This window comes from Callorhinus ursinus, unplaced genomic scaffold (assembly GCF_003265705.2).
Source record: "Callorhinus ursinus isolate GAN/ISIS: 27379988/994484 unplaced genomic scaffold, GSC_fseal_2.0 scaffold27, whole genome shotgun sequence".
Lineage (NCBI taxonomy): Eukaryota > Metazoa > Chordata > Mammalia > Carnivora > Otariidae > Callorhinus > Callorhinus ursinus.
Genome location: NW_027397089.1, coordinates 23,338,131 through 23,399,078, shown reverse-complemented (window position 1 = coordinate 23,399,078; position 60,948 = coordinate 23,338,131). Strand labels below are relative to the sequence as shown.

The window sequence follows — 60,948 nt, the reverse complement described above, 5'->3', positions numbered from 1 at the left end:
GGGGGAGGGGCAGAGGAGAGACAATCCCAAGCAGGCTCTATGCCCAGTTATGGGGCTTGATCCCACGACCCCAAGATAATGACCTGAGCCGAAATCAAGAGTCCAACACTCAACTGACTGAGCCACCCAGGCGCCCCTAAGAGAGCTCGCTTCTAATGTGTCACCCTTTCAGCATTTTCCATTTGTCATCCTTTACTGAATCTGAGACCCACAGTTAATTGACTAATCACTCGTATCAGTCAAATGGCAGATTTGGTTCTGAGGACACATAACCCCAATTCAGGTGAAGTTCCACCTAATTATGCTGCCTCCCAGTGTGACCTATCCAACGTTGTATTTCATTATTTCCCTTTAATGTGGAAATTCTTTTCTACTCGAGACAGCCTTGTTTTTTCCTAAAATGCACTCTGGCTTTTTCTTAGGGTATTCCTGTAACCAAACACCCTTCCCACTCTCCTAGTACATAATCCAATACTTTCCCTGCAACTCCTAATGAAGCTTACTCAGACCAACATTGCTGTAATATTTCTCATTTTCTGAAGTCTCTCAACCCTTGACTGCTATGCATTTTTAATCTCAGGATTCTACTGGGAATTACGTGGAAATGTAATAAGTGTTTATTGAATGAATGAGGAAACAGTAATAAAGACTGACCGGAAAAAAAGGTTTATTTCAAATTCTCAAAGATACAAAAATTCTTTTCTTCCACAGAGACCTCAGTCTGTGGAACAGGGACCCCAGCAAAGCGGTTTTCATTGTCGTGGATTTTAAGCATTTCCTTGATCTGTGATAGTGGAAAGAAGAGACAATCAAGATGGACTCAGGCTTCCTGATCAGTGAATATTCCATCTCTCAGATCTGGGTAGCATACTGTCTAAGGAAACCTGATTAGTATAGTGGGAAATGAGATTTACTACTTCTAAGCATCCAATAAATAATCCTATGAACTATCTGAAGTTTAACCCTCAGTGGCCCTTTCCCAGTAAATTCATTTTTCTATTATAAATTGCACTGTGAACAAGATGATGTCTGTGAAAAATAGTTAGCCAGAACTTTATGGAGGAGATGTAAGAGACAAGCCAAGGGGGTCTGACTGCGTTTGGGAGGAGTGTGCATTACTTACCTTTGCCGCAAGGAGCATTGTACTCAGCAATTGCAAACTCATCTGAATAAAAACAAAACCATTAAGTGAAGTGAGAGGGAGAGCAAACATTTATGGGATACAGGTCAGTTAAAAAAATCTTTTATTATGGGAAGAGTTGTATCAGAAACATCAGCATTAACCACTTGATGCATTGCTTGCTGTTTTATAATGTTAACTCTTCAAATACAGTATATATCTTTCCCCTAAACTTCTGAAAGACAGTTCAAATGTTATACTTATTTAAGTCTCATGTTGTCTTATAGTTGATTTATCTGAAGAAAAGGGAACTAAATATCCCACAAGTGGTCTGTATTAGTTGATGGATTATATGATAGGTAGTCTCTACAATGTAGGTATAGAAGACAGAGGAGAATCAGACTTGATGGAGACAAAAATGAAAGAACAGTGTAGTAAGTTGCCCCCACACATTTCTCAAACCTAAATTTTTGTGATCAGAAATTTAATTTCGAAGTCAAAATTGTTCACACTCACCTGTCTCATAGTAATCATAGACTTTCACTATGGCTGGCTTCAACTCTCTCACTGGGACATCTTGCAAAACCATGAAGGACAAGCTGAGTGTCTGATTTGTCACCTAGAAAGCAAAAGGGAGTTACAAGCTTTCTTCTCTCTTCTTTGGATGAGTTTAATTATTCATCTACTTTTGGAGGGAAAAACCTTTTTAACAACTAACAATGTCCTTAAGTTGTACAGAAAGCTTCCAGAGTGAATGAAAACATCCCTAAATTTTTCTTAACTAACCCAAACATTCATATACTCCTATCAGTACTGGTACATGGGCTCTGTTTATAGGGGGTGAATGATATATGATTTTGTTGGTTGAATGGCGATGTTCATTTTTACATATCAAGAGATTTGGCATAGTTTTACTTCTCTGTCTTGTAGAAATACTATGTTGACTTAAAAAGTCATATAAAAGGTCTATCATTACAGCCTTGTTAAAATTTCACAAAACTTGTAAAATATAATGTCCATTAACATATGAATGAATAAATTATGTTAGAATACATAACTGTAAAATGAGATTGGTTTATTGGTCGACTGATCTTATCATTTTATGGTACATCCTTGCTGAAATGGACAGTATTTTCCTCTTTTATACTGTTGATATAATAATTGAGATGCGAATTATATAATTGATATATTTGAGATATAATATATATAATATATAACATCAATTATTATGTTGATGTTGATGTAATAATGTAAGGAAGAAACCCAGGGGTTTTTTCCTTACATTACTCAATACCTTCAAAATAACTTATGGACAAAAACACATTGTGCAGAGAATGTTTTCCTTATGGGGTCCAAGAAGTATTCATATCCCAGTATTATAATAAGCCATTTCTTCCCGTAGTCTCACATGAAATGCGAATAAAGGAGAGGAGAATATTTACTGGAATTAATATTAGAATGCTCAAATTTTTGCCATGGAGGCAATGTCTCCAAAATGCCTTCATTCACTACCCTTAGGATAGGATTCGTATAGTTCCCTTAGAGAGATTATTAGCTATATATCTTTTGCAACTAGATTGGCAGGGCTCTCACCTTATCCAGATAAATCAAAACATGGTTGTTGCTCACTTCTGTTCGGCTCACATGGTTAGATCTTTCAAGCTGAAGAACATTAATACATCACAAATGTTAATAAACAGATGAAGCCTCTGGGAAAACCAGAGAAATGAAGAATTTTTATTACCAAATTAAGCCTGAGGGTAAAGTTTCTTCAAGTGATTGTTGTAAGTGAAGATGATAATGTTTTTAAATTAAAAACGAGAGATAATTTGGATGCAGGGTTTGATATTAGTATGACACATGACCTATTAGTGTAAAGTTGATATATCTGAGGAAAAGTGAAATAAGTATCTTAAACTTGGGAATTTTCCATATTTCGATGTTCAGTGTATATTCTATTCCTTCATGAAAGAGAGTTTTTTTCCCTAAACTTTTTTGCTTGCTCTAACTTATAGCAATCTCATTTTTCTCTGAACTTCTGTAATAATTATAGTTTATGTCTACTGGTCACATTCACATTTTTTTCCACTGGTGCATAAGCTTTATCTTCTTCTTCTTCTTTTTTTTTTAAGTCTTATTAGTTAAGTAATCTCTACATCCAATGTGGGGCTCAAGCTCATGACCCTGAGATCAAGAGTCTCACGCTCTTCCGAATGAGCCAGCCAGGCGCCCCTAAGCTTTATCTTCTTAAGAGTCTAAGCTCCGTGAAAGAAGGAACTTGCTGACATTCTCCTTTTAGTAGATGTGGCTCCTAGAAGACAGCTGTTTGTAACACGAAACAGACAGTCCCCGTGGGTGTATCAAAGCAGTGGACGAAAAGGCTGCTGGAGCTGGCAAGGTTACCACGTCTGCCCAGAAACCTCAAGAGGCTAAATGAATATTATCCCTAATACCTGCCACTCCAGTCTTAACCAGCTGTGGAAGAATGATCACAGAACTGTTTGTTTCAATTGGCCATTTAAGTTTAAAAGGAAGACTGGTTAATGATAAAAATGCCTTGGAAAACCTTCAGGGGGAAGACAGAATGTTTTTGTGGACCATTCGATTGTGTGTGTGTGTGTGTGTGTGTGTGTTTGTGTTGTGTGTGTGTGTGTGTGTGTGTGTGTGTGTGTGTTTTAACTAATTAGTTTTTGAAATAAGTACTTTTTAGTGGGAACAACTTGACCAAAAATCTGTCACAGAATTTTGAGACCCATTAAAACAAAGTTTAACGAAGAAAAAAAAAACAACACCAAAAAACCCATATACAAGCATGTTAAATTATATTTCTTACTTTGGAGAAAGTATTAGTCTTTGATAGAAGTGATTTAAAATATTTTAATATTTTCTTAGTCTGGAGATACCTAAAACATTAAATAAAATAGAGCCTCCTGGACTTACACTAGACCTACCATTTTCACGGTTGGTTTCAGGGGAATGAAGCCGGATACCATCTTCACATCAATAATCACCATGTTAGAGGTGGGACGACTCCCGGTGTAACTGAAGATTCAGGGAAGAAAGGAATAAGGGTTTTCTGTGTGATTAAATATTCTCTTTCCCTATGCCCGGAGCAAACCCTCACAGCCCTCAAAGGTACGTGGAAGTCTTCCTAAATATCCTACCCAAGTGGAAGACGGTTGTGCATTAGAATCTCCAGGGAATTTGTTAAAGCCACAAAGACCAGGTTGTACCCTAGACCTGATGAACTGGGACTTCATGTGTGTGGACTCGAGGTTGTGCAGTTTAAGAAAGCACGTGATGCGTAGCTTGGTCTGAGACCTCTAATCTCTGCTCTGAGACCTTCAAGTAAAGTTAAACATATACTTTTAACTTTTTTTCCTGTGTAGTATCCCCACCCAGGTTAGAATATTCTTGTGGACAGATACATTTTTTGTAAGCCCTGGAGCCATTTGAATACTGTTGCATCTATTTTCCCCCCAAATTGATTATTTTGTATATAATCGGAGATTTGTTTATTGCCAGTAGGAATTCTAACTGGAGAGTCACTACTTCCTTCTTTTCATACTTTTCAAGACTTCTCCATCTCTGCCCTGGAGAAAGCAAGGATGATATAGAATTTCATTACAAGAGAATGAAATCAGAGAATGGCTCAATGACATTAGAGTTAAATCAGGAATTCAGGTCAGAGGCAAGGGCTAACGTTCTTTCTTTAGCTATTATTGAGGGGAATTAACCTTTAAATAATGGGGTTCGACAATCATAGATCCTGGAGGCAGGGGATGGACCATGTATAGGTACCCCACCACGGAGACATTCTATAATATGAGCATGAGGACAGACACACTGCTTTTTCAATAAATGTAGTGCAAACATTAACTGACACACTACTCAGCTTAATGAGGAGTTCCAGTAAGAGGACTGGTTGTTATGCCCAGAATTAGATGATTCAGTCAGAAGTCTTACCTGACATTCAGTGAGATCTGGAAGCTGGTGTGGGCTTTGGGTCTGTCACAAGTTTGGGGCAGAGTCTGTACCTCCAAAGCAAATGGGAACTCTGCCTTTTCTGGCAGAATATTGTATCTCAAGGATGTCTGTGGAACATCAAAGACAAAAATCTGTGTTTCTCCCTTCTCCTCCCAACTTCCTCCACTGGTTCTCTGATTTGCCCTCTCCGTTGCTGAGTCAGGGGTTTTCCGTGGGAACAGCTAATGTGGACCCTCTGCCCCGACGGGGCCCGAGAGTCTCACCTGGAGGTAGACACACCCTTCTCCTGTAACCGTCATGGTGTATTCCTCGGGAACCTTCGGCAATGAGGTTTGCTGCAGTAACAGGCGGTTGTCGTCGTCCACTTGGAATTTTGTGACAAGTGTCCCCGAATATTGGACGGCCACCTGTGCGGGCTTCCCAGTCCTGGTGAAGGTGGCTGCTCCGTATCTGGACAGGGCCTGGAGAGCCACCACTGTGTCCTGGAAGAGACGAGTGAGAGAACCTGCGTAGGCCTGGTAACCTCCCGAGGGCCCAAAGGCCCATGTCAGCTGCCACAACTGGGGCTTTGATTTCCTCTTTTCCTGCTTCGCTCACTAAAATACTGGAGTTCTAATTTCAAGATTGATTATAAGCCTTAGATAGAACCATAACATTCACATATCTGCTTTAGAAGCTTATTTTATGGGGCGCCCGGATGGTTTCAGTCGGTTAAGCATCCGCCTTCAGCCTCAGGTCATGATCCTGGGGTCCTGGGATCAAGTTCTGAATCGGGCTCCCTGCTCGGGGGATGGCAGGGAGCCTGCTTCTCCCTCTGCCTCTCTCTGTCTCTGTCTCTCATGAATAAATAAATAAACTCTTTAAAAAAAAAGAAGAAGCTTATTTTATTTCTCAGAAAACCGACCTTTTTCTATCTATAAATAATTGTGGGATATGGAATGCGGAAAATATACGTGAATGGGAATCATTTACTGGCTTTAGCTATTTGCCTAAGAGGTCTTACTTGATAACTGGTCATACCTGCCACTGCTCAACCAAAGTTTAGTCTGGCTCTCACCCCAGATTAAACTCTGCTCTGCTGCTGAGGTCAGTGCCCTGAGAAAGCCCAAGGTTGTTTGCAGCCATGATGAAGGTCATGCTTAATTATAATTCTTTTCTTAACTTATTGCCATTTTTTGGCTCTCTCTCCTTTTTTTTTTTTAAGATTTTATTCTATTTATTAGTCAGAGAGAGAGAGAGCATAAGCAGAGGGAGTGGGTAAGAGAGAAGCAGGCTCCCCACTGAGCAAGGAGCCCGATGTGGGGCTCGATCCCAGGACCTTGGGATCATGACCTGAGCCGAAGGCAGCCGTCCAACTGACTGAGCCACCCTGACGTCCTGGGTCTCCCTTTTTTATTGGAAGTCTGGATTCCTCCCACCCCCACATGTCATATTCTCCATTCTTATTAGCATTGAACCTGAATGACAGTCTTTAAATAATAGATTTCTAAGAAAGAATAACTGTTTTAATAAAAGTGTCCAGTTTTTTCCATTCATATGGAAAAGTAAGAAATTAAATACAATGAAAAAAGATGGATGCCATTTTGTCACATTCTCTTTCTCTTTTAGGTTTAGCCTGTGGGCTAACCTCTAACTTCTCTGAAGATGAAATGTCCTGCTGTGTACATATTGATGAATTTTTAAGATATAAGATTACATAGTTAGGCTCAGGATGTTGGCGCAGTAAAGAAAATTCTTCATGCTCCTGGTGAACAGATGTTTGTATAATAAGAGCAGAATAGTGGAACCATAAAATGTGTTAGCTTTAAAATAAGTCAGTTAAAGGGGACCTATGAATGGAGCGATTTGCAAGGGCAGATTATTGGCTTTTGAGTAGCATTCCTGGGAAAGGCACTCTTAGAACTTCCAGAAGATTCCAGAAGGTAGTTTTTTTTGTTTTTTTGTTTTTTATTCATTCTGCTGTGGCCATTGCATACCGGGTCCCATTTCTTTGGGGAGGTAGAGTTTTTATCGGGAGGTGGGAGCTGTGATGATAAAAAGGATGGGGTTCTAGGATTGCAGGTGTTTTCTTTTTAGCCCTCTTTGACTTTCATTTTTCCTTATTTCTCACTATCCCTGAATACTAGTAATATTTTCCTCATTCCAAGTTATTCCCAACTTCAGGTTTTCTTCTTGCGTGTCTTTATAGTTTGTTCAAAACTTTTGATACCTAAAGGTGAAGTGAAAAGTTCTGGGAAACACAGACCTGGGTGGAGGAGAAGCCCCCCTGGGAATTCTGTTGCTTTGTGATCCACTTCACGATGCGCGAGGCGGAAGTCAGCTCCTCTGAGGTCGGGGCAGGCTGGGCCGTGAGGTAAGCCAGGAGCACATAGGATGTCATTTCCACCTCAGCTGAGGGAGCCGGGGGTTGGTAAAAATGCCCCACTGGTGCCCTGGGTTTCTGAGGTCTCTCCCAATGGACGGAACTACCTGGAGATGAGAAAAAGAGATTTATGAGCGACTACATATTCTTATTTAATTTAAGGTGAAAGTACCGAAGCCGGAGCTGAAGTAAGGAGTACATTCCCATTCTATTCTCTTGAACCTTATCTAGAAACTTTTCCTTCTGTGTAAACCTGAACTTGGTTTGTTTCAGCCAGTCGAAGGCAGATGACATTGCTGGCGTCAGAAGCCCACAGCCATCGAAGTTTTCAAATGGTTGCCATGGTTGGGTTGTCGGGGAAAAAGAGCAAGAGCAAGTTCCCTCACCGATTGTGGGGATTTCCTCTTTCTGATGTTATCCAGACCTTATCTGGGCTTTGTTAAATTTTCTATAAATTTTTCTATAGAGGTTTCTTGTGAGGATCGCAGATGACGTGAGATAGTGGAGTTCATACTCATGAGGCCAGAAAAAAATACATAAGCCTTTAAATACCAAAGGCTGACAAGGATGTGAAAAAATGGGAACTGATTTACACTGCTGTGGGAAGGAAACTGTTCTCTGGAGAGCCATTTGGGAATATCCAGCGAAGGGGAAGACATGTTTAGCTTACTAATCAGCAATTCACTTCTTGAAGTGTAACTGAGAGAAACTCACACATGGGTACAAGGAGGCATGTATATGAGGGTTCACTGCAGCATGGTTTGCAAGAGCCACAAATAAGACACAAGAAAAGACTCATGAGGAGAGACTCCTTAATATAAAGTATGACCTATGTATATACTGCAATATATTATGTGGCAGTGAAAACAACGACCTAGAGCCACAGGCACGCATATAGAGGACTCTATTAGCACAAGGTTGAATGCAAAAAACAAAAGGCAGACAAACAGGCAAGAAAACAAGATGCAGAAATACTCAAAAGTGTGATACTGTTTATCTAAAGATGAAGAAGACGTAAAAATTCTCAATATTGTTTAGAAATAGGTACGCAGGAAAAAAATAAAGAAACCCATGGAAATTGTAATGACAAATTCAGGATAATGGTTACCTTTGGAGGTGGGAGTGATATTTTTGGAGTGGAATTTTTCCTGCCTGGTAATTTTGTATTTCTTAACCTGGGAGGAAAGTATATAGTAGTTTGCTAACTATTCTTTATGTATTTTTGTATATCTGAAATATTCCCAGTACATTTTAAGGATAAGTAATTAATGGCACAGTCAAGGGAGAAAGGTAGAATATGTTTTAGGGGATAAAATATCATTTGCATTTTTATTTTCTATTTCTTTGACCCCTCATATAGACCACTGTACACATAGGAATATCGTGTGAATGTGAATAGATTTATCAACATTATCAGACTTGTGATATGAGCATAAAATACCAGAATTTATTCGTGGGGTTATTTCCTTCAGTCCTTTCTTATGTTTAAGGTGATATGATGCGGGGCGCCTGGGTGGCTCAGTTGGTGAAGCGACTGCCTTCAGCTCAGGTCATGATCCTGGAGTCCCGGGATCGAGTCCCGCATCGGGCTCCCTGCTCGGCGGGGAGTCTGTTTCTCCCTCGGACCCTCTTCCCTCTCGTGCTCTCTATCTCTCATTCTCTCTCTCTCTCTCTCAAATAAATAAATAAAAATAAAATCTTAAAAAAAAATAAGATGATATGATGCACCAGGTAAGGATTGGGTATATATGAAGAATGGCTATTGTAAAATGATGTAATATATGGTGATTAACATAACAATAAAAAAATTAAAAAAAAGAATGGCTATTGTAATCATAATAGGTAATACTTTTAAAGCACTTACTATGTACCATATAGTCTACTAAGTGCTTCGGTTGTATTAATTCATTTAATATTGACACAACCCTAAGAGGTAAATACTATTGTTATCCCCATTTTACTGATGAAGGAACTGAAACACAGGCAAGGTAAGTGACTTGGCCAAGGCCTCATATGTGAAATGTTTTGGAGCTAGTCTCCAGAGGCTGAGCTTCTCACTACTACAGTATACTGCCTCTTACCTTTTGGTGTGTGACTTGCTAAAGAAATCTCAGATTTTATAGTGATATAGACAAGAGAAGAGAGGGGAAAGGGATCACAGGATGTAGGTGTGGGGGTTTTGCAGTACAGTTCTTGATACAGAGAATGGGGGATGGGAGAAGATCTCAGATGTGCGCTCACCTTCCTTCACGGCTTCCTCATGAAGTAAGTTGAGTGTCTCTACCCTCTTGTCCTGGTTACCTGCCAGGGCAAAAGCGTAGGCCAGCAGTGCCTTGGTGTAGACATGCTTTCCATGGGCTTCTTCCTTGGCTGACTTCCAGGCTGACTCCAGGCAGAACAGGGCATTGCGGACAACGGGGTGCTGGGGAGGGAGACAAGGCAGGAACCAAGCTATGTGGCCAGAGATGCTAGCGTTCCCAGGTAAGCACAGATCATTTTTCAAATGCATGCGTCCATCTGTTCTCATTCTCGTGGATAGAGAGAATAGAACCTTTATGTTATCATTACATTCATAAGGCAGGAACGCGGGCCATGTTTTCAGAATTCATTTTGGGTGTGTACATGGCAGTAGCGGGAGGTCTCTAGGGGAGCAATAGCTTAGGGGCATCACTGGGACAGTGTAAATCTTTCTTAGCCAACTGACCCAATTTTCTGTTGATCTGGGAAGCGCCATCATGGCATAAAAGGAAAGCTGACACTTGACTTCTAGCAGGAGGGTGGTTCTGACAGCAGGGCAGCAATTTCATGTGCATCCAGAACTATGCCTCAGCAGGGGGATGAGGTGGTACCTACAGTGGCGGGGAGAGGAATCTCCAGAAGGGCAATGGTGACATAAGCGGAGAGGGTCACTTCTTCTTCCACTCCACCCTGTAATTGTGAGTCCCAGAGAGAGATTTGAGTAATTTAACTTCTGAGAACGCTCTTCCTTAGCTCTTTGCCTTCTGCTGTGTCATGGAATTTATCCTCACTCCTACTCATCCCCATGGGGCCAATTATCACAATCAACCTAAGTTCCATCCCCTCTCTCTTGGTGCGGATCCAGGTTTTACTTAGTTAGTTAGTTAGTTAGCTAGTTACCTTTGCTAATTCCTACATTATTACTTCCTCTCATCCTTGTAGACATCATAAATGGACAAATCAAAACTAACTCTGAGGGCCCCCTGGGTGCCTCAGTCGGTTGAGTGTCTGCCTTCAGCTCAGGTCATGATCCCAGAGTCCTGGGATCGAGTCCCGCATCGGGCTCCTCGCTCAGCGGACGGCGGGGAGCCTGCTTCTCCCTCTCCCTCTGCTGCTCCCCCTGCCTGTGCGCTCTTGCTTTCTCTCTCAAATATATAAATAAAATCTTATTAAAAAAACAAAACGAAAAACCAAAACTAGCTCCAAGAACATCTCACCTTAATGGCATTGTTGAGCAGAGACCCGGAACTCCTGAAGCAGCCGTTGTCCTTCTGCTTTTGGGAGAGCCAGATGAGCGCTTGGGTGATGTGTGCTTCATCAATGAAGATATAGGTTCGAGCCTGGGCAAAAGTCTTCACTACAAAGGCGGTGAGCCTGAGTGGCGGGGGAGGGGATGATGATATTTATGTCGTTACAATCGTTTTATAACTGCGGCACAGTAAAGGCTTTTTATGATGCTGTTTACATTGACGTGAGTCACCTGACGGGTATTCCTGTGTATGTAGAATGCCCATTGCCTTTAGACCGCTTGATTAATCTGCTAGATCTAGTATTTCCTTGCTGACTCATTTTCTCATTGCTACAGAGAGTCGAAGCACTTCTGATATTACTTGTTTTTACTTATTTGAGTAAGGCTTTCTTCTCTTTAGAGATTTCCTTCTGTAGATGGCAGAATCTTCTCACTTAGAAGACTGAATAACTTCAAACTGCTTTGCTTTGCCTTAGGGATTTTACTTATTCATTTTTTTTTTTTAAGTAGGCTCCATGCCCAGCGTGGAGCCCAACACAGGGCTTGAACTTGTGACCCTGAGATCAAGACCTGAGCTGAGATCAAGAGTCAGGTGCTTAACTGACTGAGCCACCCAGGTGCCCCATGCTTTAGGGATTTTAAAACAGTGTTGCATGTCACTGGGTCCTCCTCATTTCTTTCTTCCTATTTATTCACAGTCAAGATGAGTATGATCTAAAAACATATTAAAAACTGAAGTAAAAAAAAAAAAGCTGAGGGGCGCCTGGGTGGCTCAGTCGTTAGGCGTCTGCCTTCGGCTCGGGTCATGATCCCAGGGTCCTGGGATCGAGCCCTGCATCGGGCTCCCTGCTCAGCAGGAAGCTTGCTTCTCCCTCTCCCACTCCCTCTGTTTGTGTTCCCTCTCTTGCTGTCTCTCTCTGTCAAATAAATAAATAAAATCTTTAAAAAAAAAAAAAAGCTGAAGTTAACATGGTTTATCTAGAGGTTGGATGATATGTTCACTGGACATATATTAAAAAACTCATGGCTATGGGAGCTATTCTAGAAAAAAAATAACCTTTTAAAAAAATAGCTATATCTTGGCATATGGGTGGCCCAGTCAGTTAAGCACCTGAAATTAAATGTCCAACTCTTGATTTTTGGCTCAAGTCATGAGATTGAGCCCCATGTCAGGCTCTGTGCTGAGCAAGGAGCCCTGCTTAAGATTCTCTCTCTCCCTCTGCCCCTTCCCCGGCTCGTGTGTGCTCTCTCTCTCAAAAAACTAGCTATTTTAGAAAGAATACCCTGGTTATTATCAACAGGATGAATTTGGGGGACAAATCTAACATACGTGTATTTGAATGTCAGCTTTTCTATTTGTTGCCTTGCTACCCTTGGTATATTTGTTGAGTATAACCAACTATAGGTTTAATAATACATATCTGATAAGGTTACTGTGACTGTAATTGTGATAATATATGTAAAAGAGCTAGTACAAAAATAGGACCTCGAAAAACTGTGTATCCCTTACCAGGTATTGCCCTCATTATTGCCATATTTCTCCCCAAAAGTGCTATAGGAGCCATCGTGGTGCTTGTAGTTCAGCTGCCTCTGGTAACCTGAAATGGAAGGTTCATGAAACAATATGACAGATTGTATACGTTGTGGCCAGAGAAATTACTAAAATGCCTTGGTTTCTCTTGTGATATTCCTTAAATTTTGCTGTCATATGTTACAAGGTGCTGCATTCTAAGCATTTATTAGAGGTTGGACACTGGATAATAACCATAAAATTAACTGTCATTCTTATCACAGTAACTATGATTCTATGATATGCTAACATATCATAGAATTGCTAAGTAACTCAAGACTATTGGGAAATCCAATCTATTGTTAAAATAACACCGTGACGTCTTCACTCATTTAATCACTCACCAGTATTGAGGTAGCCAATGGCCTTGGACATGACTTCTGGAGTCAGCTGGTGTGTTTTATTTAGATAATTCAGAACATAGATGTTGGGAGCAAAGAGGACCATATTTTGTTCTCCACAGCCATAGGGCATCCGGAGGAGATTTTGTGTGTTTTGCATGGCAGAGCCCAGTATGTCTCCTAGGGAATGGGAGAGATGGGACATCAGAAAGCTTATAGATTATAACCTGTCTGAATCATTAGGAAGAAATGAATAATTTTGGGAAGATTGAAAAATGAAGATTTTTAGGAAGAGTGAGTTGTACAGGGACAGAAGTATGATTGGGAGCAGCATACAAGCCCAAAGAAGGAGGGACGAATACAGTTAATATTATGGATGTGATTTTGAGTATTTATGGAAAAGAAATACGGTAAAAACTATCAATATAGTAGAATAAGTCACTAGGGCTGGAGCTTACCCAATACTGAGATGGAGGCTCGGGCAGATTCTTCTACTACATTCTCTGGCAACTTCAAAGATAATCGTTCAGACACCTCAGCACCTAGAGAAATAATGGGAATGATTTCTGCCATATATCTTCTTGAAGACCTCCAAACCCAGAAGCCAGAACTGTGCCTTACACTTAAAGTTCTGAAAAGTTGTCACTCTTTTAATATTTCTGTTTTCAAAGTAGATATGTATATATCTTAAAAGTGTATGAATGGGATTCTGACATTTCCAGAAATTCTCCTGCCTCATCTCTCTTTTCCCTCTGTATGTAGAGTGTGTTCCAAAAGAAGGCTACAGATTGAGAAGTGCCCATGATGTTGTGACTCTGTTGTAGTCATCTTGTGGCTAGCATGAGATGGTTATCACAAGACGATCTGTTTAATGTTCATCCCTCAACTCATTACTCAAAAGTTTAATGAAAAAAAACCTTAATGTATACATAAGCAAAGGAAAGATCTCTGAAATTTCCTGAATTCTACAATAATGCTCTGTCCTTATTGCCATCAGATTTTGCCAGATATGAAAATAGTATTTTTATGGAAGCCCTAGACATGGGAGTGGGGATGAAGATGAGCAGTGTGACTCACTGAAAATAAAATAATTGCTGCTGATAGGCATACATTTACTGCCATTTGAGTACTGGTAAATTTCAGGATGATGAAAGAGAATCGTAGTATTTATCTTCATGCTGCACCCCCTTCCTCATGAAATAAAATACTGGAACTTTTGTTAAAGGGTACAAAATTTCAGTTTTGCAAGAGGATTATGTTGTACAGAACAGTGTCTACTGTTTTTTAAATTGAAATTCAATTAATTGACATAAAATATATTATTAGTTTCAGAGGGAGAGTTCAGTGATTAATCAGTTGTATATAACACCCAGTGCTCATTACATCACGTGCCCTCATTAATGCTCATCACCCAGTTACCCCTCTCCCCTCCCCCCCACCTCTCTCCCTACCAGGAACCCTCAGTTTGTTTCCAAAAAGTTTTTTTTAAAGATTTTATTTCTTTACTTTAAAGCGAGAGAGAGAGAGCACAAGTGGGGGAGGCAGAGGGAGAGGGAGAAGCAGACTCCCTTCTGAGCAGGGAGCCCGATGGGACCCTGGGACCATGACCTGAGCTGAAGGCAGACACTTAACCCACTGAGCCACCCAGGCACCCTGTTTCCTATGGTTAAGAGTCTCTTATGGTTTGTCTTCTTCTCTGATTTCATCTTATTTTATTTTTCCCTCCTTTCCCCTATGATCCTCTGCTTTGTTTCTTAAATTCCACATATGAGTGAGATGATATAATTATTGTTTTTCTCTGATTGACTTATTCAGCTTAACATAATACCCTCTAGTTGCATACACGTAGTTGCAAATGGTAAAATTTCATTTTTTTGATGGCTGAGTAATATTCTATTATATATACACCACATCTTTTTTATCCATTCATCTGTCCAAGGACATCTGGACTCTTTCCTTAGTTTGGCTATTGTGGACATTGCTGCTATAAACATTGAGGTGCAGGTGCCCCTTTGGATCACTTTGTTTGTATCTTTTGGGTAAATACCTAGTAGTGCAATTGCTGGGTCATAGGGTAGCTCTATTTTTAGCTTTTTGAGGAACCTCCATATTGTTTTCCAGCGTGGTTGTACCAGCTTGCATTCTAGAACTGCCTACTATTAACAATATCATACTGTATACTTAAAAACTTGCTAATAAGATAGATCTCATAATAAGTGTTCTTATCACCCAAAAAAATATAGTAAGAGAGTAGGAGGAAACCTTTGGAGGTGATGGGTAGGCTTATGGTATGGATTGTGGTGACAGTCTTACAGGTGTATACTTATTTCCAAACTCATCAAGTTGTATATATTAATTATGTTATTATGTTAATATACACAGCTCTGTATTTATTTAAATTTAATTTTGTAATTAAGTATATAATTATGTATGTATTATTTGTATGTTAAAAAAACCTCTCTTACGTTTCCTAAAAAAATTTTGTAAGAAAACAGATGCCATAAAAAGGTAAAAGAGAAATTACCAAGCAAAAATAATTGCAACTTATTCAATAAAGAATCAGTGTCATACAGATGAATCAGAAAAAAGACAAACCACTAGAACCTGAAGAGTCAGAGGATATGAAAGCATTCATAAATATGTAAAAAAAAGGTCATCCTCACTTGTGATTATAGAAATTTAGATTGAAACAACAATAGATTTTTCATCCAAATTTTTCAGGAAAATTGAAAACTTTGATGGCTAATGATGATGGTGATCATGCAGGGAAATATCAACCAATGGGACTATTAACATAGGTAATAAAGAAAAGTTTTTTGAAGTTCTATTAAAACTTAAGAATATAGATGTTCCCTCTTAATTAGGAATTTCACATTTTAGTATCTACCTTAAATATATTTGCAACTGTACATAAGGAAGTATTCATTCATTCATTCATTCATTCTGGCAAATAGTCAAACAAATTGAAGAATAGCTAAAAAAAGATCAGAACTGTGATATATTAATAGTATGGAGTTAAAAGGGACTAAAAGGGATTACCTAGTTCTATAATTTAACATGGTTAGATTTCTAAAACAGGTTGCTGAGTAAAAAGTTATAAAATGTTACTTAGTTATAGAAGTTATAGAATGAAACTTGTACGAGTTATATAAATCATGTGCATATTATTCCTAAACATACATGGATGATCATTAAAGTATTGAAAAATATTGCCTTTAATATGAAGTTTTGTTATGTTTTGTAAAGGAGAATGTATTTTTGTATTACATGGGCAATTAAATTAATTTTAATAGAACTACTTGATGATTAGCCCTCAATACATAAGAAATAAATCAAAATGAAGAACTCAGTAATGGAAGACACGGCATGATAAAAGGATTTGGTGGCAAGTTCACTTAAATGTAGAAATAAGGCTAAACAACCAGGCAATTATGTTTTTAGAACAGATTTTATATATTTGAAGTCTTGGCAGTATAATAAACATAATAAACAGAACTTAGGAGGTAGACAGAGAAAGGCAAGAAACACATGTATGATGTTGATTTGACATTGTTTGAGGTGAGAACACATTGTGTTGATAAATTTCTTAGTGTACTAAGTTTCTGTGTTTTTGTTTAGACTAGAAAATTCTCCACCAAGATAAATTTATATATTCTGCTGTGAGTTTCTTTAGTATCTTCTCAAATGACTGATAGAGCATTAGGTACAAGATTGGCATCAAACAAATATTGATATGACAATAATGGTAAAGGTTAAGACAATTCTTTCTTCAGGACATAACATGTTCCCATTATCAAATGCTATTGGCTATGCAAAATTCAATGTTGGGGTGGCTTGAATTCAGCTACCCATATGCTGTATTAACTAAACATTCAAGGAAACATTCCCTTTGGCAATGTTCATTTGATTCTACTCGCTTTTTTTTTTTAAAGATTTTATTTATTTATTTGACACAGAGAGAGAGAGAGACACAGCATGAGAGGGAACACAAGCAGGGGGAGCAGGAGAGGGAGAAGCAGACTTCCTGCTGAGCAGGGATCCCGATGCAGGGCTCGATCCCAGGACCCTGGGACCATGGCCCAAGCCAAAGGCAGACGCTTAACGACTGAGCCACCCAGGTGCCCCTCCACTCACTTTTTATGTAACCACATCATACAGTGGTTAACACACATCATACAGTGTGTAACCACATACATACTGGTCAGAAAGACATTTGGGTGTTTGTATAGGTGCTATAACAGATTAAAAACTCGGAAAGCATGGGTTAGGGACAGTTTCCTGATCAAATTACATGACTTCTCTAAGGACCAGGTGCCTCATTTATCAAATGGGTTGATAGTTCTCTGGGTCTTACCTCATAGGAAAGTGTAGCAATAAGATATAAGATTCTTTGAACATTAAATGTTACAGAAACTTTAGTCAATGCTATTCTAATTATGATGAATGACTCTTACCTGATGGACAGAACAGGGAATTGAATGTTGCTTCCTTCTCTAGTCCTTCAGGCTGTAGGTGGAAAGAAAGAAAAGGCAGAGGTGTGTTGTTGATCACGTATGTTGGTAGCAGAACCACAAATTTCTTGATGGTGAAGAGAAGAATTGGAGCTGACTTCCAAATGTATTACATAAACGAATCTATAAGTATAAGCAATATGAAGAAGACAGGTTGATAGATAAGAAAGTGAGGAAAAATTATGTAAATATCAAGAGAGAAAGACAGAAAGATAGAGATACAAATAGAGAGATGGAGAAAAAGAGAGAGGCAGAAGAGAGAATATTGTGAAATATTCTGTGATTATGTATTATTTAGCCCTTCTCACCTAAAACTTGGAAACTTCAACTCACCACCGTTTTTATTGGCTCACTGTGACCTATCAAATGGGTAGGCTTACTTACTTCAACCAGCAGGGACTTAATGATGGTGTCTTTCTTTCCATATTCAGGGACCACTGCCGCCTCAGTCCCACATAGCTCTTGAGACTCCAGTGCCTCTGCACTCACGGTGAAATTCACATTTCCTAAGAAAGGGGCAATACAGATGAGCACCATCTCCTCCTTTCTCTGTGCCTCCAAACCTCAAGATTTATAAGTGTTCAATGCTTTGTAACCTCTTTTTGTTTTATAAAAACACAGGAACAGGAATGGAAGCAGCATCAACTAGAGGCTTGTGATCCTAAGAATTCAAGGCAGAGATAGATGGAGGTAAGGGAAGTGGGGATATTCTTCTAGACATCCTAAAATAAAAGACAAAAGAAGAAATGTCCTACAGTGGCGGTGGCAGGCGTAGGTGGGTGTGGGGGAGGGTGGGGGGTCGGGGGTGGGGCGGGGCGTGGTCTTTGCCTGAAGGAAGTAGCACTAGATATAAGGATCCTACTGATATATACAATCCTTGAGTAGAGAATTGTCTCTAGGAGACTGTTCCTCACCTAATGCCTTTGGTGTTACTGCCCAGGACACGGTTTGTCGGCCATTCCCACAGATGCAGTGAGACTCTTGTTCCTTCTCCTGGACTAGGAATGCAGGATTCAGGTCTAGCTGCATGCTAACCTGAAACCACACGTGAGACAAAGAGACAGATCAGAGGGAGAAGGAGACCAAAGGGAGAATGGTTTGAAATAAAGTATATTGGGGGCTTAGTTAGATCTTAGGTTGCCTAATACTGAAGATGATCTAAATGCCAATTGACTACCTTACAGTGGTTCTGACATTGAAATCTTTGTATTTTTGGATAATCTGCTCTTTTATGGGATGGGACAAGAGGTGAGGAAAACTCACGATGGTCTGTTGCCTGTGGGAGCCCTACTTCTTTGGCCTGGGATCTCGACCATTCCCTTGGCTCTCCCAGCAGAATATTCAAGATTTATAAATGGTTATGGTTTCAACGGAGGTAAGATGTTCACAAGTAACCTTTAAAGTAAGGTTTAATCTAATTAATGCTATATGATGATATTTGAAAGTTAAATATATGGAATGTAGAAGTTGAAAACTTGTGGGATCTAAGACATGAGAATGAAGTGTACCGATTTTTGTTCACTGTGTCAGAAATCTTCATACTGCGAGAGCTTCCTAACCTTATGGGGTTGGGGTAAGGGTCAGAAGCTTGTTTGAAGTTGCAAGTGTATGGAAATATCAGCAACCACAGCTTCTATAACATATGAATGTCTCTGAGAGTATTCCTCTGTGGGTGAGCACATCTTACACACAGAAGTTTGTCAGTATTTCGAAGAATGCAATTTTTAATTTACTTGACTGTCACACCTTGTGTTCAATTTAGGTAAGAGAGGTCTTTACCCGGATGCATTTGGGAAGGTAGTTGAGGACGGTGGCCTTGAGTGTGAAGGCCTCTCCTCGGATCACAGAGTAGGGCATTGTGAGCTCCACAAAGAAGGGCTGGAAGGCTCGGAGGGAGGCGGGAAGAGAGAGACCAAGTCCAGTGTCATTGGACAGGCAGAGGGCCCCTGCCTTCCACTCCGTGATGGTGTCAGGGACTGTAACTCCCACTTCGGCCACCCCTGAGGAGCTGGGGAAGATAGAGATGTGAACAGAAAGTAAGCAGTTAAATAAATCCTTCCCAGGAAGAGAACCCCTATAAATAATTCTATTGTCATGACTTGAAAGCATTCAGTAGAAATATCAATATAGGAGAGTATAGTCAAGACTCAAAGTGGGAAAATATAAGAAGTCCTTTCCTTCCGATTCTGTTTTCAATTCTAGTCTATATTGGAATCTCCTGTAGACACAGAATTATAGCATTATCTATTATAGACAATATCGTTATGAACTAGGTATGTAATCTGAGATTGCTCTTAAATTTTACTCTTTAAAATACTGTTCCAATGAGGGCAGGATTTTTTTTTTTTTTAAGTTTTAATTCTACTACTACCGTGTGTAGTTGGCCTGACTGATTCTGTGTTTAACTCAAGATTGTTGGCCAGTGAAGGAGCTCTTATAAGTGTTAGTCTATGCTGTGCTTGGTCATAGTTAGTCCTTATTCCCGTTTTCTGGAAGTCTTAGAATCAAATGTGTGCAAAATTTCTTAGCTCTGATATAATTAGAATAGTGAGACTTTTGTAGCAGAAGTTTTTATGTTAAACCTCTCCTGAAAATAGCGATGTGTCTAAAAGAAATCCTTGGATATTGAAAAATTGGCTAAAAATGGAAAATTTTGAGAAGTCTATATTGTTGCCTTTCTTTTTTTAAGATTTTATTTATTTATTTGAGAGGGAAAGAGAGTGAGAGAGAGCACGAGAGCAGCAGAGGGAGAAGCAGACTCTCCGCGGAGCAGGGAGCCTGATGCGGGGCTCGATTCGGGGACCATGGGCTCATGATCTGAGCTGAAGGCAGATGCTTAACCAACTGAGCCACCCAGGCGCCCCTGTTGCCTTTTATATATAAAGAAAGTTACTTACTCTACCGCCACCAAGTCCCAGATCCACGTCTCAGGGAAATACTTCCGCACAGTCTCCGTGAGAGCCTCGGAAACATGGACCATCTTTGTAAGTTCATGGCCTCTTTGCAATTCAGACACAACTATGGTGGGTGAGGGGGGGAGACAGAAATAATAAATATACAGATAAAGAGATTGTGATACATGCTACAAAAGAAAGAAACGGGGTGATGGAATAGACAAGAACCAGGAGAGGATGCTTGGGTGCTAAGGGAAAGCTTCTTTGAGGAGGTGATATTTTCGCTGAATCCTGGAGTCGTAGAATAAGTTCTAAGTGAGCTGGGGGAAGAGAATCACAGGCAGAGAGCAGAGACCTAGAGGCAGAAAGAACTTGGGATGGCCTGTGGAGCAGAAAAGGAGTCCTCTGTGGTGACTGCACTTTGTCTCAAGAGGAGAGTGATAGAACGTGGGTTGGGTGGAGGGCAGGAGTCAGTTTCCATTTGGTGTGTTCCTCTGTGGGATCAAAGAAACATCATACATACCCAGACATGATGACAGTGGCTCTGAGGAAGTTTGTAAGAGTGAGGGATCAAGGATTAAAAAGTTCTTTATTTCCACATGTGCCAGAAGGTCAGTCAGGTTCTCTCACCTATTTACCTTCTCTGTTAATGGTGTGCTGGTAAATATTTAACAATCAGCTCTCTGAAAAAGTTTGTGCATATATATACTTGTACATATATAAGTTTACTATAAATTCTACTGTAAAGGATGGTTGACTTTAATTTATAAATAATAAAAAAATAATAATATTTATTTAAATTCCATATAACCAGTTAAGTTTCATTGAACAAACGTTTTCCTTGATCTTTGACAAATTCTTTAGTTTGTACTCAACCTATATTCCACCATGATTTGACAATATCAGACTAGAAATAAACGTTTGGTTACTATCTGATTCACCAGTGAAGTAGCCCATTTCATTGACAAATGAATGTGACTTCGACATGAATATTGGCTGATAATTCAGGTAAGTTAAAGAGCTTCCTTATCTCACTGGTGAGAATGTAGTCCCCATTTGTGAACATTCCTGTTTCAGTTTATACTGATCCTCTGGAAATTATCTTTCCTTCTCAACCTCATACATTTACACATCTCCATTTACTAGCGGCAGATTCTTTATGAATGACTTTCCTGCTTGCTCAATCAGAATTAATACTTTCTTTTGTTCTGCATATCTGCACCTCTCTCGCTCTCTTTTTTTTTTTAAGATTTTTTTATTTATTGAGAGAGAGAGAATGGTAGAGAGAGAGCATGAGAGGAAGGAAGGTCAGAGGGAGAAGCAGACTCCCTGCTGAGCAGGGAGCCCGACGCGGGACTTGATCCTAGGACTCCAGGATCATGACCTGAGCCAAAGACAGCCACTTAACCAACTGAGCCACCCAGGCACCCCTCTCTCCCTTTTTTTTAAATGGAAGTAGAGTTGACACACAACATTACTGTACCTCTCAGAAAAGTTTTCACAGTCTGCCTTGTATTCTCTTCAGCATGTGGGGGCTTGACACAATCAAAATTTTGGGGGTTTTATTGCTATGTGATCTTAAGCGAGAACCTTAAGATATCTGAATCACAAAGCCATTTTTGTTAATGTTATCACATTTTATCTTTAAAGATATTCTTTTATTTGACTCAATATATTAATTTTTATTAGTTTTTTACCTGGAGAAGCGAATAGTCTTCGAGATGAGTACACTGCATTGTGTTCAGGCTGTGAACATATTTTGGGTTTATGAATCTTTGCATTGGTGAATACCTTTAAGCCCATATCCTGTGAAGGAGATTACCATCTAATCAGTACTTAAGTATTATAAAATACATAAAGGCACATAATTTATTGAATTTCACAAATAATCCAATTAACTTAATACTAAATTTTAATGTTCACATCTGTAGAAGGGATATTGGTATACTTATGGAGGTTAATTTTATTTTGTTGTTAAAACTTTTTTTTTTTTTAGGGACGCCTGGGTGGCTCAGTTGGTTAAGCGGCTGCCTTCTGCCCGGGTTATGATCCCAGGGTCCTGGGATCGAGTCCCGCATCGGGCTCCTTGCTCAGCAGGGAGCCTGCTTCTCCCTCTCTCTCCCTCTGCTTGTGCTCTCTCTGTCAAATAAATAAAATCTTTAAAAAAAAAACTTCTTTTTTTCAAGATTTTATTTATTTATTTGACACAGAGAGACACAGCGAGAGAGGGAACACAAGCAGGGGGAGTGGGAGAGGGAGAAGCAGGCTTCCCGCCGAGCAGGGAGCCCGATGTGGGGCTCGATCCCAGGACCCCGGGATCACGACCTGAGCCGAAGGCAGACGCTTAACGACTGAGCCACCCAGGCACCCCTAAAACTCTTAAAAAGAGTAATATTTTATATATGTGATTTTGCTAAATAACACAAGGCAATGAATTTCAGGAAAAGTTAAAAAAAAAAAAACTTGATTCCTAGTCCAGAAAGTTTTAGCCCTGGCTCTGTTGCTAGTAGCAGATCTGCGACTATTAGTGACCTTGGAGAAGTCACTTGACCTCTCTGTGTCCCATTAGCTTCAGTTATGATATGAAGGCATTACAATAAATAATTTTTTCCTATATAATATTTTGTAAATCTTTAGAATGGATCATCTACAATATAAGGAATTTACCTGTAGGAAGCTATACATATCTTTTTCATTAGTATTTGATACAGGGGAATACATGACCCCATTGATATAGACATTATGGCGATTGACACAGTCTCTATCATCTTCCTCCTGTTGATTCAAGCTTCCAGGGAAACCAGTGAGGTCCTTCACTGGTAGTAGGTTATACACCTGTACAAATGTAAAGGACAAAAGGACAAACTTATTTGTGGCTTATTCTTCTTAAATGCAAAGAGAAAAGAAAAGAATAATCACCATCCGTCTTTGTTTGAGCACCACTGTTGCTTCAGTAATTTATAGAGATGATTTCGAAGCTGTTTTTTTTTTTTTTTAACAGTTTTAGGGGGGAAAAACAATTAAAACATTCTCATCTGAGTCCTCAAAGACCACAATAATTTGTTACACAGTTCAGAGGGAAACACTAGATTCCATGTTAGAATGGAATAAAACGTTACTGAGATAAATTGAGTCTGCTGTATTTCAGATGTGCTATAAAATTTCAGGATGAAAGAATGAAGTGATAGCTTTGTCTCTCCTTGTGGTTAGCAGCTGACTCAGTGTTGAACAAAGTTAATGAACCCATGTTCTAAACTGGCACATGAATAAGTACACACTCTCTATAGAGGATGGGATAGTATTTTCTTAGGTATTATTCCTGGGAACAAAATGCTCCATATCTTCACACAGTATATATAATATTGGAAATGATGTTTTCAGATTCATTTGAAGGGGAAGGGGAAGAAAAATGCTGATAGTGCATTGTATTATGTTCAAAGGAGTTTAAAACTGCTTGGCCAAGTAAGTAGGGTAATGAAGTTACGTGCTTTCTCAAAGGTAGCTCCCTCTTACTATTCTTCATCTCCCCTCTCTGCTTTTTCTCCAAAGCATATTATGTGTTATTGTCTGGCTCATCTGTGGAAACCTAAGTTCCATGAGAGCATGGCTTTTTGTCTTTTGAGTCCTTCACTGCTAGATCCCCACCCCAGCCTTTCAACAAACAATGGGCACACCTAGAACACAGCAGACGCGAAATAAATATGTGTTGAATGGATGGCTTATGCTACTGGGAGCAAAGTGTTTCATTAGTAAAATACTATCAAGGCTGGAGAGGACTGGGCTAGTGTTCTAACCCAGGTCTACTACTAACTACCTGAAAGCTTCTGCTTTTTTATTAACAAACTAATAGGACATTCTGCCTTATTTATCCACCAGCATTGTTATAATTTAGAAAAACCCCGAGAACTATAAAATTATGTTATATAAACATAAAACATCATTATTTTTCCACGTATCCCCTTGTTCTCATTGAAATGTACTTAATACTTCCTTTAGAAGAATTCTCATATTTTCAGTTAAATTCCATTTGTAAGGATCAAAATGTTAAATGTCCTTTCTTAAAACTTTCTTTTTTAGGGAGTAAAATATAAATTTCCCTTTGTGAAATTTTTATAGTAAAAAAAAAGGTTATTTCAGTTGGCCTCATATTGAAAATGTGAAGATACAAGCAGATGACTATTAGCACGTGTTGTTGTTTCTCATTGTTCTACTCCAGGCATACCCTTCTGCTATTCCTTCTATTCACCCAACATTTTAAAGGATTTCATTTATCAATGTCATTTACCATATAATAATTCATTTTTCCAAATTTGTATTCAGGGACAATGTATATCTTCCTTCAGAAATTATGTTCATCTTGGGGCATACAGTGTTTGATATAATTCTTATAAAAACAGAAACTTGATATTTCATATCAGTTGTAGTGGAGGTCAAAGCACCACTTTTGTTAGACTTTTTCAAACATTACAACTAGCTTGAAAATGCCTGTTACTAGTTTCATAGAGCTCTAGGATTTCAGGGACTTCGAATGGTGTATGATTTTATTGATATATATATATATATATAAAAACACACACAAATACATATATATATGTGTATGTATGTATATAAATTTATGTAAATAAACATATATTTATGTATTCAAATCTAATATATTTCTTATCAAAAAAGTGCCCATGAAGGAGATCAAAACTATAAACTCCTAGATCGATAAAATTTTAATAGATCCGATCTTACTCATATAGGCATTTCTCCTTGCTCTGAGCCCCTTGTGTGGCCCCTCCTGACCCCCGAGGCTGCCGGGAACTCACCGAGGCTGCGGACAGCTCTGCTTCGGGCTTCATGAGCAGCACACTTTGGTCCACGGCACGGACGGCACAGAGGGACTGAGGAGAGGCTGAAATTCGCAGGTGGGCGCGTGAGGCCGGGAGACTTTGTGTTGGGCGGAAGCTCAAGTCCACCTGTTGAATTGGGGAGAACGGTCGAAAAAACAAATGTCCTGATTTAACTGTGCATTCACAAGCACTTCCTGAGTGTTCCTCATGTTCAATGCGTGCTCGCTTTGTTTGACTTGGTGGTGGTTGGCACCATGTGAGTCTTGGGGCTTTTTGTCCTTTACACTTCACTCATTCTCGAGAATCGGTTGAGCCATTATAATGATATCTAATTATTCTTATAACTTATTAAATTTGAGATGCCATTTTTTTTTTTTTTACCTTTGGCACATGGTAAGGTGTTTACCAAGTGCGGTGGACTGCAAATGGTTCTAGACGCTCTTGTATTTTTCTTTTGGCTCTTTGGTAGCCTTAAAAACTTGCTTACATATTTTCCAACACTTCATCATAGAAGGGAGCAAGGTACTCTGAACTGTATCATATAGTAAGAGACAGTGCATAAGAATTTTGGAGTCGGAATCAAATGACATGGTTTCTTAGTCTGACTCTGCCATTACCTTGCTGAAAATCTCTGGAAAATTCATTTAACCCTGTTGGCCCCAATGTTACATGCAGAACGTAATTGATGATAATAGCAACTTTTGGTTTTAAATGTTGAAAATTTTATGATAAAAAAACCTACCTTGTTGGCTAGGCAGTTTTCAACCTCGTATTTTGCAGAATCCCCAACCACTTCCCCATCAGGTAAAATGGAGTAGATTAGCAATCGAGCAACGGGAGCAATGTCTGACTCCACAGGGACTGACACGGAAAAATGGCCACTCACTGGAGCACAGAGAGAATGAGGAAGCAATTATGGCTTAGACAACTCCCTAGGGCTGAAATGAAATTCTTCTGTTGCACAGAGCCATTTTTAGGAGTCTGGTCTGGTGAATGACTGTTTCTATTAGTTGGCATGACAGATATCAGAAAAAGTAGATGTAATAAATGAATGTTTACCTCTAAGAATTCTATGCCTCTAAGAACTCTAGTTTTAGGAAAAAAACTTTATTAAAGGGTTCTCTTCACTTATAAATCATATAATGATTTCACACCAGTTGTCAACTTTAGCTCATCTCTATAAAGTTCTGATGCTATCTGAGGGTATGGCGACATCCACTTGGCTAGTATTTGATCTAGACTTCACACTAGAGAAGGGAACTAGAACCTGAAGTTGTGTGATGTAATAGTAAAAGTTTAACACATTGCATTTATCCTCGTATCTTCTTTAACTTTCTATCAACCAAATACTCTATTTTTTTTTTCTTAAGAGGACTACTATGCTCCTTTGATAGTTGTTTTTTGATACCTATGTAGATTTTTTTAGAAGTCTCGTCAAGCTTCTATAAGTAAGTCTACAATGGTGCTTCTGTGATGCTATGCTAGCATCAAAAGAGTAGCTCCCTGACAGGTTTCTTGTAAGAAGAGCAGAAAGCTTCAGAGGTTTATATTGCTCCGTATTTGTTCATGGCGAGAGTCCATTTCAATGGTGGAAGTACCCAGTTTAACTTTCCATAAGTCAGAACTATCTTCAAAAAGGAAATATGATATAAAGATATAAACAATTCAGCAAAAGACCCAGTATATAGGAAGTATTCCAAGATTTTACCTTCTCTCCATTTCCTGAAACAATTCTAAAATGCCATTTTGAGAAGAAGCTCCGTGAATATTTATGGTTTGAAAATTTGGAATAAGCATAGATTCTAAAACAACAACCTCAACATTTTAAGTAATCTGAACAGAAGTCGCTGAAGGAAAAGAAAAGAAATATTTGATAAAGGGCAAAGTGGACAAATAAACACCCATTCTTTCTTTCCCCTCTCAACTTCTCATTTATTGAAGTTTGATGGAAATCACCGCTATTTATTTGAAATTTTTTCAGGTATTTCTGCAACGTAAGGCTGAATATGTCAAAGTGGGGCAGAAATGTAGAATTGTGGAAATACTCACTGTCTCCCTGTTCCACAGGCAGCACGTGCGTCCCAGTTCGGACAATGCCTCCCTTTGCCATTATCTGCAAAAAAGGAAAGGAAAAGGAATTTGATTTGCTTGACAGAAATCTTATACCCCATGTCCCGCCCTTCATGTTTATGTTTGTTTTATTGAGCTCCAGCTGGCAATATTTAGCCCTAAGAGAAGTCGAACATTCAACAGCAACATGGATAATAAGTCAAAGTAGTGATGGCTGAAGAATTTCATAATTCCTTGCCCCACAGAGGGCTTTTGTCTATGGATGAGTCAATGAAGTGGCCTTCCTTCTCACCAGATAATAGAACACGAGCTCCTTCAGCTCCTGCAAGACCCGTCCATTCAGAATATAATATGCTTGGACTGTCTGAGTTTGGCTGCAGGGCAGTTCACGAGGCATGGGTTCTAGGTGGACAAAACTCTTGCTTAGGGAGAATACAAGATGAGCGGTGTGATCAGCTTCTTCGTGCTCTGCCGACAGCCACTGGTAGCCATAACAGGGACTAGGATCCTTGTGTTTGACCTAATGAAAAAAAATGATATTATTTTCTAGATCAGATGTCATAGTGAATCAGTGTTCTCACAAAACTGCATTAGTTCACTGTCCTACCTCAACTAGTTCCTAGAAAGTTTTTGCTCCACAGTAGAGTGAGAATAGTGTTTATCTGTATTGCAGATATTTACACTGCAGAGGCTCCTTGGATTGGTATTTAAATTTCTGAAGAGCATACATGGAGGCATCTTTTGCTCCGTTTAATTTGCTCGACATTTTTTGGGCCCCTTTGCCTATGCAGACAAGAGACGTTGGAGCTCTAAAAGCTCATTGAGGAGACTAAATACTCTTCAGAAACTGAAGAACTACATTTCAGAAACCTATTTATGGTGGGTTTTAAATACGTATTATGAATAAATGTGATATTGCAGCCATAGAGGTCTGAGAACTCTTTCTGTCAGTGGCTTTGGTTCATGAGTTGAGTTGGTGAATTAGTTGAAGTCGATCTCTCCTAGGCTGTCCTAGGCTGATTATTTTTAATGCTTTTTGTGGTTCTGGACTCTTAAGGTTCACAGGCCCTATTTGAGTTGCAGTTTAACTTTTCTCCATGTAGAAGTTTTTCCTTGTTCTTTTCAGGCTTCCTCTACCCTCATCCTCACCTCCCAAGTGGTATGAATGAATCCTTGTATCAGTAAAACAGTTTATTTATATTTTCATATATTTTCTAATGATAATAGGTAAATGATTATCAAAAAGAGGGAGTATTTAAAAATAATATTTTTATTTTCAGGATGAGAACATTGCCTAGCACATAGAAAACATTCAAGACACTTCTTGATTGAATAAATGAATGAGGGCGCCTGGGTGGCTCAGTTGGTGAAGCGACTGCCTTCGGCTCAGGTCATGATCCTGGAGTCCCAGGATCGAATCCCGCATCGGGCTCCCGGCTCAGCGGGGAGTCTGCTTCTCCCTCTGACCCTCTTCCTTCTCGTGCTCTGTATCTCTCATTCTCGCTCTCTCAAATAAATAAATAAAATCTTTAAAAAAAAAATTGAGCATTCATTCATTCATTTTTTTTAAAGATTTTATTTATTTATTTGAGAGAGCGAGAATGAGAGATACAGAGCACGAGAAGGAAGAGGGTCAGAGGGAGAAGCAGACTCCCCGCTGAGCCGGGAGCCCGATGCGGGATTCGATCCTGGGACTCCAGGATCATGACCTGAGCCGAAGGCAGTCGCTTCACCAACTGAGCCACCCAGGTGCCCTGAATGCTCAATTTTTAATTATTAGGAGGCATGGGCTTTCATGCCGTCTATTGAAAGTGGAGTCAATAAAATATATTATTTATCCTGTTTATTTATCATCATTATTATGTAATATCTATTGTGTATCCATATATCTCTTACTGTATATCTACATCTTCATTGATGAATAGAGAACTCTATGCTATACAAAGCAAGTTATATGAGTATAACAAAAACTTGGAGAAAATTAGAATAGCAGGACAAAAATAAAGTAAGAGCAATAATTTATAGAGTATATATACTTGAAAGTAAATGCTAGTGATGTTAAACTGGACTTTTACAATAATAATATTCAAGGTAAAGGGAGCTTACTAAGTGCTTTAATATATATTATCATTTTTATAAGTAAATTTTTATTTATTTTTATTTCAAAATAATGTATCAACTGTTAAAAAAGAAATTAAACATCACATTTAATCCCACCACCCTGCAAACTGAAGGGCGTTACATTTATTTATTTATTTATTTTCTATTTCCATAGGACTAAACTTGGAAATTTCATCACTTTTAGGTTGCAACCTTATTTCCAAGGTTTCTTCATGTCACTAGTAACTTCTTTTCAAACTTACCCTGACAGTGAGGGAGGTACCCATAATGTTGGTGGTGTTGATTGAGAACTGAACCAGGCCATGCTCATCAGTGGTAGCATTGGAGTTATAGTTAGCTTCAGTTGCTGTGATGAAGACGAGTTCATTTGGCATGCGGACACCTTTCCCATCCACTAGTTGAACCTGAAGATTAAAATCTGTGGATCAGTTATATGGTTAATACCCAGTAGTCACCAAACATTCATTTTATCACAAATATTTATTATGTCCTATATGTTGGACATGGTTCCAGGCATTGAGACTACAGTGGTGAACAAAACAAAGTTCCTGCCATCAGAGAAAAGAGATAGATGTTAAATAAATGCATAGATGTTATATATTTATTTAGTAGTAATCAGCCCTAAGACGAAAAATAAAGCACAGGTGGGGGGTGCCTGGATGGCTCAGTCGGTTGAGCATCTGATTCTTGATTTCGGCTCAGGTTGATCTCAGGGTTGTGGGATTGAGCTCTGCATTGGGCTCTGCACTGGGTGTGGGGCCTACTTAGGATTCTCTCTCTCCCTCTTCCTCTGCCCCTTCCCCTCCAAAGTAAAACAAAATAAAATAAAACAGTCTGAAAATTTAGCGAATCACGGAGCTGATGATAGGGGTGACCTGAAAAAAGTATTCTGTGGATATTTTGGAGGTGCCATGTACTATATAGAACCCTTGGAGAGTCACAGAGCACAAGTGTTAGATAGTAATGAAAATTCTTAACTCTTTAGCCAAATTTAGTTGACCCCCAAACACTTATTTTGTGACCAACCCTTACCTTTCTATGGGTTAGTGTTCTAAAATATAATAAGTGAACAAGTTAACAATTGCTAATGCATTACCCTATGTAGTTTTCTAGTTGGTTTTTATACATCTGCTTCTCAATCTAGACTTTCAAACGTCTGGAAGGTAGGCAGATATTATGAGGCACTTCCCATGTGAAAAATGCAAAGTTGAGGAGAATCATACAGTATTGCATAAGGGCCTAAAGTCAAATTACTGCTAATATTGAACTCAGTAGTAGATGAGTAGTCCTATTCAGATTGCAAAGGTGATGATTTTTTTTTCAGTAGAAGCTACTTTTGGTAGAAGGAAGCACAGTTGGAAGACTTGGATCCATATCTGTAATTGATTAACAAAATCTGAGTTTGCCAATGAACTATTGGCCGCACATACAAAGACAAGGATAGGTACAAAATTCTGATTCTTTTTTGATGAAAGAGTCTTATGACTAATGGGATAGTTACTTAGCAGGAATGAAATATCAAAAAAGTATAACATACCTCTGAAAAGTTAAAAATAAATGGACTATTCATTTTAGGAAGTGACTAAAGTTTCTCAAATCTTTTGCTGTCATAACATAATCAAAATATTCTAAAACATACTCCACCCCTCCTTAGTGGGGTCTAGTCCCTCGCTGTCTTATAGTCTCCACACCTAAAACTTTATAACATTTCCATTAAGAATATGATACACAGTAATTACACACTGATGGACATACAACTGCCATTCAGACTTCTGGAGTCAGAAAGATCCATCTGCAGATCCACTTATAATACAAAAAATAACAATACACGATATTTTGTAGATATATGAGAAAATTTATATTTTTAAAATCTGGAAGCCTTAAATAACAGTATTTTGCCCTTATGTGCACTGTTTTTTAAAAAATATATTCTTGCGGGCGCCTGGGTGGCTCAGTTGGTTGGGCGACTGCCTTCGGCTCAGGTCATGATCCTGGAGTCGCAGGATCGAGTCCCACATCGGGCTCCCTGCTCAGCGGGGAGTCTGCTTCTCCCTCTGACCCTCTTCCCTCTCATTCTCTCTCTCTCAAATAAATAAATAAAATCTTAAAAAAAAATATATATATATTCTTGCTATTATAGGGAAAATAATGTAAATATAATATCCATGAAAGAAACACCAGGTACAATGGAATCTTTTATACCTCAAAATAAAAATTAAAGCCATCTACCCACTCATTTCCATACAAATTTAGTGTTAGCAGGATAATGTAAGCGGCCACCATGAATTTTGAGATTCTTGTGAGAAATACAAAAATCTGAGACTACTGGTAAACCAAGAAAAGATTGAGTGATATCACACAATGCTTTTCCAAAGATGAAAAAAAAAACCACTTCTAATTTTGACGGTGCTTTCGCATAATTTTGTAGATTTCATATATCAATTTACAGAGGGATAGATTTATTTTTATGTGGTTTTATACTTTTGGTTACATTAGTCAATAGATAATAAACCAGGTCTGGTTTTAGCAGAATATGATGTACTTATTAAGTGATAATACCAAATTTGATTTGTGACTTAGAAAATACTTCACCTGCCCAAAGAAGGGGATCCCTTGTCTAAAGTATGGGTCCACTTTCACGAATGAGAGTTTGGTTATGGTTCTTGTTATTCCAATGGATCCTTTTCCAGTTAATTCTACCTCTGGAAAAAAGAAAAAGAAAAAAAATAAGTTTTTTTGGAAGGATGATCTCCCTGAACTTCTTACACTACTACTTCCCTTTCAATTCATAGTTTGGCAAAGGAAATAAATCCATGTTCATTGTTTTTTCTCCCATACCCAAGTTGCATGCAAACCTGTTCCTTCTTCTTGGACCTTGGCCTCCACTTCAAGTTTCATTTCATATCCTTGTCTCTTCATCTGGAAGATCTTGGTTTTTATTTGCTGAGAGAAGCAGCCCTGGCTGTTCAGCTAGTAGGGGACAAAATAAAATACAAAAACATGATACTGGACAGATCAGTGGTCAATTAATCCAGTGAGATTTTTGGGGGGACAATATAAACTAGGAGTTTTCTATGATAAGAACACAATAAATATTCTCTATGGATTAATTATGATTGCATTTCATAATAGTATCTGGTTTATAATAGATATATTTCTTAGTGTCCCATAGTCCCTAGAGTTAATGAGATAGAAATGCCTTAAAAATTTGTGAGTAATCTTGCCGTAGCAGGGAGCTAACTTTTCACCAAAGTCGAGCTCCCCTTCCATAGTATATAGCTGTTGCTGGGAAGGGGCTGCCCATCTGGAGACCATGTCTCCTACCTCCCTGACACCTAGGAGGAGGGGCCATGTGACAAGTTCTTGCTCATGGAAAGAAGGCAAAACCTATACCCTTTCCATCCAAATTGTAACAGGTATAATGCCTTTTCTTCTTCCTTCATACAAGTAGATGCCCAAGGCAGCTTTGGATGCCAAGTATTGGAGATTGCTCAACTTTCATTATTCTGGGAGCTTGGTGAACCAAGAACACCCACAGTGGATAATTACAAGAAATAAATAACTCCCATTGTGCTAAATTGCTGATATTTAAAAATCAGTGTAGCTAACACAGAATTCCCCTATAGATTGCTCTCTTCCTGAGTTAGCACCATGTTGTAATTCACTGCTTATCAACAATGTCTCCATTGTTAGTCCCTAGAAGGAACTGTTTTCCACCTACCTGGTGACTGAATTTCTCACAGACGGCCTGTGATTCCCCACTATAGCAGCTAGAAGGGTTACTGTACTTTCTGCACACTTTCATCATCATATGTCCTGGGACGGGCTTCCCATATGTGTATCTGTCATAAGAACATTGCCGAATGAATCAAGCCAACATCGAACATCCCCATTTTCTACCTATTTCTATTCCCCCCCTTAGTGATAGTATGTTTACCTTCTGTTCTCTCTAATCTCTGCTGGGCTCTCACAGTTTTGAGAGCAAGTAAGCTAAGTTATGACCCTTTTTACAAAATCTCCAGTGCCACAGTCTTCTTTGATCATATCTTTTTTCCCCCTTTTTTATTTTTAATTTCATCTTTAAAAAGATATATTTCTTATTACCAAAGCTACACCTGTTCTTAAAAGAAAAAAAAAGCACCAACAAAATGAAAATTAGAGAGAAAATGCGCTCAAGTCTAGTTAGGAATACAAACCATTAGTACAATGGTGTTCCCTTTCATTACTTTCTTCTGATGTGTAGCTCTCTTTATTTATATGGAATTTAACTTGTCTACTTTTTACAAAAATGGGGTTGTGCTATATATATACTTATATGTCATTGATGGTTGATGTGTTTTCAAGGGCATTTGTTTCCTTCCCTACCTGAAATATCCTCTGTATCTTTATTTGCAAGAGTATTGGCTCACCAGTTATGTGGGATCAGGAACTTGGGGGCGATTATTCTGAGACAGTTCAGGGACCCAGCTGAATCATGGTGCATTACATGTGTGGTCTTTAGGCAGGGCTGGTTTCTTCGCTCTGTTCTCTTTCTGCTAGTGCTACCCCTGGGCTACAGGAGATGGGAGCATAGGATTTTAGAAACATGAATTTTCAAGGTTGAGAAGGACCAGACCGAGAGATCATGTCCAGTCTCATCAGTAAAAATGGTAGTGCTGAGAGGTATGTGACATGCCTTAAGGAGACCAATGACTCAGCTGAGATTTTGGTAATATGCCTATCTTTACAAATTCTGAATTTAAGCTGTTTTTCCACTAGGCATGCAAGGTCAGGTAAATGATCTGTTGATGATAGAATTTCCTCTACAACCTGGGGAAGGGAAAGTCAGTATACCCTTCAACACTATCCCATGTATGTGTGTGTGTGTGTGTGTGTGTGTGTGTGTAGCTTTGTCACTTTCAGAATCAATCCTAGTAGATAGCTTCTCTAGGAACAGTTGCTTGCCCCATGATAGTTATAATAATACTGGTAAGACCATGAAGGAAAATAAGAAGGAAAAATAGAAAAGCAACAGGTGAGGAAAGTTCCAGAGATGGGATGAGCCCATGCATTTAAGGTCTTTGTGCTCTCACTGCTCCTAAAGAAATGAGTCAAAATATCCCAAATGATGAGTCTCCTTTAAGTAATTCTCTCAAAAGATTAAAAAATATGTAAACTCACAGGCCACATACTGACACATTCACGTCTTCTTCCAAGATAGTGATTATCTTTGGCATTGTTATTTGCACTTCAAACTTGGGAAGCACTGTTCATTGGAGATAAAGGAAGTCAGTGATTGTTTTTCAACTTTTGGGGAATTAGTATTTTCAGTAACAATTCCCTAATAATATTTTAGGGCTCTGAATATGCAGCTATACTCTCCAATACAACCACCTTACTACCAATGGATATTCTTTTTTTTTTTTAAGGTTTTATTTAATTATTTGAAAGGAAGAGAGAGCATGAACAGGGGGAGGGACAAAGGGAGAGGGAGAGGGATAAGCAGACTCCTCGCTGGGCAGGGACCCTGGGATCATGACCTGAGCCCAAGGCAGATGCTTAACGGACTGAGCCACCCAGGTGCCCCTCAAATGGATATTCTGATTGAAGGACTGTGACAGATCACTGTAACCTTAATGAATTAGGGAAGACTTATCTAAAACAAGGCTGTTTTACATATTTTTTGAGATTAAAAATTAATACAAAATTAACCAAGCTATATGAAGTTCTATTCACAGATCACTGATAGTCTCATTGGAGTTAGATATAATTGATTCCACTCAAAGCTCAACCTCACACATAGGAAATAGAAGGACTCTAAATAAGCTCAAATTCTAGGCCCTAGAAGTTTAGATCTGAAGACAAATGCTCCATGACTTTTCATAATCCATACCAAATTCCTCCACGGTGAAGGCATGCTCTGTCATTCCACCTGATTCCTTCCACACCACCACCTTATAGGAGCCCTGAAAGGGCTCAGATGAGAGAGGAAAGCTCAATTGCTTGAGACCATTCTCTAATTTGAGTTTCTGCCATTGTGTGATGCGATTTCCTTTCGGGTCCTATGGATACAGTAATTGTAACATAATAGAGCTTAGAACATTAGAGACAATAAAAGAAATCTGTGGAAACTCCTATGTTAGCCACAAATAAACCAATGGGGTGGTGGTGAGGGGTGGGGGGGACAGATGAGTTAGAACCATCTAGTGCTATATGAGCTCAAAGGTTTCTCTCCCTCAATGACAAGTTCCTGGTATATTGTAAGAACCTCTCAAATATGAATATTTTCTCTAAATTTATTTAATTCAGTCTATGGAATGTTTCATGTTGCTTACCTGAATGTATACTAGTGGAATCTGAAAGACAAAAGAGAAATAAAGGGATGTAGAATTATTCTCAAAGAGTCTCAATTCTGATTTATAAGCAAGACAGCTTTATGTAGAATAACTCTATCTGTAGTAAAACAGAAAAAAAATCCAGGTTAAATTTTACAAAACTTTTAATCTATTTTAAGCAATTAATAAATAATATTAAGAACTTATTAGGCCATCAGCAACAAATATCCATGTGCACAGCCATTCAATAAGAATGGGATTTACTAACATTACTTAAATACTTATGGGCATCCTAGTGAGGAACACTCCTTTGTTAGGAAATTTTATAGATTAAGAAATAAACACTAACAGAACTATAAGAACCATACTCAGACCCAAATATTGAGATGGTCACAGAATTCTTAGTTCTAAGAAAAAAGAGGAAGAATAGCTCCTCCACTATCAATGGTTAGTCATTTTTATTTTTATTTTTTTTTAAAGATTTTATTTATTTATTTGACAGAGAGAGACACAGCGAGAGAGGGAACACAAGCAGGGGGAGTGGGAGAGGGAGAAGAAGGCTTCCTGCTGAGCAGGGAGCCCGATGTGGGGCTCGATCCCAGGACCCTGGGACCATGACCTGAGCTGAAGGCAGACACTTAACGACTGAGCCACCCAGGCGCCCCTGGTTAGTCATTTTTAAAAAACTAATATTTATTAAGTGCTTACCATGTGCTGTGCATCATTCTAGGTGCTGGGAGCACAGCAATGCACAAAAGAACAATATATCTGCTCTCATGGAGCTTGCATTCTAATAGGGATGGATATATAAGAAAGACACACACACATATATTTGGGAGATACATATTTTATATATACTTAATATTTTATATTTATTTGATGTTGATATTTACTTGATGTTCAGTATTTATTTGAGATATATATCAATGATATATCAATCATATATCTCAAAGATAAAATATATATGTTAAACATATATCTATGTGTATATACATATGTATACACTTGATTTATATTAGGTAATGAAATGCTGAGAAGAAAAAATGAAGCAGGGTAAGGCTGCTAGAGTGACGGATGAGGTGTTTATTTTAGATAGGGGAATGGAAGTAGAAAATAGAAGATCAGCTTCAGGGTTACTGCAACAGCCTTGTTTAGAGGTGATATTGGCCAGGATGAGATTGTGGCAATTCAGGTTGTGAGAAAATAGAAATAGTCTGGATATATTTCAAGCTAACATGATTTTCTGATAAAGTGGATGTAGGTATGAGAGAAAAAGAGAAAACAGGGTTTATGCGATAATCTTTTTTTTTTTTTTAAGATTTATTTATTTATTTTAGAAGGAGAGAGTGGGAGTGGGAGGAGGGGCAGAGGGAGAATCCTCAAGCCAAGCTCTGAGCACAGAGCCCAAAACTGGGCTCGATCCCAGGACTCTGAGATGATGACCTGAGCCAAAGTCAAGAGTCGGTTGCTTAACCAACTGAGCCACCCAGGTGCCCCATGACAAGCTTTTGTTTTAGGCGCTAGAAGGAAAGAATTGCCTCTGAGATAAGAAGATGTGGTGGAGCAGTAGATTTGGGAGAGAAAAATTAAGACTTTCTGGTTTGATGTCTGCATTAAAGTTGAAAGAGTTATCTCTTATAAATATCAGGTGTTAGTCTCAAAAAACAAACACTGATTACACTCTTCCTTGATAGAAGAGGTTCTGGTAGGTGTGTTTAGAAAAATTCTAAATTTTTGAGAAGTTATTTGATTTTAAGTTATTTCATGGAGTAGGCATGGCTATTGTTTAACATATCTTTCTAATTTGCCTAATGGAGAACTTTATAAAGAGTAAGTTTAATTGTGTGACAACTGACTAAGTACCAGTACCAAGATGGAAAGAATTAGCTACTTCTTTGACCCGGGATTCTGGTTTAAATGAGGATCTTGCACTAATGTAATGCGAGAAATCACTGCTAGTGAGACCAGATTCTTCTTTGCCCTGGTCCTCCCCCAGCACCAAAACCAGGCTCCCAGATTGTTTACACAGATAATAATGATTCTAGATAGATATTTGGAGACTCACCAACTCATTCAGGGGGTGAAAATTTTCATCCAATGAGACAACACGAAACTTCACTGAAACAGAAATATTTTCCATGAGTCCCGGAAACCTTAAATCAGGCTTAGCAGCCGGCAAAAAAAAAAAAAACTGTTAAAGACCCAGGACTATAGAGCCTTTGACTGGGGAAAATGCAGGGGAGGAAGGAGTTGTACTGACTGGAGGGCCTCTCCGTACCTCTCTGCCCTGGTTTGTAGATGGGTTTGTCTGTCTGGACAAAGACCAGACTCTCTTGGTTTTTAACCACCACTGTGGTCCGCCTTTTGAATTCTTGGGTTGGTCCTTTCACTTGGATAGTGAGGAACATGATCTCCTCATTGGACGGCGATCTTGGGACCTGAAATATAGGACAGACCCTGAGAACCCATTCAGTCCTGCAAGTTTCCTCCTACACTCTCTGTTCCTCTCCTCCCTGGAGACCTGGCCCCTTTACTTCACTGCACCCCCTCATTTTCATCAGGGGACGTTGGCATGGATAGGAATTATTTCCATCATTTTACAAATGGGGAGACAGAACAGAAGATGGAGGAAAATACATCAGCAAAAGAGGTCATAAGTGAGACTCACATCTCCTTATACATCAGCCAATACAGTCTTGATTCAATAATTTTTAAAAAGTTTTTTAATTTATTTGACAGAGAGAGAGGGAACACAAGCGGGGGGAGTGGAGAGGGAGAAGCAGGCTTCCCGCAAGGCGGGGAGCCCGATGCGGGGCTCGATCCCAGGACCCTGGGATCATGACCTGAGCTGAAGGCAGACGCTTAACGACTGAGCCACCCAGGCGCCCCTTGATTCAATTATATAATGAACTTTACCAAGTTGATGTTCTGTGCTAACGGGGCACGGTAGAAGCATATTTAAGACTATGGGAAATGAAGCTACCATATCTTATTGGCTGTAGGCTGTAAGCATTTTACATATGGGAAACTCTGAAGAGATAGTGGATATTTGCTTATAGTAATTTCTACAATTTTCCCTCTTAATATGGGCTGATGTGTTCCTGTCAGACCACCACTGGAGGCTTATATCATGTGTTGGTCTAGTTTGCCTTATTAACATTTTTTCCATTTTAATTTAAGAAGTCACATTTTCCTTTTGTCTAGTGGATACTGCTTTTCCCCCCCTGGCTAATAGAAATTTTCTTTGATCATTAAGTTGATTTTTAATACGCCTTTACGTATTTGTCTCCCATGGTTGGAAATTCATGCATTGCTTCGTACTTTCTATGCATAGTTGCTATATTTAGATTTCTTTCTGAAGTCTTTGCCAGGCTTTCAAAGCTTTATCTTGACTGAATTCTAGATGCCTATGTATATGAAGTCAAATAGGCATACTCACAGTGAAGGAGACACAGTGGAATAAGTCCTTCTCCACCAGCAGGTCAGTGAAGAGGCTCCTGTTCTCCCTGAGAGACTCCAAGGAAGCACTTACAGTCACTGTCTCATTCAAGTAGCTCAGAAGGAGGCAGCCCTTCTCAGGGGTTTCAGAGTGGAGCAGGGAGGGGACCAGGACCATGTACTGCCTGGGAATGGGGGGAGTCCAGTTAGAGGAGAGTGTAAGAGGAGAGTTATTGTTATCACCAGCACTGTTTTCCATCATAATGATTGTTACTATCATTCGTTTGATACCAAGAGAGGATATATTGAAGAACATGACATTGATCTCTGCTGTTGAATGGCATGCATGAAAATTATTCCCTGTTCCATCATCAGTGCCATGGCAATGAACATTTTGCTGGAAGTGAGCTTTAAATAAATTAAAACTTGCTAGGATACCTCACTTTAAGGAACACAATATGTGAGCATCTGAATTCAAATAAAATATATGGTAATGATGTTTATTCATGTTGTAAATCTATTTTACACTAAGATTGCTGTAAAAAGCAAGCAAATCTCAAGAGAGGCACTATAAAAATCAATCAATAAACAGTATTTTCATTGGTTATATATATTCAACAACCCTGTGAAAATGGTATGGCAAATACTTTCTTCCACTTTACAGATATGGAATCTGAGGCTCAAAGAAAGTGAGTCATTAGTTTAAAGTCTCAGTTGTGGTAAGTAACTAATGAAATCTTCATGTTACCTAACCCTGGCTGTTTGCATTTTAAATATTTGCCTTTCAGCTCATGGCTAGACAATGGTTCCACCCAAAAATGGCCTTCTAGTGATGGAATTTTGGGTCTTGGTAACTCAATGAGCAGAACAGAAACTTTGCCAATACCCTCATATATAATTTTATTGACTATGTAGTTTTCAAACATTTTTGCTCACAGAATTCCTAAAATAATTTTTAGACACTATGCATTCCTTACATTTTTTCAAGTAAACATCTATATTTTTATCACAAATAATAGCAAAAGATATTATTTTTGATGACATTTTAAGTTAAATCTTAGTCTTCTATAAGTTTTCGATGGATTCTTAAATATCATAGTGATAAGATACCCAGTATGACCTTCTTAAAAAATACATCAAAAGGTTCTTTTTGTATGATCAGAAATTTAACATCTTTCCTTTTTTTCCTCCTTAAACTGGAATTACCATGCCACTTACAACATAGAAGTTTAGCCTATGATTTTTTATGCTTTGAAATATTTTTATGGATGACTCTTAGTTCTTTATTAAGTATATATATGTGTGTATATATATATAGACATATACTCATATATATGTAATATTATATATGGGTGCTTAATTTAACATTAATTCTTTATGTGACCATAAAGCTTTTCCTCTGGATTGAATTATTTTCAAGTCTTACTAGTATATAACTGATCAAAACAAAATAAATGTATTATAATATTCACACATATTAGATATAAAATAAAAATATTTTTGAAACACATTTTTAATAAGAACAATGAGCTGTTTTTATGTATCCATGGATGGATATTCCTTAATTGCAAGAATTGAATGAGGCTTAACATTAGTTCTGTTGCTGTTTTTAGTTTGTAGGGACATGAGTGTCATGAAAAATTGTTTACATAAAGTAAATAAAATACAGATAAAACAATTATATCATTGTTACCAGTTCTTGGAACTCCTTCTGCATTAGGTACCAAAAATCACCCAGTACCTATTATCAAGAATTACTTCTAATCATCTATCAGTGGGTATTTCCTTTAGATCCCCCTTCAACTTTGTTGAAACAAAGAATTCATCACCACATGATCTGCAAAAGAATTTTCTCCCTCATTGTTAGAATCCTTTGCTTTCTCAACATCAGCATCAGTATTTCAAATTGTTCCCTTATTAGTATTTCAAATTATTCCACCTTATAGATTTTTATACTCCAGGACAATGCTTCATAGTAACATCTGATTGAGGGAGAGGTTTGTCTTTCTTTTATAAAGTGGAAGATGGGCAATTAAGAAAGAAGTAAGGAAGGATAAATAGCATGGTCTCGAGCAAATCATTCTGAATGTGAGGATCTGAAAATTGTTTCCTTTATAAGTATCAATTGCCAATGCCCCTTTGAAAGTCTTTGTATATCCCTAGAAAATTTAGAAAGTCAGGGATTCAGAGTTGGAGAAAAATAGTTAAGAATAAGTAAAGAATGAATAAACCAGATTTATGAAATCTCATCATTGGAAGAGACCTTAGAGATAAGAAGGTGACAGTTTTATGGGAAAGACAAATGAATCATCTAAATGAGAATCAAAGGAATCTTTTTTAAGGAAAGGATTCTTCATGTTCTCTGTGAAACTCACGGTTTTCCAGAGACTGAGGCATCTGCAGGCAGGAAGACCAGAAGGAGGAGAAAAAGGTTTGGATGAACTAGTTTGTTCTTCCCCATGCTGCAGGGAAAATGGCCCTGAGGAGACCAGACTGTATTGTACCCTGCTCCCTGCAACTGGTCTGGTCCCAAACATTCCTCAGAGCAACTAGGCTTTATACTGCTCCTGGTGCAAACAGGAAGTTCCACCCACACATGGTGTCTAAACAAAGTAGAGGTTTCTGACCGGTCTCTGAAAGGGTCATTGCTCTCAGGGGCCTAATTACAGTCAAGGTTATTTCCGGATGGGCTGAATAGAATTCCTGGAGGGATAAAATCCACATTACCGTTAGTGCTCACTTTCTCTGGGTTTTACTGTGAAGCAGCTAATCAGCTTTTCAACCCCTTCTCTCTCTTAGTCCCTCGGTCCACTTCCCCACTGCTCCTTTTATGGTTTTCCTCACATCTCTTGCCTGAATAGTTGGCAAGGGAAGCTACAATTTAAGCAACACTGGACAGGCTCAAAATAGCTATTTCACTTCAAGTCAGCATGCCTGCAAGTCCTCCATTAAATATGCTTACTCAAATGTTGAAGCACTTTCAGAATTCAATAGTTCCCTATGGAAATGGTATTGGATTACAGTAATAGGTTTTTTTTTTTAAAGATTTTATTTATTTATTTGACAGAGAAAGACACAGCGAGAGAGGGAACACAAGCAGGAGGTGTGGGAGGGGGAGAAGCAGGCTCCTGCAGAGCAGGGAGCCCGATGCGGGTCTCGATCCCAGGACCCTGGGAACATGACCTGAGCCGGAGGCAGCCGCTTAACCGACTGAGCCACCCAGGCGCCCCTACAGTAATAGGTTTTTGACCTTAGGGATATTACCTGATTGTGGATGAAGAGCCAGACCCTGGAAGAGTGATGATAGAAAATATTTTCCTGTATTAAGAAAGTGAAAAGATGAAAAAAGAAGTAGCAGGACCTCAAAAAAAAAAAAAAAGCTTTGACCTACTGTGCATAACAAAGAACCCAATTTATCATCTACTATACAAACAAATTTTGTTACAGTCTTCTAAATATGCTACTCCTCAACAATCCCTAATCAGATAAACTATTTCATCCATCCATTCATCTGGTTGTTTTATAAGTAATTATTGAGCCTAGTAAGGCTAAGTATCATGCAAAATTGTGGAGATGGAGAGGTCAAATATGTAGAAACAGATATGCACTAAAAGGTCTTATGTTCTATGAGTGTGAAAGCAGACAAATAAGCAAAGGATAAAAATACAGTAGGCAAACAGTATTATTTATTTGGACCCCTGAAATACAAATGTTTATTTACTTGTCCAAAAGATTCCTTAACTTTTCCTCATTTAAAAAATTCTTTTCTTTTTTGCTCTTCAGCTTGGGTGTTTTCTATTATTACCTTGTCTTCCAGATCTTTGATATATTTTCCTGCATCTCCTAATCTACTCTTGATTTCCTCTAGTGTATTTTTATTGGTTATTGTGTTCTTCAACTGTGATTGGTTCTTTTTTATATTTTGTATCTTTTTATTTGGGAATAGCAGTGCACTGAGTCATTCATGAATCCAGCATTGCCAGGATCACCTTTTGGACATGTTCCTATATGGAGTGTATAACATGCAGCACAAAGCACTAAATATGGTGCTTTACTAAAATCAATGGTATGGTTTAATTCACTCAGATATCACTATTACCAACAACTGTTGTGCATGTTTCCTTTAGGAGTGTGTCACGCACGGCACATACTGCTGATCAATGTGTACACTGAGATAGCACTCTACTGATTCTTTCAAGCGTCTAGCACTCTTAGAAATATCTTTTGTGCATGGGCTTTTATGGAATGTTACCTATCCATTTACATTTTGAGTATAGTTGACATACCCTATTACATTGGTTTCAGGTGTACAACATAGTGACAAATTGTGGACATTATGCTATGTCCGCAAGTGTCAGCCATCTGTCCCTAAAGATTGCTATACAGTATCATCGATGATATTCCGTATTCTGTGCCTTTTATTCCTGTGACTTATTCCTTCCATAACAGGAAGCCTGTACCTCCCTCTCCCCTTCACCCATTTTGCCCATCATGCCCTCCCCAACTCCCACTGGAGAGGGGAATACAGTTTGTTCTCTGTATTTATAGTGCTCGCTTCGGCAGCACATATACTAAAAATGTTCTCTGTATTTATAGGTCCCATTCTTCTTTTATTTTTCATACATTTTTTTAAGGATTCCACTTATGAGTGAAATCATATGGTATTTGTCTTCCTCAGTCTGAGAGACTGAGCATAATACCCTCACTTAGGGTAATACCCTCAAGGTCCATTCATGCTGTCTCAAATGGCATGATCTCATCCTTTTGGTAGCCAAACATTATTATCGAAACTCAGGATGCTGTGAGACCACATAAGAGGGGCACATAACCCATTCTTGGGCTTGGAAAGGAAATCTATGGCAAGGTCAATTTTTAAAAAATATTTTATTTATTTATTTGACAGAGAGACACAGCGACAGAGGGAACACAAGCAGGGGGAGTGGGAGAGGGAGAAGCAGGCTTCCGGCTGAGCAGGGAGCCCGATACGGGGCTCGATCCCAGGACCCTGGGATCATGACCTGAGCTGAAGGCACATGCTTAACGACTGAGCCGCCTAGGCACCCGTACAGCCAAATTTTAATTAAGCTCTGAAGTATGAGTAGTGTTTAGCCAGAGGAAAGAAGCAGATGAAAAATGTATTCTAAGCACCTAAGGAATGATTTATACAAAGGCTCAGGAGGTGAGAATAATCATGACACATTCAGTGAAATGAAAAGTACTTGGTTTAGAAAAAAAATGCCCATGTATTCAGGAAAGTGGTTAAGCTGGCCGCAAATCAAAAAGGAACTTGTTGGCACTATTAAGGTGCTTGGGGAGTGATCAGTGGAGTCAGTTCTCTGGCTTTGCTTCTCGGAAAGATCACTTTTACTGAAATTTGGAAGACTGACTGAAAGGAGACAATCCAGGAGGCAGAGAGTCCAATTTGGGAATTAATTCAATTATATAGGTGAGAGATGATGGTAATTTTGAACTAGGGCATTCACGATCACATTAGAAAAAGATTGATAGATTTATATCATATTTAAGAGCTCTATACAATTTTGAAGTATTTCGCAAATACTTACTGTTAAAAAACTGAGGTAAAAGGATAAGATAGGAAAGAAAGTAGGGGAAAGAAGAAAGGCAGTTCCTGGAAAAGAAAGCAAGGGAGCAAAATGCAGGAAAACTCATGCCATTAAAAACAAGGGAGGATTATTTGGGAATTGCGGAAAAAATAGGATTAGGAGGTATATGGGTTTTAACAGAAATACATAGAAAAAATGTTTCCATTGTATTGGTATAGTGCTTGCCAGGGACTGAATGTAGCTCCTCTAGTGGTAACAACTGTTACACTTGGTTTACTTCGTAGGTGAAGAGAACATTCAGGATAGTGTAGCTCCTGATAGTGAAATCAAGGACATTTCAGCTGCTTACGTGTTAACCGCCTTCAAAGCCAGAAAGCTTAATGAATGGCCTACTGTATTCACTCTATCAGAGAGTGCATTTGCTTTGTCTTGGCGCGAGTACCCTGAGGAAAATTTGGGAGTTCGGACACTATTGTATCTCCAGAGTCTCTCAAATATCAGAGTGTTTCTCCTTTGTGCTCTCATTAACCTTCCTTAATTTTTGTTGGGAAAAATATTTGAATGTACAAAGATAAACAGCGTAACACACCCTCAGATTGCTTCTATTCAAACAATATGCTTGGCATAGTTTCTCAAAATTATCAGAAAGCTTAATGTCTTCTCTTTTAAGTTAAAGTCCATTTGTTCCTTTGTTTCTAAGGAGTACTGATATCTGCAAATAATCTGTTTTATGGGATTTTACGTTGCGATACAGAGGAATCAGTGCCTGAATTAAAGCAACTTATTACAAACAATAGAACTCAGTGACTGTCCTTACAATACTTTCGGGCACATAGAAGTATTTTTGTATGATGAGTCCATAGTGAATTTGCTAGGGCAAAGAGTGTACACCTTTATTTTTTAGAAGATTTTATTTATTTATTTGACAGAGCAAGAGAGCACAAGCAGGGGGAGCAGCAGAGGGAGAGGGAGAAGCAGACTCCCCACTGAGCAGGGAGCCTGACACGGGGCTCGATCCCAGGACCCTGAGATCATGACCCGAGCTGAAGGCAGAAGCTTAACGACTGAGCCACCCAGGCGCCCCGAGTGTACACCTTTAAAACTTTGTAGTATTGTCACGTCAACTTTCTAAAATGACTTTGCCAATTATCTTTTTTTTTAAGATTTATTTATTTATTTACTTATTTGAGAGAAAGAGTGAGCAGACAGAGAGAGAGAGAGCATGAGCAGGGGGAGGAGCCAGATGCAGGACTCGATCCCAGGACCTTGGAATCATGACCTGAGCCAAAGGCAGATGCTTAACTGACTGAGCCACCCAGGTGCCCCTTGCCAATTATCTTCTACCAGCAATGCCCAAGACTACTTTTCCACATCTTTTAGAATTTTCCTAATCTGATAGGGAGGGGTGCATTATATATTTCTTTTCTTTTGTAAGGATATGATTACTAGTGATGTACTGCATCATTGTCACTTGTAGGAAATCTGTTGCTTGTACATTAACTTCGTCTAGGGGTTTTATTTTCTGATTAGGAAGTCCTTTTGCATCCCAAAATTGTAAAAAATATTCTGCTATATTGTTTTCCTGACTTAAGTATTTGCATTTTATATTTTTATCTTTAACTATATGCAGTTCATTTTTGAATATGAAGGAAGGTAGGGGATATGTTGCAGGGTGGATTTTCCTTTGGTGAATGAAAAATTGTGTGTGTGTGTGCACACGTGTGCACTGACACACACAGGATTGTTTCATCACTCTGCCATGTGAATCTACTTTGTTCTCTGAGGCTCTCGTGTTCACTGTTGAACTTTTTAGTGTCAGAAACTTCATTTTATTTATTTATTTGGGAAAGAGGGAGAGAAAGGGAGAGAGACAGGGATGGGGGGAAGGGCAGGGGGAGAGGGAGAGAGAGAATCTTAAGCAGGCTCCACGCCTAGTGCAGAACCCGATGTAGGGTTTGATCTCACGACCCTGAGATCATGACCTGAGCTGAAATCAACAGTTAGATGCTTAACTGACTGAGAGCCACCCAGGCACCCCAGAACCTTCATTTTAGAGAGTTATATTTAGTCTAGGAGAAAACAGTGGAGTCAGATTTTAAGAATAGGAAAAAGGTGAAATTATATGTCAAGCTTTAATTACTGAGATGTTAAAGACAATACTAACAACAACAATAGAGGTGATAGCTAGTAATTACATAGTACACACTATACGGATGAACTGAGTAATGTTCTAAGAGCTTTAAATGTTCTAATTTATTTGTTTTTTGTCATGCCCAAAGGTTATTTAACCATTAGTTGAATTGTGGGTTATTTAAATAACCCACAATTTCTAGTACTACTATAGCAATGTTTAAAAAATAAATAATGGAATATATTTTGTAAGATATTATTAAAAGCTGTTAAGTTGTAAAAGTCATTATTCTTATAATTCATGTGTTTTCATGGCAAGTTACAAATATGTAGTCTCATCACTTAATTTGAAATAATACAGTATAATTTGGAGGTAAAATCATGTTATTTACAAAGCAAAGAGTATGAAAAAATGGTGTTCCTTTAATAAATGTGTGTATATAAAATTCTGGTTTTCAGGGCTTGGTAACTGCAATATTGTGATTTATAAGAATATGCATTTGGTCATTCAGATGACCAAATATACATTTCCCATTTATATTTGGTCTTTGTCTATGGTTCCTGACTCACAACTCCCAACCCTTGGAATTTCCTAATGTTGAGAGTGACAAATATGTTTCTTTTTATGTTTATGAGAGGACTTTTAAACCCCACCTAAGGGTGGGGGGCTGATTGCCAGGAGAACTAATCATGTGATTAGAACATTGGAACTTTCAGTCCTCTACTCCCATACCCTGATGCTTGGGGAGGGGAGAGGGACTGAAGGTTGAATCAATCACTCGTGGCCAATGCTTTAATCAATCATGACTATGTAATGAAGTCTCCATAAAAACCCAGGAGAATTGGGTTTGGAGAGCTTCTTGGCTGGGCTGGAGAGCCAAGATGATGCTGTACTCAGAGAAGGCAGGGAAACTCCACACCCCTTTCCACATACCTTGCCCCAGACATCTTTTCCATTTGGCTGTTCCTGAGTTACATCCTTTTATAATAAACTGGTAATCTAGTAAGTAAAATGCTTCTCTGAATTCTGTGAGCTGCTCTAGCAAATTAATCTAACCCAGTGAGGGGGCCATTGGAACCTCCAAACTGTAGTCAGAAGCATAGGTAACAGCCTGCGCTTACAACTGGTGTTTGAGGTGGTGGTGATGGAGCAGTCTTGTAGGACTGAAACCTTAACCTGTGGAATCTGGTGCTATTTCCAGGTAGATAATGTCAGAATTGTGTGGAATTATACAACACCCAGCAGGTACCTGGAGATTGGCTTGTATGTGTGTGTGGGGGGGTGGATTGCCCCTTCCCCATTAAAATTGGGTCCAGGAGCCCAAAAAGAGCAATGATCATGAATAACTTTACTAATTAGTTAGACATAATGATGTAATTTTCCCATGTAATTAAAAAGTATGGTGTAGACTGCTAACATTTTAATTTTTTGGTAATTGTTTATGTTGCAATTTTCTTTTCTTTTTTGTTTTTGTTTTTGTTTTGGATATATACTCAAAAGTGAGATGGCTGGATCGTATGGTAGTTCTATGTTTAGATGTTTGAGGAACCACCATGCTCTTCCCCAGAGCAGTTGCACTGTTTTACAATGCCACCAACGGTGGTCAGAGTTCCAGTTTCTCCACATCCTCATTTTTGTTTGTTTGTTTGTTTTTGATAGTAGCCATCCTTAATGGGTGTGAGATAATATATCACTATGGTTTTGATTTGCATTTCTCTGATGATTAGTGATGCTGACATGTTCTTGTGTGTTTATTAGCCATCTTTGGAGAAATGTTTTGCAAGCTTTTTGCTCATTTAACAAATCTGGTTATTTGATTTTTTTATTGATGAGTTGTAGGACTTCTTTATATATTATAGATATTAACCCCTAATCAAATATATGATTTGCAAGTATTTTTTGTCATTCCATAGAATGTGTTTTCACTCTGTTGATCATGTCCTTTGATGTACAAAAGTTTTTAAGTTTGATGTAGTCCCAATTACCTGTTTTTGCTTTTGTTGCCTGTGCTTTTGGTGTCATAGCTAAAAAAAAATCATTGCCATGTCCAATGTCATAAAGCTTTTCCCATCTGTTTTTTTTTTCTAGGAGTTTTATAGTTTTAGGTCCTACATTTATTTCTTTAACCCAATTTGTATTAATTTTTGTATATTATATAAGACAAGGGTCCAACTTCATTCTTTTGCATGTAGATATCTAGTTTTCCCAACATCATTTGTTGGAGACTGTGTTTTCCCTCTTGAGTGGTCTTGGCACTGTTGTTGAAGACCATTTGATCATCTGTGTGAGGATTTGTTTTTGGGATCTCTATTCTCTTTCATTGATCGCTTTATCTATCTTTATGCCAATACCACACTGTCTTTGATTATTGTAGTTCTGTAATATTTTGAAATCAAGAAGTGTGAATCCTCCAAATTTATTCTTCTTTTCAAAACCATTTTCACTCTCCAGGGTCCTTTGAGATTCCACATGAATTTTGTTATGGATTTTCTTCTAAAAGTGTGGTTTTACTATTCTATACATTTTGCTTTACATTTTTTCCATTAAAATATATATTGAAGATAACTATCCATGTCAACATAAATGTCTATATTAAGAGAGATATATTCATTTGAGATACTTGATTTATTACATTTATATTGTAATTAATCAATGCCATATTGATATTCAATTTTTTTTGTTATTCTAGTTATTGCATTAATGAGCATCTGTGTTTTTGTTTGTTTTTTTTAATTTAAATTCAATTACTTAACATATATTATTTGTTTCAGGGGTACAGGCCTGTAATTCATGTCTTATATAATACCCAGTGCTCATTATAACACAAACCCTTACCAGGAATGGCCAGCAATCCCTGTAGCAATGGATGAAAGATTACTCCAAACTGCTGTGAACGAGAGGAGAAGGTAAGGGAGTCAACGCTCAGAGATGAAGACGCTTTGCTCTTCTTTGCTCCCGCTTTTATTGGTCCTTCAGGATCATCACAAATCCTTATCACTGTTTCTCAAGCACGTGATGTGTGACAAGGGGTCTTCCTGAAACTGGGAGGATCTGTTTATGGGAAAGATACATATGCTAATCTGCATACTCTACTAAACATAGCCTAAGGGACAATGCATACGCAGCTGTTTGGACTAAGAAAGCTTCAGGGAAGGCATTCCTGTGCAGAGTGGTCATGCAGGCCTCAGCATTCCAAAGGCCCATGTCCTTCTCCAAAATCTTCCATTGCCCTCAGCAGCCTCTGTGTTACATTTTAGCAAGCCAGGTATTATGGCTGATTTCATGCTCTACATTAACCCCAACATACCCTCCCCAATGTCCATCACCCAGTTACCCCATCCCCCCACCACCCCTCCCCTCCAGCAGCCCTCAGTTTGTTTCCTATGATTAAGAGTCTCTTATGGTTTATCTCCCTCTCTGGTTTCATCCTGTTTCATTTTTCCCTCCCTTCCCCTATGATCTTCTGTCTTGTTTCTTAAATTCCACATATCAGTGAGATCATGTGATAATTGTCTTTCTCTGATTGACTTATTTCACTTAGCATGATACCCTCTAGTTCCATCCATGTCATTGCAAATGGCAAGATTTCATTTTTTCTGATGGCTGTGTAATAGTCCATTGTATATATATATACACCACATCTTTTTTTTTTAAGATGTTATTTATTTATTCATGAGAGACAGAGAGAGAGAGAGAGAGGCAGAGGGAGAGGCAGGCTCCCAAGGAGCAGGGAGCCCAATGCAGGACCCGATCCCAGGACTCTGGGATCATGACCTGAGCTGAAGGCAGACGCTTAACCATCTGAGCCACCCGGGCGCCCTATACACCACATCTTCTTTATCCATTCATCTGTTGATGGACTTCTGGGCTCTTTCCATAGTTTGGCTATTGTGGACATTGCTGCTATAAACACTGGGGTGCAGGTGCCCATTTGGATCACTACATTTGTATCTTTAGGATAAATACCCGGTAGTGTAATTGCTGGGTCATAGAGTAGCTCTATTTTCAACTTTTTGAGGAACCTCGATACTGTTTTCCAGAGTGGCTGCACCAGCTTGCATTCCCACCAACACTGTAAGAAGGTTCCCCTTTCTCTGCATCCTCGCCAACATCTGTCATTTCCCGACATGTTAATTTTAGCCATTCTTGACTGGTGTGAGGTGGTATCTCATTATGCTATTGATTTGTAGTTCCCTGATGCCAAGTGATGTTGAGCACTTTTCCATGTGCCTGCTGGCCATTTGGATGTCTTCTTTGCAGAAATGTCTGTCATGTCTTCTGCCCATTTCTTGATTGGATTATTTGTTCCTTTGGTGTTGAGTTTGATAAGTTCTTTATGGATTTTGGATACTAGCCCTTTATCTGATATGTCATTTGCAAATATCTTCTCCCATTCTATCAGTTGTCTTTTGGTTTTGTTGACTGTTTCCTTTGTTTTTTTTAAGCATTTTCTTTTTAATTTTTATTGTTATGTTAATCTGACTGTTTCCTTTGTTGTGCAAAAGCTTTTTATCTTGATGAAGTCCCAATAGTTCATTTTTGCCTTTGTTTCCCTTGCCTTTGGCGATGTGTCGGGAAGAAGTTGCTGTGGCAGAGGTTGAAGAGGTTGCTGCCTGTATTGTCTTCAAGGAATCTGATGGATTCCTGTCTCACATTTAGGTCTTTCATCCATTTTGAGTCTATTTTTTTGTGTATAGTGTAAGGAAGTTGTCCAGTTTCATTCTTCTGCGTGTGGCTGTCCAATTTCCCCAATACCCTTTGTTGAAGAGACTGTCTTTTTTTCCACTGGACATTCTTTCCTGCTTTGTCAAAAATTAGTTGACCATAGAGTTGAGGGTCTATTTCTGGGTTCTCTATTCTGTCCCATTGATCTATGTGTCTGTTTTTGGAGCATCTGTGTTTTTGAAGAGTAGTCTGAAAGGTAAATTACTAGAAGTAGACATATTGGATCAGAGGGTTAAAGCTTCACAAGGGGAAGGATTTTGTTCATTGCTATATCCCCAGATCCTAGAACAGAACAGTACCTGGTATGTACTAGGTATTTAATAAATATTCATTTAATGATTATATATATCCTAAATTCCTAAGATATAATTCTTTTTTTTTTAAGATTTTATTTATTTATTTGATGGAGAGAGACAGCGAGAGAGGGAACACAAGCAGGGGGAGTGGGAGAGGGAGAAGCAGACCTTTTGCTGAGCAGGGAGCCCGATGTGGGGCTTGATCCCAGGACCCTGGGTTCATGACCTGAGCTGCAGGCAGGCGCTTAAGGACTGAGCCACCCAGGCAACCCCCCCCTAGATATAATTCTTGAGCTCAGTCTCAAAAATTGAGAAGATATTTGCCAAGCAGACCATTGCGGACACAGCTCATTGGCTTAAGTACTCACGCGATATCCTTCTCCCTAGCCATGTTCAAGCTATGGGTCTAGCTTGATCTAGTCTGACCAGTGATATATAAGTGGAAAACTGTTGGAGAGTGGGCTTATGGAAAACTTTTGCTCTCTTAATAAAAAGAGAAAGTGTTAGTAGTCACACAATGAATGTCTTTCCTCATTTTTCCTGTATGGAAAATGGATGTGATGCTTGAAAATTCAGTGACCATCTTGAGATGATGAAACAACAGCAGGAGGATGAAGGTCTGCCCGCTAAGTTCAAAAGACAGAAAGGGCCTTGGTCTCTGCCAGCGTTATTGGGCAATTGTATCAACCTTGAAATGTCAACCTATGGACTTCTTTCTTATTTGTTTAAACAACTACTAGTTGCTTTTCTGTTATTTATTGCCAGAGGGATTCCTAGCTGATACAGAGACAGATGCAAAATATATTCTAAGTAGATAGGTCAGTGTGATGAAAAGCATGGGCTTTGAAACAACACGGGGTATTAGGTAATCTGTAAGTACAGAAAGGAGTTCAGCTTGGCTGGGACCTAGGGATAAGACCAGAGAGAGAGTTAGAGCCTTTTGTGCCATAGGGAAGAATTTGGATTTCATTCTGTAGACAACTGTGTAGAAATGAGTTAGACATGGGAGAAGCATGATCACTCTGGTAAGAAGGTGGCACACACGTTGGAGTTGAGTCATGTAGGAGACAGAGAGACCAATTAGGAGGCTATTTCAGTGTTTGCAGTGGGAAAAAAAAATAAGATCCTAAAGTAAGGTTGAGACAGTGGGGAGAGGGGGAAAAATATGGATTTGAAGTATACCGAACATGACTTAATTACTAGCTTAATATCGACGGGCATAGTGGAGAAAAGCTATATTACTGCATTTTATCACCTCTAAGACATCATTAATATAAAGGACACCATTATCTAAGGTGCTGTTTAAAGAAAAGAACATCATCTAATTAAATTATGATACACTACTGTTATAAAACGCATTCTGATTTCAGAGATATGGAAAGATGCATATCTTAGAATCACTGAAAGTTGGTAATAGCTAATGTTTGAAAGTACTTTGTGCCAGGCATTGTGCTGAGCATCTTGCTTTAATTATTTCACTTAATGTGTTCAAAAATTTGTGAATTGTTTCTGAGTATGGAAAAACAAGAAACTCAAACTTCTTTTTATGAACTGGGTATAACATTGATGCACAGACCTGGCAAAGATGACATACAAACTAATCTCACTCAGGAATATTGATAACATGTCTTAAGTGAAAAGTTAGTGAACATGATCCAACGATTCTATATCATGACCAAGTTGATTTCATTTCTGTAGATGTAGGAAGAGATTTGAAAAATAGCCACTCTTTATAAAAACTCAGTAAAAGAGTAATGAATGGTTAATTCCATAATTATACATATATATTATCTTTTCCTCACAGCCAGGATCATGCTTAATCTGAAAACATTAAAGTATTTACAAAACAGAAGAAAGACGACAAAAAAGCTATCTTTACTATTCTAAGTTTGTTCTACACATTTCAGCAAATACAAATAAAGTAAAATAGAGGTATTAAGTATAAAAGGAAAAGATGAAATGATGATTATCTGAATATGAGATAATTTATACCTGGAAAATATAAGAGAACCAACTAAGAAACTACATCAAACAATAGGAGAATCAGTAAATTAGCTGGACATAAAATTAATATGCAGCAATATTTGTCAATATAGAAAACATCTATCAAAACTAAATCACAAAAAACCCTATAATTGCACAAATTATTTGACTCAGCGGTTGTATTTCTAAGAAATCAGTCTGTTGTTTTATTTGCACTCTTGCAAAGTGGTGTATGTCCAAGATTATTCATTGCTGTATTGTTTGTGGTAGTAAAAGACTGGAAACAGCCCAAATTTACATCAGTAAGCAGCAGGTTAATAAGATATGGGACATGCATACAATGTAATGTTGTGAAGCTGTGAAAAAAATCTCCACTGATATGGAAACATGTTTAAGATATGTGAAAATAAAAAGTGAGTTTATGTTACCTTTTATGTTAACAAGGAGGAAATAGGAGTGAAAAATCATATTTGTTTGGGTATTGACATTTTGGAAAGTTACATAAAACACTAAAAAAAGGGTTGCCTGAAGTGGGGAATGAGTGAAAAGTAGGCAAATCTGGAGCAAGGGTGAGAAGTCAGCTTTTCACTGTATAGCTTTTTTTTTTTTAAGATTTATTTAGATTTAGATTTAAGATTTATTTCTTTATTTTAGAAAGAGAGTATGCACAAGTTGGGGGGAGGGGGAGAGGGAGAGAGAGAATCTCAAGCAGGTTCCCTGCTGAGCATGCAGCTTGATGCAGGGCTCCATCCCACAACATGGGATCCCACAACACTGAGATCATGACCTGAGCTGAAATCAAGAGTTGGAAGCTCAACCAACTGAGCCATTCAGGCGCCTCCTCTGTATAGCTTTTTATGTGTTCTAGTGTTTGAACCATGTGACTGCTACCCATTTAAAAAAAAAACAACAAACCATACAGGAAACATTTTAAGAAAACAAACTAAGTGACTTTTGAAAAGTTGGCTGAACCTTGAAAATTTTCATCCAAATTATCTGAAAAATATCTTTAGCTGCACAATTCATAGACTCACAACAAAAACTAATTTGTGCAGATTCACGATGGCACTTTGTGTAAACAAGTCACTCATTTCACCATCATTTGTTGCCCACTTACTCTCTATGGAGAGCTCTTTGATTCCTGAAGCTGAAAAGCTCTGAGAGAACATCACCTATTGATTGACAGATGAATAAATAAATGATGACACTGTTGTGCGTCAAGTGCCTTGAAAGACTTAAATCTAGCGTGTTGGGGCAGTGGTAGGGGGGCACCTGAATCTCACAGAGAGAAAAAGCTCCTGGGGATATACTCATGGATCTGAATTTAGAAGGAAGAGCAGAAGTTCTTCAGATGATAGAGTAGGAAGAGGAGACAAACACATGGGGGTGTGAAGGGCATGGTCTTCCCGATGCCTGGCACACAGTCAAGGCCACATGTGAGGAGCACAAGTGGGGGAACTGGGAGCAGAGAAGGAGGCAGGGGGACCAGAACGTAGGGATCTGGGGCTAAGCTAAAGGTCTTCACCAAAGGATTCTAAAACAGAGAAGTGATACGATCAATTTTGTGCTCCAGAACTATCATCCTGGTAGCCATGTGGAACAAAGATTGGCAGGTATCCAGAAAAAGAAGGGACATTTGGCTGATCCCTGAGTAAGAACTCGCCAGGAAAAGATTAGAGAAAAGGAGATTTCCAGGCAAATGGGTTAGTACCTCTGAATGACAAAAGGCCTTGGAGCATTTAAGACACTGAAGAAAGCCAGAGTGAATGGAGCACAGTGGGTAGGGAGGATAGTGACATGAGTTTGAAGAGAAAGGTCTGGATCACGCAAGGGCATTGGGTATTACTCCAGTTGTAATGAGTAGCCACTAAAAGCATTTAAGCAAAAGAGTGGTATACTCCTAGACATTAAAAAAACCATGATTGCTATGTAGGGAATGGATTTAAGAGACTAAGAAGATGAGTAAAGAGATCAGAAAGGAGGTTCTTACAGGGTAAGAGATGATGGTGTTTCAGGTTAGAATCTAGAACGGAGGTAGAGAGAGTAAATTTAGCTGATTAAGTCATGATCCCGTCATTACCAAGACAATTCACATAGGAGGAGAGGAAAAGTGAGGAGACAGGGGAAAGAGTTGATGTGTAGGTAAGACATTCAAGTAGAAATGTGTGGAAGACATTTACATCCTTAGTAGGAATATCCCAGACTCTGTTCTTACTGTAGGTGGCATAAGTTTAAATTTCTCCCATTTTTGGCAATATTAAATTTGATCACTTGATTAAGGTGATATGTGCCAAGCTTCTGGCCTATAAAGTTATTTTTTTCCTTTAAAATTAATAAATATTTTATGTGCTATCAGACTATGTAAATGTCTTGCTTTTCATCAGAATTTCAATGCATTCTTTTATTTGTTTATGCCAATATGGAGTCATGGCTTCCTGTTTTATTTAATGGGTTATGATCTCTTATTATCATTATTTGGATGCTAAATTGTTTCCCATTTGGCCACTTTTTAAGCTGGCTCCTGAGTCCTTTTGACATGTCCTCATCATTCTTTGAACAATTCTTTATTTTCAGGTCTGGAATATTTCAGGCTCATCTTATAATTTCCCGTCTCCACAACTGGAATCATCATTTCTCTAAGAACTTACACTTTCTTGCTGTTTTTAGAGGATAATATTAAAAATAAAAAACTGGGCTGTAGGTATGCCAAGCTCTCTCAGCAAACAGAGCTAGGCCATGTATGTATGTTTAGACATACATACATACGTACTCTGATTGGTTTCATACCCTGATACCTTCTATATTCCACAGATAGACTACCCCATCTAAAAGAACACCTTCCTCATCTTATTCTGGCTCTGATGGCTTGAACCAGACCACCCTCCTTGGTGAACATTCTCGTCCTTGTCAGGGTCATATACCCCACTTTCTATCTTACCCCTATCTTCTTTTTAATTCAGTGTGGTAGCCAACTTGCCTGGCTCCATCTAGTGGCACTAGACTGAATTGTTCAGGAAATGAAGGGAAGAGGTAGCTAATTTTTACTTTTGTGACTTCCTGCATTTTCCAAATTTACTTTAGTAGATGCGTGCTGCTTACAAAATAAAAAGAGGAATAAATAAACTGCCAAACAGACATAGGCCTAGACAGATATATATATAGGATTATCTTGGTAAAGTGTTACTTATTCTGTAGGGGCAAGAATGTAAGGTTAATTTTTCAGGGATTGCTTAATTAGTAACTAGTTAAAATAGAAAAAAAATAGTTGCAAAAGAAAAGAGAGAAACAGGATGGTAGGTAGGGTGAATTGAGCGAAAGGAAAGTTTATTTTTTAAATTTTTTTAAAGGCGTCTAGTGTGTAAAGATTTTTTTTTTAAAGATTTTATTTATTTATTTGAGAGAGAGAGAGAATGAGAGATAGAAAGCACGAGAGGGAAGAGGGTCAGAGGGAGAAGCAGACTCCCCGCCGAGCAGGGAGCCCGATGCGGGACTCGATCCCGGGACTCCAGGATCACGATCTGAGCCGAAGGCAGTCGCTTCACCGACTGAGCCACCCAGGCGCCCAGGAAAGTTTATTTTTTTAAAATTTGCTCTCTTTTCCCCATGAAATGGGCTCAATTTCAATGTATTTATTAGTTGAGGTAAGGGATCCAATAAAGAGAGAAGTTAAATAAATTTATTTAATAAATTAAATTATTTCCTTAATAAGTTTAAAAAGGCCTGGTGTCCCAAACACAGTGGGTGGGATTTTTTTCAAAGAGGAGGAGGACACGTCTTCTCTGACCCAGAAAGGAGGATGGGAGACGGGATTAGTGTAGGTTCTGATCTGCTTGGGATGCTAGAAAGGAAAGTTCTGGGACACTCAGCTGATAGACTCTATCTGTTTTTAGTAAAATATAGGGCAAGGTCATATATTGAGAGTAAGAAAGGAATAGTGGCCAAAAGGGTTTGGAAGTTGGAATGGGTGTTTGGACTATTTGCTGAGGTCCAAAGAAAGAGATATACCTGAGAACACGGAGGCCTTTAAGATCCACATGGAGTTGAAAACTATATATATTTTTTCTTTAAAAAAATAACATTGACTTTTTAAGAGTAGTTTTAGATTCACAGCAAAATCAAAAGCACAAAAAGTTCCTATTTACCCCTGCCCCCACCCATTCAGCCTCCCCTACAAAGAACATCCTACCCCAGAGTGGTACGCAAATAATGAATGCAAATGGTGAACCTTCAATGACACATCATTATCACCCAAAGTCCATAGTTTACATTAGGGCTTATTCTTCATGTCGTGCATTCTAGGGGTTTTGACTAATGTATAATGACATGTACCCACCATTATAGTATCATACAGAATAATTCTGTTGCCATAAAAATTCTCTGTGCTCTGCCTACACATCCAACCCTCTCCCTTAACCACTAGTAGTCACGGATCTTTTGCTCTCTCTCCAGTTTTTGCCTTCTCCAGAATGTCATATAGTTGGAGTCATACAATACGTAGCCTTTTCACATTAATTCCTTTCACTTGGTAGTATATGTTTAAGGTTCCTTCATGTCTTTTCATGGCTTGATAGCTCTTTTCTTTTTCGTACTAGATAATGTTCTGTTGTTTGGATGTATCACAGTTTATTTATCTATTCACCTACTGAAGGACATCTTAGTTGCTTCCAAGTTTGGCAATGATTAATAAAGCTTCTAGAAACATCTATGTTCAGGTTTTCGTGTAGACATAATTTTCCATCTCATTTGGGTAATTACCACCTGGATTGTATGGCAAGAGTAAATTTAGTTTTGTAAAACTCTGTCAAACTGTCTTCCATGTATCATTTTGCATGCCCACCAGCAGTGAATGAGAATTCCTGTTACATAGTTTCACCAGCACTTTGTGTTTTTCAGTGTTTTGAATTTTTGTCATTCTAATAGGTGTGTAGTGGTATCTTATTGTTTTAATTTACATTTCTCTAATGACATATGATGTGGAGCATGTTTTCATATATTTATTTGCTATCTATATATCTTGTTTGGTGAGATATATGTTCAGGTTTTTGACCATTTTTTAATGAAGTTGTTTGTTTTTGGGTAACAGTGCTTTATCAGATATGTCTTTTATACATATTTTCTCCCAGTCTTTGGCTTGTCTTCTCATTCTACTGACAGCATCTTTTACAGAGCAGATTTTTAATTTTAATTAAGTCCAGCTTATGAATTGTTTCTTTCATAGATTGTGCCTTTGTTGTGTATCTAAAGTCATCACCATGCCCAAGGTCACCCAGATTTTCTCCTTTGTTATCTTCTAGGTTTTTATAGTTTTGTGTTTTACATTTAGGTCTATGATACACTTTCAGTTAATTTTTGTGAAGAGTATAAGTCTGTGTCTAGATCCTTTCCTTTCTACCCTCCCCTTCTCTTTCCCTCCCTCCCCCCCTCAGACCCAGACCCTCCCTTCCTCCCCCTCTCCCTCCCTCCCTCCCGTCCTTCTTTCCCCCTCCCTCTTTCTTTTCTTTTCTCTCTTTCTTTCTTTCTCTCTCTTTCTTTCTTTCTTTTCTTTCTTTTTCTTTCTTTTCTTTCTTTCTTTCTTTCTTTCTTTCTTTCTTTCTTTCTTTCTTTTCTTTTTTCTTTCTTTTTTCTTTTTTTCTTTCTTCATCATTGGTTGAAAAGGTTGTCCACTCTATTATGTTGTCTTTGCTCCTTTATCAAAGATCACGTGTGTCAATTTCTGGGCTCTGTACTCTGTTCCATTGATCTGTTTGTCTTTTCTTTCACCAATACCATACCATCTTAATTACTAAGGCTCAAAGTTGGGTAGCAGGTATCCTCCAAATTTGTTCTTTTCCTTGAATATTGTGTTGGGTCTTGAACCTCCTTATATAAACTTCAGAATTAATTTGTTGGTATCCACAAAATTACTTGCTGGAACTGATTGGGATTGCTTTAAGTGTGTAGATCAAGTTGGAAAGACTGACAACTTGACAATATTGAGTTTTTCTGTTCATGAACATGGAATATCTCTCCATTTATTTAGTACTTTGATTTCTTTCATCAAAGTTTTATAGTTTTCCTCATATGGATTTCATATATATTTCATTAAATATATACCTAAGTATTTCACTTTTGTGTGGGTGCTAATATAAATGGTATTGTATTTTTAATTTCAAATTCCACTTTTTCATTGCTGGGTATATAAGAAAGCAATTGACTTTTTTATATTAACCTTGTATACTGTGACCTTGCTGTAACCATTTATTAGTTCTAAGAGGGTTTTTTTTTGTTGTTGATTCTTTCAGACATCTACATAAGTAATTATGTTCTCTTTGAACAAAGACAGTTTTATTTTCTTCTTTCCCACTCCATATAAATTTTATTTCCTTTTTTCCCCCTTATTGTATTAGCTAAGACTTCCAGGATGATATTGGGAAGAGGGATATCTTTCCCTTTCTTCTGATCTTAGTGGGAAAGTTCTAGTTTCTCACCAGTAAGTGTAATGTTAGCTCTAAATTTTTAGTAAATATTCTTTATCAAGTTGAGGAAGTTCCCCTCTATTCCTAATTTGTTGAGTTTTTATCATGAATGGGTGTGGATTTTTTCAAATGGTTTTTCTCCATCTATTGATATGATCATAGGAGTTTTCTTCTTTAGCCTGTTCATGTGATGATTAATTGATTTTCAAATATTGAACTGGCCTTGCATACCTGGGATTAATCCCATTTGGTCACTGTGTATAATTCTTTTATACATTGTTGGATTTGATTTACTAATATTTTGTTGAGGATTTTTGCACCTATGCTTATAGACATATTGGTCATATTATTCCTATAATGTCTTTGTCTTATTTTGGTTAAATTAATACTGGGCTCATAGAATGAATTAGGAAGTACTTCCCCAGCTTCTATCTTCTGGAAGAAATTATAGGGAATTAGTATGATTCCTTCCTTAAATGTTTGGTAGAATTCACCAGTCAATCTGTCTGGGCCTGATTTCTGATATTAGTAATTTGGGTCATCTTTCTTTGTTTCTTAGTTAGCCTAAAGAGGATTATTAATTTTATTGATCTTTTCAAAGAAGCAGCTTTTGGGGTGCCTGGGTGGCTCAGTTGGTTGAGCGACTGCCTTTGGCTCAGGTCATGATCCTGGAGTCCCAGGATTGAGTCCTGCATCGGGCTCCCTGCTCAGCAGGGAGTCTGCTTCTCCCTCTGACCCTCCCCA

The 60,948-nt window shown here is 38.4% G+C and overlaps 1 protein-coding gene across 1 annotated transcript; it reads right to left on the bottom strand.

Annotated features, from left to right (window-relative positions):
• Window positions 1-643: 643 nt before the first annotated feature.
• On the bottom strand, window positions 644-41,584 carry A2M (alpha-2-macroglobulin). The gene is made up of 36 exons (XM_073878004.1): window positions 41,426-41,584; window positions 39,052-39,235; window positions 37,891-38,050; window positions 37,678-37,730; window positions 35,613-35,633; window positions 35,171-35,339; window positions 34,459-34,543; window positions 33,020-33,140; window positions 32,154-32,268; window positions 31,891-32,000; window positions 29,541-29,702; window positions 27,470-27,697; window positions 27,157-27,220; window positions 25,850-25,992; window positions 25,084-25,233; window positions 22,940-23,107; window positions 21,970-22,078; window positions 20,276-20,396; window positions 19,158-19,386; window positions 18,293-18,413; window positions 17,763-17,884; window positions 17,322-17,373; window positions 13,326-13,409; window positions 12,871-13,047; window positions 12,467-12,554; window positions 10,925-11,081; window positions 10,323-10,397; window positions 9,711-9,891; window positions 7,353-7,576; window positions 5,371-5,589; window positions 5,087-5,214; window positions 4,072-4,162; window positions 2,714-2,782; window positions 1,637-1,739; window positions 1,124-1,165; window positions 644-784 (listed from the first exon to the last, which is right to left on the bottom strand). The coding sequence occupies exons 1-36, from the start codon at window positions 41,509-41,511 to the stop codon at window positions 768-770; spliced, it is 4,428 nt and encodes a 1,475-aa protein (XP_073734105.1). The 5' UTR covers window positions 41,512-41,584; the 3' UTR covers window positions 644-767.
• Window positions 41,585-60,948: the final 19,364 nt, after the last annotated feature.

Coding starts and splice junctions, on each gene's coding strand:
- A2M (XM_073878004.1), bottom strand. CDS start 41,511: ATGGGGAAGAACAAACTAGTTCATCCAAACCTTTTTCTCCTCCTTCTG. Junction 27,221..27,469: donor AGCTCGTGTTCTATTATCTG/GTGAGAAGGAAG, acceptor CCTTTTTTGCAG/ATAATGGCAAAGGGAGGCAT. Junction 2,783..4,071: donor TGAAACCAACCGTGAAAATG/GTAGGTCTAGTG, acceptor AATGTTCTTCAG/CTTGAAAGATCTAACCATGT.